Source organism: Periplaneta americana, chromosome 13, assembly GCF_040183065.1.
Source record: "Periplaneta americana isolate PAMFEO1 chromosome 13, P.americana_PAMFEO1_priV1, whole genome shotgun sequence".
Classification (NCBI taxonomy): domain Eukaryota; kingdom Metazoa; phylum Arthropoda; class Insecta; order Blattodea; family Blattidae; genus Periplaneta; species Periplaneta americana.
This window is the reverse complement of record NC_091129.1, coordinates 114,695,674-114,767,762: the sequence shown is the minus strand read 5'-3', so window position 1 is coordinate 114,767,762 and position 72,089 is coordinate 114,695,674. Positions and strand designations below refer to the sequence as shown.

The window sequence follows — 72,089 nt, the reverse complement described above, 5'->3', positions numbered from 1 at the left end:
CGCAATCTTCTGCCGACGCAAGCACCAAACAGGCTTTCAGCATCAATGAAATTAAAACTTGCAGAGTTTTTATAATAAATGATGCACCCCAAAAAGGTATAGCTACATACTTTCATGATCTGTGCACTAGAAAGAGGTGATGTGGTCAGTGTCTCGTTCCGACCGGCTTTTACCCCCAAGAAATAACCGGTACTAAGTTCGACAGGAAGCTGAGTGGACCTCGGGATCATTCTCGAATTTTGGAAACGAAAGAAAATCCTCCACTATCTGGGAATGAACCCAGAACCTTCCAGTCCGTAGCCAGTCGCTGTAATAACTGTAGTACTCGACCACCTAGTATAGCATGTTGCTGTATTAACAATCATTAACTTATTGTGACAGCCGAGAAACGATCTCACGGCCTGCCGAAGGAGGGCAAAGTCGGCCGTGGTTCGGCGCGGAAGTTGCGCGCGCATCTGCTTCCTGGGGCATGTGCTGTGGCGTAGAGAAGAGAGGAGAGAGAGCGACCGCGGCAGAGAGGGAAGAAATCCAGAGAATTCGGGAAGTGCCATCTTCTGGACATCCGTGGAAATTTCTAGCATCGTACTTTCCAGAAACTATGGTTTGGTTATAAAATACGACACGCGAGTGAACTTGAGCAGTTGTTGTTGTAGTCGTTGTACAGCAAGCCAGCCAGTCTTGTGTAGCAGTGAAGCCAGCTTCGAGACCGGAGTTCGACTTGAGTGTGTCCGCAGCTGTGTGAGCGTCCGAAGTCCTGTTTGAGTGCAGTGCACCGCATTGGGGGACTTGAGTTCGAAGTTCAGTGGACTGTCTCTGAAGGTCTTGGGTTCGAGATACTGTGAACTTGAGTGACTGAGCTAGAAGAACCAGCCAAGGCAAACGAACTGTGAGCTGAGAACTGACAGTTCTGTTTTGTAAGTAGTGCTTTGTGAACATTAGTTAAGATTAACAGTTCATTGTTGTTCTCAATAATCCAAGTAAATTGTCATTGTCGCCTGTGGAGTGCAATAACGAATACTGCGTTACTGTGCAGAGTGGAAATCCCATTGTTGACGAGAGTATTTAAACTAAATTATAGAAAGTGATTATTGTGAAACGATAAAATTACATTCTTATTGTTTTGAATTAAAGTTACATTATAATAAAACAATGAAATTGTTTCCATAATTTTGAATCGTCCTGTACATGACTTCGCTCATCTAGTAGAAAATGACCTCAATTGCTCTCACGGTAGCATTAATGTGTCTGTCAGTGTTGACAGTTAACTAACATAAGGGAAGAGAAATTTCATGTTGTTGCCAAAGCAACCAACTCAAGCAATCAGAAATCTTTAACCTCTGTTATAGTAGTCAGTTGTTTCAAGTAAATAATCGAGTGTTAGCTTTACAATTTACCCAAACTTACTACGAAAACATCAAAGCTAACTCTCAGTTCTACACTGTTCTGCAATGTGGAAAGGTCAGATATTCTCGTCTCACACGTAACCGTTGGCGTAATATGTTAATTTCCTATCCTTACTACTTCCACAAATACGAACACGAAGTTAACTCGAAGACGAAAATTCCCAAAAGCTTATATTTTATGATTACCTTAGCTAAAGGACAATTCCGTCAAAAGTTGGACTAGAGGTATAATAATTAAACATTCTTACACATCATTATTTTATTATCTTGTACTTTATGCTACTTGTTTTACTTCTGCAAGTGTCATACCGTAGTTTTAAATAACTCTGCACATTGAGAAATTATAATAATACAACTTTTCAACCTCAATTTTACTTTCCTCATATTTATTTTACTTCTCTATCCACTGATTTAAATAAAAAAACTAAGGAACTTTATTATCAACACTATTGTACATTTTAGTTTACGTCGGTCTAACTGTAATTGTTTCATTACGTGTCACACATTTTTTAAACAACAGTATACGATACATAAACAACTTCCGTATGAACTTATTTGTCATTTTTAAATATTCATTCATTCATAGTGTTGTGCCCAAAACCACGTCTTTCCCTGCAAACCCATAATTCTCCAGCCTTTCCTATTTTCTGCCTTCCTCTTTGTCTCCGCATATGATCCATATATCTTAATGTAATCTATCATGATATCTTCTTCTACCCCGAAATCTCCTTCCGTTCACCATTCCTTCCAGTGCATCCTTCAGTACGCAGTTTCTTCTCAGCCAGTGACCCAGCCAATTCCTTTTCCTCTTTCTGATCAGTTTCAGCATCATTCTTTCTTCATCCATTCTTTCCAACACAGCTTCGTTTCTTACTCTGTTCATTTCACACGCTCCATCCTTCTCCATATCCACATTTCAAATGCTTTTATTCGCTTCTCTTCACTTCGTCGAAATATTCATGTTTCTGCCCCATACAATGTTACACTCCATACAAAGCACTTCACTAGTCTCCTCCTTAATTCTTTCTCCAGAGGTTCGCAGAAATTACTCCTTTTCCTGTATAAAAAACTTCCTTTGCCATTACTATTCTCCTTTTGACTTCTTGGCAGCAGCTCATGTTAGTGCTTATAGTACACCACAAGTATCTGAAGCTCCATTTTGAATCTTGCGTACACCACTTTTAACACTTGAATATAATTAATTGATGAACTAGTGGACTTACTCATGTTAAATATGTAATATTTGTCAGGCTTACAGCTGTTTCAGTACTTCACGCACCATCATCAGAGCCTACTAGATCGGGCGTCATCTCGAACTTCTCTGCCTGTTAGGAGGGCGTGTTTTATTGTTGGAAGGTGTTGGAGTGTGGAGTCGAATAGTGTGTGTGTACTGAAATTGATCTGTGTGTTGAGGATTTGATCGGGGTGTGTTTTAGTGTGTTTGTATATTTCGTATTGTTCTAGTGTGTTGAGTTTTTGGTTCTTGGGTTGTGTGTGTAGGATTTCCATGTCCGTATTTATGTTATTGTATGTATGGTTTGTATTGGTTATGTGATCGGCGTATGTAGATGTATTGTGTCCTCTGGTTATAGCTTTAATATGTTCTTTGTAGCGTGTTTGGAATGATCTGCCTGTCTGTCCTATGTAGAACTTGTCACACAGAGTTTGTATACACCTGTGTGATCGTATTTATTTGTTTGTGTTTTTTGTGTGTTGAGATGTCTTTGTAATGTGTTTTCTGTTCTGTATGTTATGTTGTATTTCTGTTTCCTGAATGAAGATGCGATCTTATGTGTGCTTTTGTTTCATATGTTAGTGTGACGTATTTCTTGTGTTCTTGTGTTTGTGTTGTGTTTTGTGTATTTTTGTGTCTGTGAAGTTTTTGTTTTGTCTTCCTTATGATGTTGTCTATTATGTTTGGATTGTATCCGTTTTCTTGTGCTATGTATTTGATTGTGTTCACTTCTTCATTGTAGTGTTGTTGGTTCATGGGTATGTTGAGTAATCTGTGTACCATTGTCCTGAATGCAGCATGTTTGTGTTGTATGGGGTGGTTAGATGTGTTGTGTATGTGTATGGTGGTGATGGTTGGTTTTCTGTATATTTTGAAGGTGTGTTTGTTGTCGATTTTTGTTATGGTGATGTCTAGGAAATTTATGGCTTTGTTGTTTTCAAGTTCTAGTGTGTATTGAAGTTTTGGGTGTAATTTGTTTATGTATTGGTGTATTTTGTGTATTTGTCTTTTGTTTCCTTTGTATAGTATAAGTATATCGTCTACATATCTGTGCCAGTATATTATGTTGTCTGCATACTTGTTGTGTTCATTGTTGAGTATGTATGTTTGTTCTATGTTGTGTAAAAATATCTCTGCTAGTATGCTGGATATGGGTGATCCCATTGGCAATCCTTCTGTTTGGGTGTAGTATTTGTTGTTGTGTGTGAAATAGTTTTGCTTTGTTATGATGTTTGTGATTTCTATGATTTCTTCGATGTATTCTTGTGGTGTGTTGTTATCTGTGAGCATTTGTTTTAGTATCTGTAGTGTGTCCTGTATTGGTATATTAGTGTATAAGTTGGTGATATCGAATGATGCTAGTGTTGCACTGTGTGGTATGTATTGTTGTTTTGTTTTGTTGACGAGGTCTATAGTGTTCTTTATTGTTGTCTGTTCTCTGAATTTTATGTTGTTTCTGATGATTTTGTCCATGTGTGTGGCTAGTTTGTGTGCTGGTGCCTGTCTGTAGTTGATTAAGGGTCTGATAGGTATGTTTTCTTTGTGTATTTTGGGTAGTGCATTGAGTTTAGGTGCTGCTGGTTTGATTGGTTTGAGTTGGTGTTTTATGTTGTGTGGTATTACGTGTTTGCTTTTGTTGATTGTGTTTTTTATTGTGTTGTGGTATTGTGTGGTGGGATCTTTTTCGAGTTCTGTGATGTTGTTTTGTTTAAAGTATGTTTCTATTTTGTTGTGTAAGTCTTGTTTGTGTAGTATCACTGTGCAATTGCCTTTGTCTGCTTTAGTGAAAATGAGGTTATGTTGTTGTTTTGCTTTTAGTGTTTTTATTGTTATCTGTTCTCTTTTGTTTGTGTTGGGTTCGTGTATTTTGTTTGCATGTCTTGTGATGTCTTGTCTGATGTATTCTTGGTGTTCTGTTTTTGTGTTTTGTATTGCTGTTTCTGTGTTGATGATTGTCTGTGTTTTTTGTTTTGGTCCTGTGTTGTTGTGTAGTATGTTATGTTTTAAACCTTTTTCCAGTAGATTGGTTTCGTTGCCCTCCTAACAGGCAGAGAAGTTAGAGATGACGCCGCGATCTAGTAGGCTCTGATGATGGTGCGTGAAGCACTGAAACAGCTGTAAGCCTGACAAATATTACATATTTAACACGAGTAAGTCCACTAGTTAATCAATTAATTATCTGAAGCTGTTCACTTGCTCTACTGCCTCATTTAGAATTCGCAAGTATACCATTACTTTTGTTCCTATGACCATGGTCTTCGTCTTGTTTGCATTTATCTTCATTCCATACTCTCACAACCGTCATTTAGCTCCAGTAGCATAGCCCTTAGTATCATCTCCTCTTCTGATAACAATGCCATATCAACAACTCTTACACAGTATATTCTTGTTCCTACTACTACCACTCCTCCCATGTTCTGAAAACAGTCCTTCACTAAATCCTCCAAGTAGATGTTGAACAGGGTAGGTGATAAAGGATATCCTTGTCGTACTCCTCTCCCTATTTCACTTCCCTCTCACATTTCTTCTCCTATCCTGACTTTCACTCGTTTAATATAAAAGTTACTGAACAGCCTTCTCTCTATCCAATCCACACCCATATTCTTTACGATCCCCATCAGTTTATTCCAATCCACTCTGTCAATCGCCTTTCCTAAATCTACAAATACTACACACACTTCTTTATTCTTCTCTAGGTATCTTTCGTCGATTGTTCGTAGCAGTCCAATTGCGTCTCTTGTACCTTTTCCCTTCCTGAAATCAAACTGCTCTTCTTCCAACTGTTCTTCCATCTTAGAATAAACGTCGATTCAGTATTCGAAGAAGAATCTTCGCCGAGTGCGATATCAGGCTGATAGTCTTGAACTCGTTATATTTCTTGGCATTATTTTTCTTTGGTATTGGAAGCAACACTGTCTCCGTGAAATCTTCAGGCCAGTCGCCCTTTTTAAATATTTATAACCCATTACCTCTACCAGTAATTAAAATGATATTTATTGGAAATAGATCGATACTGAAATTTTCTCGATACACTATGCTGATACATAGTATTGGGCGTCGATACTTCAAACTGTCCTCATATTTTTCACAAATGAAAAACTACTAAGTACTTTACAGTTTAATTTATCAAACTTTACAATAATCACAAATATAATTTACTTCATCCATCTGGTACACTCGCTGATATAAATGACTTCATATTAAATCATTTCCCTAGAAATTATTCAAGTCAGCTTCACAGGGAGCTACACCTGTAATATACTGTACATCACTGTTCGTTAACAGAAACCCACAATTCAAGTCACACAGAGTTTATGTGCACTCAGTGTTGGGCTTGACTTGTTGTCAGTCCACTTGAGGTATGTGGATATATAGGAAAAAATTGAGCCGGTGTCGGGCACAGTTCCTGTGTAGGTCAGTCGGTAGAACGTTGGCCCACTCAACCACCCGGCCCCGGAACAATTTTTCACTTGAAAATATTCAAATCAACTTTACAGCCAGATTTGCGATTTCATGTTACATCACGAAGTTCTATGCAATCACTTTTGTAAGAATGTGCATGTTATATATCACTCCAAATAAATTGGGAGGCCAGTTTATAGGTCATTCGTTATCTCGTGAAACCAAATGCTTGTGTGCGCCGTAGCATATAGTAAGAACCTTGCGGTAAGCTAGCTCGCTGGCTACAAGAGTGACGTAGGGAGGGAGAGAAGCCACTTTCCTCTTTTACTCATGCGCAGAAAGTTTTCACAAGGTAACGAATGGCCTATAACATAACTGTTCTATTTTTCTTATCCGGCTATTCAACGACGAGTAACTACTGATCTATTTAGCGTGATAGCTAGATGGTATTTAGCGAGATGAGGCCGAAGATTCGCCATAGATTACATGATATTCGCCTTACGGTTGAAGAGAACCTCGAAAATCCCCAACCAGCTAATAAGCCCAAGTGAGAATCGAATTCACGCCCTAGCAACTGCCATATTATCTTATAACCTACAAACAATTTTCTACAGGAATTCAAGACTTACACCTTATATATCACTAGAAAAAATGTATTTATACGCTGCACGTTTAATAACGAAGAAGACTGAAGAATGAACACAAGAATACGTAGGTATGCCTAATACCAAGTTAATTACTTAGTAATAAAAACTTCAATAATCATTAAAATCTGAAAAACACACGATCCTACAGAAAATGCTTACTGGCAGTGCTTACCAGCAGAACTACTACCTTGACAGCCAGTTTACAGTATTGAAATCTAAAATACAATGATGTGAGATTTAATCGATTAATCGATCAATTTCTGTTGTAAGCTTAATCGATCAAAATATTTAATCGAATAATTGAGTCGATTAAAATTAATCGGATGTAGCTGACATTATTATTTTAACACAAACTCATACTAAAAATTCCGACAATATTCCTCTCTCGGAAATTGCTTACTTAAAAGCACAATAGTACTGATATTTTCTAACTGCAAAGCAGATAGCGTAGGAAAAATCTTTGCTCAAACACTTCAGAAAGAGATGTCGATATGAGGACAGTGACCTAGTCTACCTCTATTGAAAGTTTAAACACAATGCGAAACCCTTATTAAGTTTTATAGTTTTCCAAGAAAACTTCCATCTTGTTGTCAGCTCATCTTCCTAGCATATGAAATACACACTTTTCTGGGATTCCTCCCTCTCATCCCTTATAAAATAGCCATGTCTATACTGTGTGTAAGTGAGAGCGTAACTACCTTCTTCTCTTTCTAAAATCTGGTCATTTGATTACAATAGAGGCCAGTCTTCTGATTCGACCGCTGTACTATTGTAGTTGCAATTTCTGTACTCAGTTTGTATATATGAAGGTGTGTTTAGTTTGATAAAGACAAAAAAATCTTTTTCTGTGGTCTGTGAAAAGTATAAACTCCATTATGTCATATGAGAATTTGAGAGATAAACTCAGTAAAATGTTTGGACTTAAATTGCACGAACGTGAAGAAGTGCTTGACAGAAAAGTTTTTTTTTTTTTTTTTTTTGTGTTTAGTGATGCAGAAAACATTGTTACTAAACGTAGAGCGACACTTCATTCGGAGCATGTGAATGCACTCATGGATGAAGCAGTATTAACTAGATGAGTCTTCATACTTTTTGTTACTTATGTTTATCTCAAAAATTCCCAGAGAAACTGACACAATAAATTATAAGCCTCATAATAAATATGTTAGTAAATAATTAAAACAGTTGTTTTGTAATACAACGAAACAATATACACAGATATAGCCTACAACATTTAATACTTATGCTTATCACCGAACACAAGTTAAATTTAACAATAATTGTGTATTACAGTATATTAAAATATTTAATCGATTAAATATTTTGATCGATCAACAGCACTAGTAAAATAACTTTCACCAGATATAAACAAAATGTAGAGCCAGAAAGCAAGAGTGCCGTATTAGAATCACAGGCTATAATATCACCTTCTCCTGTACTAGAAAACACGAAATTCTATTTAGCAAGGCACTAGAATGTGTTCGTAGTATTGTGAACATTGACTTGTTTTTACGCGGTGTTCCGCAGCTAACAAAATCCGACCGGAGTGCAACGATGCATCACTGTGGACATCTGATTGAATGAACTCACGGTATGTTTAGTTGATTCTCTAATACGAATTCAAGTGATTGAAAGGTCCATTCAATTACTGGAAAATTAGAACACTTCCACTAGTTTTACATAGACGCAACGTAATATCGTAAATAGAGAGACATGGTAGCTTCGAACTTCAGTTTGGATCAGTTTCAGTCAAAAGGGGAGCAGAACAGTAATGGAGGTCAAGAATCTACTCGTATTACATGACGAACCTATCAACTTTACGATATCTTCTTTGTTCTTAGAGATACCTACAAGAAATAGAGAATCACTGAAAGTCCATTTGCTACATCATAATTACAGTCCAAATAGTTTCAAAACTAGATTTTATAATTGGCTTTTAATTAATCCTTTCTACTCTGTAGATGAGTTTAACATAAATTCATATGATCTTTTTTAATAAATAAAGTTATTTACATTAAGGGGAGAGGATGGTATTTTTTAAAACTTTTTTCCTATTTGGTGTAATATATTAATTTTTTCTATGTAGAGAGCTCATAGCTGTGACAACTCAACCAAATAAAAATTTTTGAAAAAAAATTATTTGGGGGCCCAAATTTGAAAAAAATATACCCAATGCAGGATTGTAGTGAAACCGATATATCTAAACCGTTTTTGAAGACAGATCCAAACAGTGTTTTACAATTATTTGCAAAAGCATGTTCTACAAACTGTCTGTAACAGAATTGTGATATTAGTCCCTACGTTTGTAAAATAAACAATTAAAATTTAATAACAATTTCCTGATTTCCTTTCTTCCAAAGAAACGGACGTATTTTTAAAATGAAATCAATTAACAAAATTCTGTTACAGAGAACAGTTTCCCAATAGTCTAAAGAATGAGTGTCCTAAATTTCATGCATGTATCTTTAATAGTTCAGAAATTATATCCATTTTTGTCTGGCAATGTAGAAAAAAAAAATGAAGTTACTGGAAACCGATAAAAGCGTGCGTGTGATTTAAAATTCCATAGCGCAGGAAGTTTAAAAATGACGTCTCAACATCCGATAAGGGCAAAAATACCTACAAAAGTTATGCAATGCATTCCACACATATCAAAGGATATTTTAAAGAAAAATTTTTTTTCTTTGAAAATTTAATTTACCGGAAACAACAATAAAAGTGGGCGAGTGATTTAAAAATAACGCAGGAAGTTTAAAAATGGCGACTCAACATCCGATAAGGGCACAAATACCCATAAAATGTTATGCTGTGCATTCCACACTATCACAGAGTATTTTCAACAATCTTTTTTTTTTTTTTTTTGAAATAATACTCATTTTTCACCAAAAAATACCATCCTCTTCCCTTAAGAGTGAAATGTTTTCCTTAATTTTTAGAGTTTCAAAATGTTTTTGTTTTCATTCTAATTAAATTTTACTGTTTTCAATTATAGGTATATTTTCAAATGTATGTTCCCCCCCTTCAGTATTTGTGACGAAGCCTATCATTTTATGTTTCATGGCTTAATAAATTAAATCGAATTGAATTGAATCGTATGTAAGAATATTTTGAACAATATTTATTTCGGAAATTATTCTAAATAATGAATTTCTTTATTTATATTCTTCATTAAAAACATTATATTTTATCTCGTAGTATTTCAAAAATATGTTCCGACACCGGTATGTCGTGCAGCCCCATGGAGTGTGTCGCGAAATTTTGGAATTAAAAAATAAATTTTATGCCATCCAGAAAATCTCTTTACAACACACTTTTTAATTGCAACAAAGTCTTTGATATGGTACATTTTATTTTGAGACATATTTTACCAATGAAACATGAACACCTGCAACGATGCTCAGTTCAATTTTTCTACCATAAGGCCACTCTGTACAACCAACCAAGCGCAGACTTCACATTAATTTAAATGTGCTGGTTTTCAGAAACGATAATAAATTTTTTTATCGGACATCCAGCATAGATAGGTTGGAATATTTTACACATGACTTCGTTTTTTCCAATGCCACCCAAGTTGCTACTTGTCCTTTTAAAATTTTCTATTACGTGTTAACATAAACCTATCTACAACACTGGATGTCCGACACTATATAAAAGTTATCAGTGCTTTGTTTCTGGCGGGACGCGCTGGAACGGCATTCCGACCAGGAGCGGCCCGTCCTTATGTGCTACAGTGCTACAGCAAAATGATAATTTTTGCTCAAATAATGTATTAATTGCAATACCATAGTATTTGATGTGTCATTTGACAATTTCCCGTGGTTATGTTCATGACGCGTTGTAGAGTGCTTAGTCTTCGCTCTTCGCTCTTTGGTGCCTCAGGGAGTTCTTTGTGCTACTCAAAATTCCACATGAGAATGTAGACAGTTATGCGCATGTGCGAAGCTGAAATCACTGCTCTGATTGGCTATTGTTACTCGGACAAGTGCTGTAGTCAGCTTCAGCGCGACACAGCTTGGAGATTGCAAAAGTAAAGCGTAACGAAAGAATGCTTGTTTGTGGAGGAACTCGGAACTATTTACAATGTATTTGGTAATTCAAGTGTCCGACTGCTGCTGTCATCTACCTGTTGAAGTTGCTGTCAACAGCTATACTCTACAGACAATAGACAAATAATATAGACACAACTATACGAAAGACTCGACTTCTGAAATGTAGATGGCTATTCAATTGTTACAATACATAGTCTCCAACAATTTACAGGACTCATTCTGTGAAGTAACGAAGTTGTTAAATATTTTGGTTACAACGCCAATGACCACTGCTGAGCCAGAAAATGTTTTTCTTGCTTGAAACGCATAAAAACGTTTTTAAGGAACACTATGTCCCAGGATCGTCTCACTGCTCTTGCAATACTGTCAATAGAAAAGAGTATGATGTCAAAGATGGAGGAATTTAACACTAGGATAAATGACAAATTCTGCAGTACGAAGGAACGTCGTATGGACTTCATATTTCATCACTAGGCGGGTCTCAAATTAAGATAAATATATACAAATGTATACAGTAGGCCGATATAGAGATTGTAGCACACTCATTATTTCGACCACCAGCCGCTCTGATTCCGAAACCTTTTTTGTTGCATTTTTCATTATGAAACCGAAATACATGTGAATAACGATGTTTTTAATATAATTTTTCTTTGAATTCCGCTTAGATCTTGAAAGTCTTAGTTGGACAAAAGGAGGTCAAAAACAACAAAATTCCCGTGCAGTAAACAGTAATCATCTGCGCATGCGCTATAAAATATTCTACACAGAGTTTCACCACTTTTTTCTCAGAAGAAAAGTACTGGTTATTGTTATTATATTATTATTGTTGTTAGCTATTATTATTATTATTATTATTATTATTATTATTATTATTATTATTATTATTAATAAAATGAAATAAGTGTGTCGCGATATCGTGGGCGTTCAGTAAAGTGTGTCGTCAGTTAAACAAGGTTGAGAACCACTGCCTTATTCATTATACATGGATCGTTCTAAATACTCAAATTTTCTCCAAAGTTTCACAAAACTGCCTTAACTCTGGCTAGGCCCAGTAGGTAGGAACAAATTCGCACTTACCTTAGCTTGTGTGACGAGGGCGAGGCAGCCCACCAGCAACAGACAGCGCCACAGCATGGCCGACCCTGAAAACAGAGCGTCACGTGCAAATAAAGTTGGGAATTGCCAAGTATCATGTGCACAATATTTGCTGAAAGTGCTTTCATACATAACAGAGTTTGTATAGGGTAAAGCGCTGAGCCAGTCGGTGTACGCTGGCACAATGATTCCTTCAACAAAATGGCAGTTGTCTGCAGTATTCCACTGCAATGCACGCTGCTGCATTTGTTTTCCTATATGACTTCCAACACAGAGCCAGATTCAGATAACCCAGTTTGTTGGGAATATTCTGAATTTATTTAACGATTCTTTCAACTCTGGGAATTCATTCGACCTTGGAGACGTAATAAACATTGTACTTCATACTAACAAAATAGAAGTATACAAATATCAGCTAGATTTTCTACAAAACGACGACATTAAGACAGAATGTGAAGGGTAACCAGACGTACTCTTTTATCAGGACATGTCCTCTTTTTTAGGCTTTTGTCCGGAGTCAGGGCGGATTTTAAAAAAATCAAGAAATGTCCTCCTTTTCGTAACTTGTATGCCTGATATTTTGAAATTATCTGATTTTGACGCCTTTTTCAAGTATTTTTCCAGTAGGTGGCAGCAGTATCGACGGAATATACTTTTTGCCAACGTTCATAACTATCTTTGCTCCTCCTTCTGATAATAATATTATATAGGGTGCGACAGTGGGATATGACGGTTTTTATAGGCCTGTTGTAGGACACTCAGGACGAATTAAAAGAAAACACATATACTGGAAATAATCTAGTACAATGCAATTTATTAATGTCTGATTACTTTTTTAAAACATTTCGTAAGTAGCTTCCATGGAAACGAAAACATTCCTGCAATCTGCTATGAAAGTTCTGCATAATTCATCCAACAAAACAGATTCGATAGCACTAATTTCGTTCTTTATGTTTTGTTTCAGCTGGATGATGGTGCGAAGCTTGTTGCGACACACCTACTTTTGAGATAATCCCTTAGGAAGTAATCAGCTCACACTGCTCATGGTTCAATGAACTATTTCTGCATAAAATGTTTCCAGGACGAATAATTTCACGATTTGGAGACATTGCCTGGCCGCCAAGATCTCCTGACCTGACTACAGCAGATTGCTTCCTATGGGGTTATCTAAAAATTGTAGATTACTTTAAAAAGTAATCAGACATTAATAAATTGCATTGTACTAGATTACTTCCAGTATATGTGTTTTCTTTTAATTCGTCCTGAGTGTCCCACAACAGGGCTATAAAAACCGTCATATCCCACTGCCGCACCCTATAGTTCTCTTGGCTTTCTTATGTAGCTAACTGTAAAATCATTTTATATTATTAAGTTTTATCATAGGTATGCTGTAATAAAATAGATATTGACATAATTTTAAATACAACGTAAGCCTAAGCCTAAATATAAATAGATATTTTCTGTCCTCTTTAATAATTATAGTTCCCTTGACTTTCATATGTAGCTAACTGTAAAATCATTATTATTAAGATTTATCATAATTATTTTGCAATAAAACAGACATTAACATACTTTTAAGTATAATACAAGCTTTAAAATGTACTGTACATTGACGTAATTTAAAGTATAATATAGGCGTAAGCCTAAATCAAAGTAGGCTACATATTTTCTGTCCTCTTTTTTCGGACAATGTCCTCCTTTTTGGAGCTTTGTGTCGTCTTTTTCTATCGATGTGAATCTGGTCACCGTACACCTACATAATAACTTTTCTCCGTTGAAAGTTTTATATCCTTTGTTGCCTCACATGTAGATGTATTGTCGTCCTGAATTTCCCCATGAGTACTCCCAATGTCGAGAGCAAAAAGTTCAACGTGCAGCAGTAGTTTCTGGATATATTCTCTTTTCTCTACCACTCTATTGACACGTGATGTTCCAAACTGCGTTTTATCCCCTTTATTTTAAACGTTAAAAATGTATGGCTGTTTCAAAAGACATCTGATTCACTAGTATGTTGGTTGTCTCCATTAACCGCTCCACCCTCATGTAGCTAAACTGGATTCAGATAATGGTTCCATAATGCTCTTCATTCATTCGTATTTTGTTTAAGAGAATAATTTGGTTGGTAGTTAAAAGTTTATGAACATATTTCGAAAATTAAATAAATCAGCATGGAAGGTATTTTATTGCTACAGTTGTCAGCACTGCAGCAATTACAACATAAAGCTCAGGCTGTTTGTTACAGAAGGTTAGGCCCATATCTTCTTGGTGCTTCATTGTAGTTTAATAATTCAAATTTTAAAAACCAGCACCATCAATTTCCTATTTAGCACTTCACATTCAGCTCAAGAGACGTTTTATTTAAATATTTCTTTCGGTTTTCAGAATCAGGTTTATGACACGAGTAGAAACAGTTTTCTTAGTCCAACAATATTGGAATGAGTATAAGTGTACACGGGATATATATTACGTCACGTGTACTTCAGTAGATACCCTGCTTAAAAACACAAGTAATGCACACTACAGGATCACTCTAAACGGGTTCCTTACTCCTAAACAAGTACAGTATACTTCAGTTTAAGAATTTTTTTATATTATTCATCACTAGCTGAAATAAAGGCGCTAAAAACAAGTACGAAAGTACAGAAGGGGGAAGAGCAATTGGGAAGACAGTATGTCTAAGTTACAACATAATTGTGTGTAATTTGTGTAAGACTGACATAATCTGTTCTAAAAGATGGTATTTACAGCAGCACTGCAATTAAAAAACACACAAACCATTTGAAATTGATAGAAAGAAGTGAGTCTGACGATATACCTTCAACTAGTAATTCAATGTCAGGGGATGAATTTAGCAGAGATCTGTATGAAATGAAAGTTTCAAGTTTATTTATTTAATACATTACACTTGAGCTACTTTAGGCATTGCGACCCAAAAGAACAGAAGCTCGTGCTCGGGTGCAGTTCAGATCAGTTATGCAAAATATTTCACAAAGTTAAGAGAGTTCATTGAGCACACACTTATTACTCACTTATTTACTTACAAATGGCTTTTAAGGAACCCGCAGGTTCATTGCCGCTCTCACATAAGCCCACCTTCGGTTCCTATCCTATACAAGATTAATCCAGTATCATCATATCCCACCTCCCTCAAATCCATTTTACTATTATCCTACCATCTACGTCTCGGCCTCCCCAAAGATCGTATTCCCTCCGGCCTCCCAACTAACACTCTATAAGCATTTCTGGATTCGCCCATACGTGCTATATACCCTCCCCATCTCAAACGTCTGGATTTAATGTTCCTAATTACGTCAGGTGAAGAATACAATGCGTGCAGTTCTGCGTTGTGTAACTTTCTACATTGACCTGTAACTTCATCTCTCTTAGCCCCAAATATTTTCCTAAGAACCTTATTCTCAAACACCCTTAATCTCTGTTCCTCTCTCAAAGTGAAAGTCCAAGTTTCTCAACCATACAGAACAACCGGTAATATAACTGTTTTATAAATTCTAACTTCTAGATTTTTTGACAGCAGACTAGATGACAAAAGCTTCTCAACCGAATAATAAAAGGCATTTCCCATATTTATTCTGTGTTTAATTTCCTCCCGAGTGTCATTTATATTTGTTACTGTTGCTCCAAGATATTTGAATTTTTCCACCTCTTCGAAGGATAAATCTCCAATTTTTATAATTCCATTTCGTACAATATTCTTATCACGAGACATAATCATATACTTTGTCTTTTCGGGATTTACTTCCAAACCTATCCCTTTATTAACGTGACTACATATTTGAATTAATTCAATTTGTAATACAACTGATTTTATTCGTTTTATGTATTACAAGTAATTTTTAGGGCCTAGACTTTTAATTTTTCTACATTGTTTTTAGATTATGAAATTTTCTTTGAATTATTGGTGAAGTCTGTAAAAATAATGTCATATTACAGTCTGATTTATGGAGAAAAATGCATGATAGTGTTTAAGTTCTATCAATAATAAATCAAGTTCCAAAGACATTGAGGAAGAAAGCTACTGTAGTAATAAAAAGTAAAGTTTTATCAAGATATTAATCGATAGAAGACGCCAGGCGGCGTTGATGACAACATTGAACATAGATTGGATAGGGTTTTGAAGACATGAATAAGGAATTTTAAAATTGTACAGAAATCAGCAAAGAATTGTGTTTTTCCAAACTTTTTGACATTTCGGGACAAAATATATAACTCAACCCAAAACACAGGATACGCCATTAAAATGTCGCCCTGGGTAGCACAGTCGGTATAGTGCTGGTCTTCTGTGCCCGAGGTTTCGGGTTCGATCCCGGCCCATGTCGATGTCATTTAAGTGTGCTTAAATGCGACAGGCTCATGTCCCTAGATTTAGCGGGATGTAAAAGAACTTCTGCGGGAAAAAATTCCGGCACACCGGCGACGCTGATATAATCTCGACAGTTGCGAGCGTCGTTAAATAGGCATAAAACATAATTAAAAAATTTACACCATTAAAATCCTGGGAAATCCAGGACTTGTGGTAGCTCTGCATAGTTACACCCCTGAGCAAAGATAGCAAAGGCAATGTATTCGTTTATTTGGGCCATTGTTTTGTTACGAGGAAAAGCTGAAAAGAGGTCATCCTGGAGACTGAGGAGTGCATCAGGTCGTGCAAATGAATTCAACTGTCTTTTTTTCTCTCTCTCCCTCAATTTTGCTGCCTTGCGTTTATCCTCCTATATTTCGCACATTATTTCTTTTTTATTATTTCCAATGCCTTCCTAGTTCTTACTTATCTCCTTCCTAATCGCATTTTCTCATCTTCCCTTTTTACTTCATTTACTCCCACTTCCCAACTCTGTTATTTAATTACAGTTCTTACTCGCTGCGGCACTTCTCTGCATCTCTGAAGGCTCCTCTCCCCTCCACCCCCCAGTTCGCCCTCCAACAATCTATTCCTCCAGACAAGGCTTTGACGTCCCTAAGTGCCTCTAATCATGTCAGGTGAATACACTGAACACATTTCAAGAATTCAGCGCTGACAAGTCTTTCGAACCACAGACCTCACGCTTTAAAGCAATTCCCGAACAAATTGCTCCAATAACCATGCAGAAGCAAGACTTCATTCGGAACTCAGTTCCCATACGTGTTACAGAACACTCTTCTCAAACTAGGGTACGGGTGCCATAGAAAGACGTAGACCTACGTCCCTTACGAATTTAAGAGGAGGCTCCACTGAAAATCATGAAAATTTTCCAAACTATATTTATCGGCTATTTCACTTCTTTTAGAATTTATATTTTCATATCCCAAGTGGATTTAATTCAATTCTGACTACAGATATGTTTATTTTTTTCTTAATTAAGGCTGTAAGGGGGTGTGGCATTTAAAGAGCTGTCAAAATTATTTTTTCAATCAAAGAATTCTTTTTTACAAATTTCTGATTACAAGTTTAGTAACTTTCTGTTCTAAAGTTGCCTCCCTGAAGTTAATAGCTGAATGTAGCGGAGGAGAATTTTAATAGTTATGTGTTACATAAATATTCACTTTACTTTCAAATCCATTTTTCCGTTAAGTTTATTTTTCTTGATTCAGTACCAACTTTTTTGTGCCAAGTATTAATCAATCTGGATGAAATTTTTACTGCAAATATTTATGAGGTAGCTGCATGTTTTTATGCATTTATTTTGTAAGAAATGTTACTAGTTTATTTTGTTACTATTTCTTTTTATTGAATTATAGAAAAAATAACATCTTCAAAATTTCAAAAAAAAAAATTGAAACTGAATAAATGAGATATTTCATCAAATGAATGCATATAAATGTTGCTCTATGTCTTGTGAATGTAACCGAAAAGAAGAAATGTTGTAAGTTGAATATCCCATGTAGGACTACTAGCCTCAATTGTCTTTTTAATTTATTTTTCTTCTTCTTCTTCTTCTTCTTCTTCTTCTTCTGTCTGACAAGAACTTTAGAACTTTTCTGAGGCTAACAATAATTGATCTGTCCATTTTTTAATTTTCATTTTTATTTTACGTAAATTCAAACAACGTTATTTAAGTTCTTAACTATTTCTTCCTTTCTCTCCTTTGTTTGTTTGTTTATCTTTCATCCAGTGATTTTATTGGAAAAAAAATATTTACAGAAACTCACCTCATCAATTTATCAACTTTGGCATCCTTATGTTTTCGACAAATATGAATTTTTATGTTTTGGAACGCCGTTCCAAAACATTCCAGTACAACTAAACCACTGCTTTTATCTCCATTATTGTGCCATACTACAAGCCGCCGCGGCGTAAGAGAAGGGTTTGCATTTATTCGACGCTAAGCATATTCACACTGAGGTCCTCCCCGGTTATGAGTCTATGACGCAGGACCTCCGAGGAGACATCACACGATAATCACACTTCAAAGGAAAACACCAGTTCCATGAAGTGGTGATAAATCTCTGCCCACGCCGGGAACCGAATCGCGGAACGCCGGGTTAGCTCGTACGTTAGCCACAGAGGCACAGCAAATTTTTCTAAGTTATATAATTTCAACTAAAATTATGCACTGTGCTAGTTACTGTCGAAGTAAAAACGCTACGTAACATACAATTTGTGTCCGTTATATAAAATATAAAAGTACTCTACGACATACAAATTATAATTTCCACGTACCTACTCTTTATTAACTCAGAATTAGAGTTCATACAAGAGAATAAAAGCTACGTCGACTTTATTCTCTTGTTCATAAAACTAATTTTAATTACTACGATTATATTATTTACGTCTACCGCAATACACAACATGAACTGCTCTGTGAAAATAACCGGCTGCAATACAGCGATGATGGGGCGAATATGCAACTGGTGGTGCGCGAAGACATTTCAAACGGTGACGATGAAACTGTATTACTTATCACAGGAGACCGAACTAAATTATAGTGAGGATTACGTAAGAGCAATTTCTAAAAGACTAATTTGGCCTTCTCTTCAGTGTTGCCAACTGATACTAGAGATCACCAAAAGAGGATAAAATCACACAATGCCATGTACTATAATAATAATAATAATAATAATAATAATAATAATAATAATAATAATAATAATAATAATAATAATAATAATAATAATATTAACAATAACGATGTCTTGCTTATTTACCTCATCTCATCTTTATGTTGGGGAGGTGTTTTCTAAAAGTATCAATAATTTGTGAGAGAGTATATTTTTCTTCTGGACCTCTCGAACATTATGTTAGTAGTTAGTAGATTAGTGTGTGATATAATATTAAAATGTATTTTATCTGACAACACGAAATTGATTGCTTTGATTAAACAGTTTACGAATCACGAGACCTAACATAAAAATGTATTTTGTTTGATCGCGTGAAATGATAGTATGAATTCCGAAAACGAATGCCACTTTGAAATGTGTGCTTTAGAATATTTACTCCATTATTGTAATAAAAGTCTAAACACGAAAGAAATTAATTAAAATGTGAAATGGTATTTCTATCGATTACTCACACGAATTATGTTATATTTATTTACACTTAGCCTACCTGACTCTAATCTTGAAATTGTAACCACAACACAAACTACAATAACTATTATGTATTAATATTAATACTGCTATTAATTAACTATTAGTATGTTCAAATTTCACTAGCTTCCAGTAATGGGCTCAGAAATCTAGAACAATTTGAATTTTCAGAATTTAAACTACTGGCAACTTGTGTCACTGCTACCAACATAACAGTTATAAAATCACTACCAGTTGTAGTATTTCTCAGTACCGAAATTCGAAACGAAGTTGGCAAAAGAAAATTCAACCTGCAAACTAGAAAATCACCATAATCCACTAGCTTATGCAGTAATGGGGGGAAAAATGGTTAGGTTTCACCCTTAGGGTATTAAGTAAGCTGATCCGGACTATATTTATTACTTTCTCAACATGGTGATAACTGCAACAATATTGACTGAGACGATTACTGTTTTAGTCATGGTAGTTGTATTGGTAGGTATGAAGGTACTTATCTACCCTTGGCAGAAAAATTTGCAGTTTTATGCAAATTTTAAAAACTTTTTTCCTTGATTACTTTACACATAATTAAGGATTTTCATACAACATAAACCCTTCAAATATTTTTTGGAGGGCAGGGGGAAGAGGCAATTTTTAAAGCAAAAACTGAAATTTGTTTGTTATAGTCCTTGGCCCACAGTTTTTATGTTAGAACAAAATTTCTTTCACTGTCTCACTCCTAAAAGAACACAGAATAAGCTGTGAAAACAGTTTTTCCCTATCTTATCTCATTAAGGAAAAATGTTATTTTGTTTTTTTTATTTTAAACATAAAAATAAAAATTTAAGATATTGGAGTTTCAAACTAACTTCCTTAAGCAGTAGGACACTGTTTGTAGTTTGGCACTTTGCTAAGTTAATCAGCTTCATTTTGGTGTAATAATGATGAAAATATCTGAGTTCTAAATGCACTTTGTGTTAACATTTGTGTAGCAAAATGCTGTAAATCTGAACATGGAGAAAAATCATCTACATCTTGAGGGTATGAACAATTGTAACCAAACATACAGTTTCTTGACTGTATGAGAAATAATAACATGTCGAGATTCGAACATGCTTGACCCTCACGCTCACCAGATCCCAACCCATTAGACCTTTTCTGTGGGGCACTCTAAATCGTTGGTTTAAGTTATTCTAATCCTATAGACACGTCCAGTGCGGCTATTCGGTTGTTTCTTTCAGTGACACTAGGCCTTAGGATTCGAAAATAACAAAAAAAGATGTAACGTCACATCTAACCACCAAGTCAAAGCATTAGCTATTACTCTCTTTAAGTAAACTGGGAATATATCTAAATTTTATTACATAGCAAACCCAGAAAAGCAGAAAAACTAAATTTAGATATAACCAGAATTATTTATGCAAGTAGCTTCCTTCACTGTGGTAGGATTTCCGTTGTTAATATCTCAATGCTTCCCACCGTCCCCGTTAACTCCACCACTGATGTAACTCTCTGTATTGTACAACAAAACTTTAGGAATATTGCAATAGCCAGTTAAGCTGAACTCGGTACAGAGAAATATCTATGTAGAGAGAGAAGGTATTCCCAGTTTCTGTGTGCATTAGCAATGACCTCAAAAAGGGGTCGAGTTAAGGGAAACCTGAGAATCATAGCTCGACAGGGACACATTGGACAGAAATTTTCCATTGCTTTTATGGTCTTTGAAAATGAACCTCGAAAACTTATCCTACAACAAAGTGCATTTCATACTCGTGCATTAACATTTTCAAGGATATAAGGACACATTTAACAGAGTTGTATTTCAAGCTATTCGACTCCTTTTAGAAAGAAGGAAGAAGAGAGGATTAATAATACATGATGAGGATGCACACATGAATGATTATGGTGGTGATGATCTTAACCGGTGTGATTGTTAACTGTGAACTTAATATCTTCGGCGATCGTGTTACTACTGTAGGTCTATTAGTATGTTAATGATCACGATGGTGGTGGTAGCAATATTAAAGAAGAGGTGATGATTATGGAGTATTAGTGACGAGATAATGATGTCATGTTAATAACTGGACGATTGTAGTGATACATTAGTGACGGGATGATGGTGGTGAAACATTAGTAAGGGGATGATGGTGGTGATAAATTAGTGATGGAATGATGATTTTTAGTCTATTATTTAAGGACGCTGTATCAACTACTGGGTTACTTAGCGTCGATAGAATTTTGGTGATATCGAAATAGTGCTGTGAATTGAGGCCGAAAATTCGCCACAGATTGTATAATGGTGGTGAAATATTAGTGACGTAGTAATGGTGTTGCATTAATGACGAGATAATGGAAGCGATACATTAGTGACGGAATGATGGCGGTGATACATTAGTGGCGGGATGATGGCAGTGATACATTAATGACGGGATGATAGCGGTAATACATTAGTGACGGAATGATGACTGCAATATATTAGTCACGGAATTATGGTGGTGATACATTAGTGACGGAATGATGGCGGTGATACATTAGTGACGGAATGATGGCGGTGATACATTAGTGACGGGATGATGGCGGTGATACATTAATGACGGGATGATAGCGGTAATACATTAGTGACGGAATGATGGCTGCAATATATTAGTCACGGAATTATGGTGGTGATACATTAGTGACGGAATGATGGCGGTGATACATTAATGACGGAATGATGGCGGTGATACCTTAGTGGCGGGATGATGGCGGTGATACATTAATGACGGGATGATAGCGGTAATACATTAGTGACGGAATGATGGCTGCAATATATTAGTCACGGAATTATGGTGGTGATACATTAGTGACGGAATGATAGCGGTGATACATTAGTGACGGGATGATGGCGGTGATACATTAATGACGGGATGATAACGGTAATACATTAGTGACGGATTGATGGCTGCAATATATTAGTCACGGAATTATGGTGGTGATACATTAGTGACGGAATTGAGGCGGTGATACATTAATGACGTGATAATGGCGGTAATATATTAGTGACGGAATAAAGGCGGCAATATATTAGTGACGAAATTGTGGTTGTGATACATTAGTGACGGGATGATGGCGGTGGCACATTAGTGACAGGATGATGGCGGTACTATATTAGTGACGGAATTGAGGTGATGATACATTAGTGACGGAATTGTGGTGATGATACATTAGTGACGGGTTAATGACGGTGATACATTAGTGACGGGATGATGGCGGTGATATATTAATGACGGGATAATGCTGTTAATGTATTACTGAAAGGACAATGCTAGTGGTCAAGTGGTGTAGTAGTGATGAGATGATATTGTGGTGATATATTGGTGATGGGATTATGGTGGTTGTGGTAGTGTTTTAGGAACGGGAGTATGATTTTTATGTAGTCTAACATATTAGAGACAGAATAATGATGGTGGTACATTAGTGACGAGATGATGGTGATATATTAGAGGCGGAATAATGGTAGTTGTGTTTTATTGATGATATGATGGTGGTAGTGGTGGTATGTTAGTGATGTGATGGTAGTGGTATATTAGAAACGGAATGATGGTATATTAATGTGGCATTATAGTATTGATATGTTAGTGACAGGATTATGGTAGTATATTAGTGATGAGGTGATGGTTGCGTGTTAGTGACGAGATGATGGCTGTATATGAGTGACATGATATTTATGGCATTATATTACTGATGGTTGAGGTGTGTTAGAGATGAAATAACGATGGTAGCATTTTAATAATGTTGATTATGATAACATTTTAGAGGTGGGGTGATGATGGTGTGTATATAATTAGTGACAGAATGATTATAATACGATTGATGACATAATGATTATGGTACCATCAGTAAAGAGTTGAAGATACGTATGAAACACATTAACTTTACTATATCACGTACAACTTCAATCAATTTTATTACATTACGCTATTTAATTACCACGTAAATAATTTTATGTTGGGTTATATTTTATATGTATTGTATTATTATATTGCATTTCATACTTTATTACATCTTATGGTATTGTAAGGTGTCGATTGTACTTTATGGTGCTGTAATTTTTTTAGTGTTTCATGTAATATATTGTGTTAACTCAAAATACAACGTTCCACTAGATTTCCTACATTGCATCGTATCATGTATTTATTATCCACAGAGTGAATCAAAAGTTTAGAACCTTATAAATATCTTCTTTATCCTTGATTTTCGATTACTATATGTGTTACCAGTATTTGTAATACCAAATGCTCTACCAGTGACATATTCGATTCTAGCTCTCAGCTATCTCAAAAGCCACCATTTTGGATGCAACTTTGAAATTTTAAATGGAAAGGGGTCAAGTAGGTACTCAAAATCATATGAAATTTTCTGAACAAATCAATAGTGCAATCCGTTTTGAGATATATCTAATCGTTTTCAAGTTATTTAAAGATAACTGTCACAGTGACACAAATATTAGTTACTGCATCTACAGATATTTTGTAATATGGTACAGTACTAAGAAGGCTTTGGAAAATGTATTTTTATGCAATTCTGGTAATTAACTTTTCCTGCTTTACTATCTGGTTAACCTGTGACAGTTCCAATGCATTGTTGTGATTATTTGAAGCTTCCCTATAACAAATTTCTTGATTTTCGTGATTATCGAAAGAAGGAAGAATTGATATCATTCTTCATTCTGGTAGGTTACGCCACAAAAATGCTGCAGCAGGCTGGACGAACAGTTCCCTGGATATTGGATTGGTTGGCGTGAACCAGAGGACTGGCCGGCCAGGTCTCCAGATTTAATACACCTTGATTTTTTCTTTCGGGGTTACATAAAGAGCTTGGTATATAAAGAGAAAATTGCAGTAACTAATGTTTGTGTCTTTATCACAGTTATCTTTAAATAACTTGAAAATGATTCGAGATATCTCAAAACGGATTGCACCATTGATGTCTTCAGAAAATTGCACATGGTTTTGAATACCTACATGACTCCCTTTCCATTTAAAATTTCAAAGATGCATCCAAAATGGCGGCTTTTGACATAGTTGAGGGCTAGAATCGAATGTGTCACTGGTAGAGCATTTAGTCTTATACAAATACTGGTAACGCCTATAGTAATCGAAAATCAAGCATATGGAAGATATTATATGGTTCCAGACTTTTAATTCACTCTGTATTATATTTTATTATACCTATATTATTGTATCGTATTATATATTTCTTGTTATTATCTCACCACAGTGTGTTGTACTGTGTTTATTCAGTTACGTTGCATTTTATAGTAGCCTATGCAGTACTACATTATGTTGTACGTATTACACTACAATACAAAATTACATCGCTTAGAATCATCCCAATGGCACGTTCAGGACAGGGATTGTTGATTTACATATTTATTAAAAATAAAATTAGATTCCTCGGGTTCATATTCAACTGTTGAGAAGGCCTAGTGTCGCTGAAAGAAACAACCGAAAAGCCCCGCTGCACGTGTCTATTGTTGAGAGGATTAGTGCCCGTTAGTGCGGGCATGAATTGTGCCGCAGACATTTTTATTGCCCGAGGGAACAGGATTTATACAGTGCAACATACCTATCAGGCTGAGAGCAATTTTTACACGCGTTTCCTTTGTAATAAACCGGGACTGCTGAGTCCGCAGGCCAACATCCCACCTACGCTGTGAGGGTTTAGAATCGTCGACAAATCAAGTCACGCGTGGGAATTCCCAATTGCAGGGGTCGCAATCCCTTTAAAAAGGGGAAGCCTGAACCTCTGGTCCCTCCTCCTATCCCCTCTGAGCTCGCTTATACAACGTAATATCAAAAATAATGTTTATTAACAATAGCGTTGTTTGATTTATTGTAAATACAGACATTGCTCCAGGATACTGAATGGGACTCATAACCCGAAGCTGCGCTTCATCATGAGTTTCAATTTCATTTGGGATCTTTATCTGATTGAGTTTTTCCAAGACTTGCCCCAATTGTACACAAACGTCAGGAAATTTCTGGACGAATCTTCCTTCTCATCTTATGCAATCTCGCGATCACCAGATTTATAATAAATACTAGTGGCTTGTGCAGCAAATGCTGCAAAATAAGTCTATTAGACGTTCAAATAAACATTTTTCAGATTTATTTTCAATGAAGAATACCAGACATTTTAAAAGTCATTTGCTTCCATAATAATGAAACATATGTCCTCTGAATGGTTTTTTATGCCAAATACTTTTTCTTGAATCTATCCACCTTTTAGATTTTGAGTTTCAACGCGAAAACGCAAGTAACAATGTCAGAACGATGAGTGGGTTTTTCATGTGGGAGTAAAGCAATAGCTATTTCAGGTCGTTGTGGATTGTAGGCGAAAGTTAAAAAAAATGTCAGGTTTGCTATGCTTTCGAACAATAGACATAGCATTTTTGTTAGCTGCTGCATGGAGAGCTTGAAATATAAAGGGTAAAATTATTTTATCCTGCTAAGAGATCTTGCTGAAATGATGGGGAGACTACAAAATTTTGTGGGTCTCGAATTTTATGAGTAAGTAACACCTTTTGTTCTTTCCTTAGGAACTGTAATTTTTGCGCTCTCTAGAGCCAATACTGAAGAGAATGACGCATATAAATATCTACACCTCACAGCCATTAAGTATATGAAAAAGATCCAAACCTATTTGATTAATAACTATAAAAATATGTCATTTGTAATAACAATATTATTATCTCACGTAAGTTTTGTAGTTATATATACTACATAGCCGCCACTCAGTAAATTATAGAAATGAAGATCTAATTTCATATATTTTCTACATCTACTTATATAACTCAAAAAAGTTTCACTTTCATATCATCAACATAGCATTAATATGTATAATTAATGAAAAATAGTCACATCATGGCATTAATTATAATAATATTTCATTCCTAATGATACCGTAATAATGTCACCAAACCTTCCCAAGTTTTGTAGATTTTAATATCCAATACACAGCTGTACTAAAAAAATTACACACCGCAGAATCAGACCTGTAAATTATTTTTAGTAAGCCTTGAAGTTTTTAATAACCAATTGAATTTGAGCTCTAAATATGTCAGCAAATCGTGCAGGTCATGGCCTTCATGTAATAGCCTATTGTTTATTGTAGTGTGTGTTTTGTTTTATTCTGAAATGTAATAAATTAATTCTCAAAACTGACGAAAGATGGATTTTGGAAAATAGGAAAATGATATAGGAAAATTGACATTTCACTGTAAACTACTGTTTTTCTGAAAAACTTTCGGTTCCAAGCTTGAAAATGAGGGTTCATTTATTAAAATCCGTTCAGCCTTTTTGCCGTAATTTCCATTACCAGTTCAAATTATATATATATATATATATATATATATATATATATATATATATATAGATAACCTCATAGTTAATAAAGCGTCGTTAATAGCAGAAAGAAAATTGTAGCTTATAATTAGCCCTATAGTCATCCTCTTGGAATATACAGGATGGACAGTTAGTAATGTAATTGATTTCAGGAGCTTATTCTTTGAGATATTTCAAACAAAAAGGTCCAACACAATTTCGCTCGTATTTGCATCCTTTCTGAATTAAAAAATTGTTTTGTGTCAAGTATGTCATAGCGCGTTTTGGGAAAGCTATTGATTTAATTCTCAATATGCTCAGTCAATTTAAAAAAGTAGAGTATTTTGATAATAAATGATTCAAAGAAGTTTAGTTTTGTCCTTTAAATGTGCAGAAATTTGACCCAAACAAATGTAACATTGTAAAATTCTTTGCAGAATGCAAAGTCCGATAAAATGATTGCAATTCGCTTGTCAGTGAAAGTGCTCGATTGCGAATAATTTTTTAGAAATTAGGGGCCCTATTCATAGACATCGCGCTAGCCCATGCTACGAGCGTTCTAAACTAGCCCCGGTTATAGCCAGGTTACTTTTACAGGATTCAGAGACGCCGATTAATCAGTGGCTACATTAGTCGGCGTATTAGCTTTGGAAACTGTTACACGATGCTGAAAATGCTACTGCGCATGTGCAGACTGGCAATTGTCATGCTCAGACGCAAGCGATTCCGGATCGTTTCTGTTTATTTGTGAGGTTATTGGCGATATTAAACTACAATAAACTATTTGTTTTTTTCTTCTGTGGTAAAAAAAAAAGCAAGAAATATACATGGCAGCGTGCGGGAATTCGACTACACAAGAAGAAATGTCGAAAATGTAAGTAGAAATGTTATAATATTATACCGTACGTAATATTTTTAGTTTAGGCCTAGACGTAACTATTATGAAATATTGGACTTCAAAGAGTGAATTATTCTAATTCAGTATATATTTATTTACTTTTAGTTGAAGAAATAACTAAAAACAACTGGTGGAGGATGCCCTGCTCCCGACATTGATGACGTAGGCCTACTAAACGATATGGAATGTTAACATATGAGGTATGTGTTTTTGGTTCTTAGGACATGTTTTTGTAAGTAAGATAGGCCTATTACTTCATGGTAAATGTTTAATGTGGCTCTGGTATGATTATGTCACCTAAGGCTACTCTGAATAGGTACTTGGTAGCCTAATTAATATAACGTAAATAATATATCTTGTAGGAATATAGCTGATAATGCTAGTAAAATGTAATTCTACAACAATCGTGAAAATGCAAGCTACCATAAATGCAGTTTGGATAATATGGCTTTGTAAATACCCATAGGGGATTGGGCCACAAACATCTGATGTCAACCCACACAATTATCAATCATACCTTAACGTAGGCCTAATATCTTGTGTACAAGAATTATCAAAACTGAGACCTTATTTTAAAGGGCAGTAGGAACGCCTAGAGATTTCTGAGATATCCTTTTCTCTACTTCGTCAAAAGAAATAACATTATTTGAGGTTAGAATTACCTACATAAGCATAAGAAATTTGTAGAATCCAAATTGATGGTCAGCTATAAAATTTCATTATCTTGTGTGTTTATAGAATGCTAGTAAGTGATTTGTAAAATATACCTATATCAAACTCATATTTATTACAGCACTGAAAAGACAAAACCTCATACGCCTATGTAATCTGTAGTTGTGGTGATGTAAACATAGATTACCTCTTATTGTGTTACAATAGAAAGCCCTAAGAGTAATGACAGGAGTGCAAGAAAGATTTTCGACCTTAGACTTTCTTTGAGTAGCCTACATGATGTTTCATGTCAGAAATCGAAACATCCATAATATAATATTATGATATATTAAACACTGTGTATATAATACAAGACAAATTAGATTTCCATTTAACCTCTATTATTCTCAGCTGTTATAAAACGTTCACTGTTTATGTATTATCTTAAAGCTTTGATGGGTCAAGAGGAAAAATTTAGAAAAGAATTATCTTAAAGCTTTGATGGGTCAAGAGGAAAAATTTAGAAAAGAATTAACAAAATTGCTTTATATTCATTTTTGCAAAATGATGCATAGTTTAATTATGTTTTAAATACTTACTATGTATTAATGAACATATTTTGGCTATCTGCTTAATTTACTTGTTCCACATCTCAAAGCTGCCATGCTGATGTAGAATCTATATAATACAATAAGTATTATGTTTACGTTTTCATTTAATATTAATACATGCTTATTTCAGGATGTTAGTATTGCACCATCATCATCATCAATCCCACGTATGTCTGCAATAAATCCTGTCTCCACAATCCCAGGTGAATGGGCGTTAACAGTCTCTACAGTAGTCAACAACAGGTAAGTTTAAGCTCTCATTCATACCTAAGAATATTGCTAGGCCTATTTATGATTACAATATTATCAATCAATCAATCAATCTTCTTAATGCATCCAGCAGAGCTGTGTCTTCTGCAACTGGTACTGATGATTTTAATTTACTTTTTTTTTTTTTTTTTGTGGTTTATAATAATCATACAATGTACTGTATATTATTTCAAGGCAGTCCATTGGGTCAGAATGGGACTTTACAACTGTGTACATGATGACAAATTATGGCTATTTTTCTTTAATGAAGGACAGTTTAGTTAGTATTAAGACATAAATATTAAATGTAACAATAATATTACAATGTATCACTAATATGAAACGGTTAAACAAGGGAACATTAATTTGAATACTAGAAATTGAGTGATACATTGTATGACAGTTATTCCAACCCAACCAACAAATTAATGTACAAGTGCTTCATAACAATTAAAATTTATGATCTGGAATATGAAGTGGGATGCATTTGAATCATAGTACATTTTGCAGAAAATTAAATTTTCTTGCATGTTTGGATCAAATAGATAATTTCAAACAATGTGATAAATTTTCAAACTTAGACAATTAAAAAAATTCACAGTTTTGATAAGTAGTGTCTTTTGTGTACAGTAGTATGCAAATGATTAACATTTTTTTCGTCTTTCCATAGGACTCTGCTGCAAGATCGTCGAGAATGACAGAGTATGAAGAAGTGTTCCTCCTAAGCATGAAGCCCAAAAATTAAATGTGATGAGAAGTTCTATGAATTGCAGAAAACAAAATTGTTATTAGAAATAAAATATTATTAAATGCAAAGTTAAAAATTATCTGGGACAAATGAAAGAACTAGAAATGTAACTTAGTAGTAGTGGTAATGGTGGTGGTGATGGTAATAGTAGCACTAGTAGTGAAATTTTCTTGAGTTCTTGTCTACTTCATTTCCTTGCGAGCTTCCCAGCAGTATATAGGAACTTGAAATTCTTCTGTCCCAATCATTTTCTGGGGTTTGGTGTAGAGTAGTAAGTATTTCTTGTTCATTATTATATTTGTGTAGTTGCATGCTACACAGTGTTATGAGTGTAACAAGTTTATTCGATGGAGATATGCTGCTGGACAGTTGTGGCCAATTTCTAAGCTGAATGGGACAACTGCATCAGATTGAAGACTATTAGTATTACTGTATATTGGGCTCTAGTAGTGTTTTCAACTTTTTATTTTCACATTGTTGTTTAGTGAATTCTATACATGTGTGTGTGTTCCTTTTTCTTATTTTAATGTCGGTTAAGAGTTTTGCCGATTTATAAGACAGGTTACTTATTTATTTATTTATTTTTTTGTTTTTGCTGGATTCATCATTCATCAAACCTGTAGTTCCTCAGTTGGAACATATTCCCTGATGGAGGTTTAAGTACCTACCTAAAGCAATTTAGTTACACTTATGTCTATAACTATGCTATTAAGGTGGTGTTAGTAGAGAAATTTAATTCAGAGTCTTTAATTTAGGCTTGGAAGTCTCTAATGAATTGATCCATGAATTGAAAAAAGCAAAATTATTATTAGATATGGAAATGTTAAGAAAACACAATTAGAAAGAAAAGAATAGGAGGAGGGCCTAATGAAAAGCTGGAAATGTTGTTTTCTAATGCCAGACATTTGACAATAAAGTCATTTGACCTCTTGCACTCCAATATTTTTCGAAGATATTGTCATGGTCAGCCACTGAGGCACAGATTTGAGGTGTTCCAAATCCATTTCTTGGTTTGAGTTGCACAATGGACAAAAACTGGAAATGTAGTACTTTAGTGTAATGTTCTCTCTTTTATTACATTGCTGAAACTCATGTTTACAATATCATGCTCTTTCAATAAATAATATTTTGTTTTATTTTGTGTTAGAAGAAAATACTTATATTTCACCACTTCTTTAAATGAATTTATTTTTTTATCAGACAGTCTATCAAAGGTAGAGATGTGATTTTGCATGGATAGTTTTTTAGTTATGAGGGAAATGCTTCATCACTGCACAGTGAACTGTCAACATTTTGAATTTAGAAAAAAAAAATATATATATATATATATATATTTTTTTCCAATCGTAAAAATATTTTTTTCATATAGTAGGACAGTATTTTACACGTACTAATTTTCATAATTGTACAAGATACAGTAATAGTGGAAAAAATGTTGAATATTTGCAAAATTTTACTGCTGTAAGCTGTACCTAACCCCTTCAGGTAAATTGAATAAATGTAGCTTGTATGTTAGAGTAAATATCTGGTCGCAGGATTCTTTCCAATGCAGGGCTAAATCTGCAATGCTTCACTCATTTCTTGTGATCATTTTACTGGTGATTCGTCTGTATTTTTGCATGAAACTCATTCAGAAGTTACTAATTTGCATCACTTACAACCTGAAATGAATATGGAACTTAGGAATGAGGAGAAAAATAAAGGTCTATATTTATTTTCTTAATACTCTCACTCTATGCTAAACGATTTTGTTTTTTTTTTTTTTTTTTTTTTTTTTTTTTTTTTTTTTTTGTAATGGCGTTTGCTTATTCTTGTATTATGTTGACATGCTTTGTTTGGCTTTTCCCCCTTTGTCCTTAGAATGTACAATAGTTTGTAACTTAGAAATAAGTGAATATGCAAAATATGAATAAAATTATTGTATGAAGCGAAGTTTAAACCTACATACGAGTTTTAATTTAATTTACAGAACCCTGAGTTTCCATTATACTACTCCCTTTCTTTGATATTATAAACTTATTAATTTGTCCTACAGAATAATATCTGTAATATTGACAGTTAATAAGTCTATAATATTCTCATAGCTGCAGTGCATATTTCTGTACAGATTACTGTGCACTAAACTGCGGATTCCCGGCCAAACAAGTCACTCAACTGAGTGCGCTCCTAGTATAATGGCAGTTGACATTGGACATAAACGTCAACATATATGCCTAACTTGGAGTCAGGCCACAAAAGAAAACATTGAAGGAGGAGGGTTCCACTGGTGCTGTGGATTGAATTCGGCGTAGCTCAGTAGTCAGAGCGCTTGGTATGTAGAATCAAGGACCCGGGTTCGATCCCCGGTGCCGGAGCTAATTTTTCTCCTCAAATATTAACCTTTCTTTGATGTTTATTTGTGAAAGTTCTCCAAGATTATCTATGTGCTATCTATGGTGCCAGTACCTAAAATCAAATATTTTTATATTGAACTTAGTGTATGTCATGGAAAGGTATATTATCATAACATCCTATTAAAAAATAATCGCATTCTGCCATCTGTTTCAGTGACGTGTGGGCATTGGCACTGGATGCACTATTTATACTTGGAGTAATTTATGTGAGAGTTTTTTTTTTATTAGACAGTAACTCTATAATGAAATCAGTCATTTCTAAAAGGACTTTATCCAATCTTTTTGCTAAAATCAATTTAGAACGCTATCATATTCTCACTTGAATACGCCTTTCTGATGATGGGGATTATTCCATGTATTTTATTCAGATCTATGCAGGCTTCACAATATTCACACCACTTCTCAGAGGGCCCTAATCCTGCAGTAAGGCGATTTTTATGGAGATGAGATTTTGAAATAAAGTCCATTCAGAAATTACTGATTCAAATATAAGTTTATTAGCAACATTCCACGTTATGCATACTTCAACTTTTTGTTTTACTTTGAATTGACGAAGATGTTAATATATGGACTATAATGGTTTTCAGTGACTTCTATAAATAAGGAAGCATAGAAAGTAATTTGTCACACGGTACAGTATGTATATTAACCTTCTGTATACCAACCTCTAAATGTAGGCCTACACCAATCTTATTACATGTATACCCCAGAATATGATTGCAAATGAGTACAAGTTTACAAAATGCCCTATGAAAAATTGGTACTATTTCTCTTTTATCGAGGAAACGTTTATATTATAAAGAAATTATCATTAACAGTTCTCTTTTTTCTTTCTAAATAATTTCTTTACAATTTATGCACACCTTTACTGTGTAGTGTCTGAATGGTCATTGCACTCACATGGCATTCTGTACTACACTTCCCATCCCTATTTCTCGGACATATCTTGCATCTCCCAACTTGTGCAGATGGCTAAGGCTGAAGACAACTCTCTTTGTAAATTGTAATTCTCTGGAGTCCATTTTTTTAACATTTCAAAAATGAACTGCACAAACTAAGCTGGGGATACTCACTCAGTGACACAAACAGGTACTGGACTGCTGCAATAATAATAATAATAATAATAATAATAATAATTAGAATATTAAAAATTGAGGTGTATATTGCAGGTATAGCAACCCAAGAAACGAATGTATAAGTGATTCATAAGAAATAAAATTGACATGAAATACAAAGTGCACACCAGTGATTTGTGCAGTCAGTTCACATAACTTAGAGTATCTTATATTTTCTTAGATGTTAGAATGAAATAATTTCCAACAAAATGATAATCTTTCAAACTTAAACAATAAAAAAAAAAACATAATATAAGAAAGTAATAGTGTGATTGGTGTACACAGTTACATTATGTGGTATACAAAAGTTTAACATTCTCCCTTACTTTTCATTGGATTCTGTCCATGATCATTTAGAATAATAACACAGTATTTCATTTTTTTTTTTATTTAATTTATTTTGTTCCATAGAAGCTTTAAGATGTGGAACAGGTCAAGAGTTACACAAATTCTTGGCAAGATGAGGTGAGGCCGAGGATTCGCCACATATTACCTAACATTTGCCTTAATGTTGGGGAAAACCTCTGAAAAATCCATCCAGGTAATCAGTCCAAGCAGGAATCTAACCCAAGCCCGAGAGCAGCTGCAAATAGGTATAAAAATAATTAAAATGGTATAAAAAAGTATAAAACGATAGCAAGCAGATCAATTAAATTTTCATGCATAGGCAATTGAATTAAGACAATACCTAGCGAGCAGATTAATTCAATTTAAAGGCATAAACAATTAGTTGAACTACACAATAATTTAGGTATATAGCAAGCAGATTAATTCAATTTACAAGTTTAGATATTTTATCAAACAAATTTAATGAATTATAGCATATAGAATTCATCACTTAAGCTTATACAAAAATACACAATACATTGCAAGTAGAGTAATTCACTTTACAAGCATTAACAAATATTTGTGTACACCATAACCACTATCCCACAACAAAATGAAGCGTCCAAATTCATGCTGTTCAAATCGCTTCTTAATTCTAATCTCATTGAAAATGCGAGAGTCATGGGCACTTCCTCTTCAACGTGCCACTATATCCAGAATTTGGAAACTTGCATCACTTATAACCTTAAATGAATAAGGTAATATATGTGTTAACTAGCAATTTCATAAAGGAATTTCTATAAAAAATTAAAACTGGTAAAAAAAACTATCATGTGGGTACACAAATGAAAGCTACGAATGTGATTTGTCACTCATATAAGTGAATTGTATCCCTTTTTTGTGCTATTTTTTGTAAAAAAATTTGAAGTTTTTTAACTAAGCAATAGTTTTTATTCTTTGAGTTTTTTTCATTCTGATATTTAGAGCTGCTAACAGCCTACAGCAGTTGTGTAAGCATGCCACTCTGAAGTTAAGACATCACAATATAAATTGCAACACTTTTATATAATGTCTCACCCATAACGCAAAAATTAACATTCCAGTAATTAATTTAAATTCTACGCCTATACTTTGGATTTTCTTTATGCTTTGCAAAAGTAACCTAAAACATGTACATGTAGCTAGTTAACCTATAAACTTGAAACATATTTCTATGAATCCATCATTATGATCCCATAATATTTTTCATAGTTTCATCTTCAGCATCACTAAACCGATAAAGGATGAGGAAATTTCGAGAGAAATTAAAAGCAGATCCTCAGTCTTATCCTGCATATGTAACCTAAAAGAGAGAATGTGATAAGCAAAGAAAAAATGTTACATTCAAGTATGCAAGCAGTACCATATAGTGTTAAAAAAGAAGAGACTGTCTAAAATGGAGTGTAAAAGGAAATACAACAACAAACTGAAACAACAAATTCTTAAAACACCTGAAAGAAATGAAAACATACCATCTCTAGAGAAATGAAAGTTATAGTTGAAACAGGTCATTTGGCAAGGCTGTAAGTAAAAATAATTACCACTGACCCCATCACAAAAAAGAGCTGTGATAAAAACAGTAACATAAAATGAATTATCAGGTTTCACAAAATATTTGTCTTTTCATAAGTAAGGCCTTCAGTAACATATGAAGCAATAGAAAAGGTGCTGTTTTTTTTATCAAAGAGATGATATTAGTTAAATTTATCTTAGGTTTGCTCATCTATGTATTATGTTGATGTATTGCTTGACCTTCTCGTAATTCTCCAGAAAAGCTACATTGAAGGAGGAACAATAGATCTTTGCTTCACTGACTTCCGTGACATAGGTATATACAGTAGGCCAAATAAACATGTGGTTTTAGTCAGCAGCCACAAATACTTTCAACATAAAAATCGTTTAATAGTTACTTGGGTACTGTTACTTACATACTGTAATGCACTGTTTTAGCTCCCACACTCCCACTTATTACCAATATAACACCATTTCTCTAATAATTCTCCCTGGACTTCTCGCATGTTATATTAGTAATTAGTTAGAAGGAGGGGGGGGGGGGCAACATTGAGGCGATTTTTTATTGTCTTCTTCAGTGTAGCTTTTCTGGAGAATTACAAATTACAAATCTTTTTCTTGTACCATTTAACTGAAATAATGTAATATAATGCATTACTATCTAAAATGTAAATAAAGTTATTAAAAGCTAAACTAGCACTGAGGTGGTTCTCTTCGTACTCTGCTTATACACCTTGCATATACGAATCTGTGATAGATTAGGTTAGATTATTTTTGGCTGTTATAATGCCTTGCATATATGACCAACTGCATCTCTACAAAAATATCTTACAAATTCAACGATTTTCAGTATCGAAATCATCGGAACTACCTCAGCGCTAGTTTCACCAAAATTTCAGCCTAGGTCTACATAACCTCTTACGGGTTGTAATTTCATTTACAGTACGTACCTGAACGTTTAATAGAGAATACCATCCTTTTCGGTTGATATATATTTGTGACAGTTCTCCTCCTACATTTGTTATGGGTATGTGCGTGCCATCTATGGCGCCAATAACCTAAAAATGATGAAATATCACAATAGGCCTACTGTACCAATATGGTACCGGTACAGTACAAATTTCTCTAAGAAAGCATTCACATACAATATTCAAATCATGAAATATAATTACCTGAGGAAATCTTGCAATGTCGTCAAACTTTCTCGCAGTGTTATTCGTTTTTCTTCCCTAGGAAAACATACGTAACGAGGCGCAAGTCCAGTGATTGCTACTGACACATTCGTTATTATACATCTTACAGAAGCCTGACTAATGTTGTATACTTCATATTTTCTAAGTATGTCCAATCTCGGTAGTTACGTCTTCCTCCTACGTCTCACATCACGAATTCGACGCACATAACCCACATTCACTGCATCATAACAGCCATCTTGCTAAGCTAGTCGGCCTCTAAACTACCCTACCGGCGGGGACTAAAATTTAGCCAGCCAAACCCCTCTTAGTACACGTATTATCGCTAACACTAGTTTATGAATACGAAAAACGTTAGTTCGCTGATCATCCACCGGAAGTAGCTATTTAACCCGCTCTAAGAATGTCTATGAATAGGGCCCTAGAAGTTTTAGTTCGAACGGTCTCTGATGACTAGTGAAGAAAAGTGGTGATATCCCAGGAGAAAATGTTCTGCATTTTTTAAAGATTTAGTTCCTGAAAAGAATTTGGTTTCATGTGAACCATATAGTGATCGAGTCTCCAAACGTCAACAGATAAACTGAGGGGCAAAAAGTAAAGGAACTGACAATCCTCAAGAGAAGCCAAGCAAGTTTCTACGCGAAATAAGTACACTCAGAAAATGAAATATCAGACTGAGTTTGCTATAATATCGCATAGACAAAATTGTTGATGTTTGTTGTCTTCCATCAATTTACACAAATTAATGCATACATTAGTGGCAGTGGGGCTGCCGCTGGGCAGTACATCTTCTGTGTAGTCTTGTGATGTTTTAATGTCGCAATTAGTGAGTAAAATTACAGTGTTGAGAAGCTTTTAGCTAACAAAAATAGGTGCCGAAATCAAGGGTAAAACGAACGAGGGCGTGGTGTAAAGGAAGTGTGCAAATGAACCGTCGAAAATTCACCCAAAATAGAAAAAGAGTACACTGGAACGAGTGCAAGAATGAAGACCTAAGAAAAACTCGTTTCCTAACGTACTCTCCTGCAGTTCAGCTACAAAGTGTCAACGATTTAGTGAATGTTCTTAAAACGTCAACAATCGACGATCAATCAACTATTAACTGGATTGCTGCAGTTTTCTCACATTGGGAACGATTGCAGAGTAGAGTTTTTATATCTTATTTTGTTATCACCATAAATCAATTGTTGCATGTTAATTTCTGAAGAGCGACCTGCTATCGAGTATAAAAGTGTCAACTTTAACCCTAATGTATAATCTCTCATTGTACCAACAATACTACACATCTACAATCATACAAAGTTTCACTTCTGCCGAGCATAGAGGTTACAAACTAAGTTTCTTTTTGTTATCTCGACATTACAACAAACAACGTTCAGATTACAATAGTAACCGGTTACCAATTAAATTCTGTTTATAGCAAAGTATTAAATTTCTATCATACTCGTTGAGTAGGAGAGTAGGCCGAATGGTCTTAATTCGGCCAGTTAAAATAAAACATTATTATTATTATTATTATTATTATTATTATTATTATTATTATTATTATTATTATTATTATTATCATATTACTACTAATATTAGTATTATTACTACAGTACTATTATTACTATCATCATATTACTATTATTATTATTATTATTATTATTATTATTATCATATCATCATTATTATTATTACTACTACTATTATTTACTTGGTTATTTAACAATGCTATATCAACTACTGGGTTATTTAGAGTCGAAATTAGTGATAGTAGGATGGTAATAGGAGAAATGAGGCCGAGGATTCGCCATAGATTACCTGACATTCGACTTAGAGTTGGGGAAAACCTCGAAAAAATGCAACCAGATAAGCAGCCCAAGCGGGAATCGAATCCAAACCCGAGCGCAACCCAGATCAGCAGGCAATGCCCCACCGCTTGAGCTCCGCGGGTGGCTATATTAATATTAATGTTATTATTATTATTATTATTATTATTATTATTATTATTATTATTATTATTATCATATTACTACTAATATTAGTATTATTACTACAGTACTATTATTACTATCATCATATTACTATTATTATTATTATTATTATTATTATCATATCATCATTATTATTATTACTACTACTATTATTTACTTGGTTATTTAACAATGCTATATCAACTACTGGGTTATTTAGAGTCGAAATTAGTGATAGTAGGATGGTAATAGGAGAAATGAGGCCGAGGATTCGCCATAGATTACCTGACATTCGACTTAGAGTTGGGGAAAACCTCGAAAAAATGCAACCAGATAAGCAGCCCAAGCGGGAATCGAATCCAAACCCGAGCGCAACCCAGATCAGCAGGCAATGCCCCACCGCTTGAGCTCCGCGGGTGGCTATATTAATATTAATGTTATTATTACTATTATTATTATTATTATTATTATTATTATTAGGTATTATTATTATTATTATTATTAGGTATTATTAGGTATTATTATTATTATTATTATTATTATTATTATTATTATACCGAATTGAACAAAGTAAAAAAGTTATAACATGTTTAAATTCTATATGGTGGGATAAACATCTTTGGAAGGATACCAAAAAATATATTGGCAAAATGTTAGTTGAATCTGTATTAAACTATGGAAGTGAAATATGGGTAACGAATGCATATTATAGAAAAAGAATTTTGGCCGTAGAAATGGATTATTTGAGACGAAGTGCTAGAGTCTCCCTCTTGGACCACATTAAAAATTAATGGATGCTGAAGAGACAGTGTTAAATAGAATAGAAAATAAGAGTTTGAAGTGGTTTGGTCATCTGATGAGAATGGGCGAAGACAGATGGCCTAAACAAATTTATCAGTGAAAACTTCCAGGAAGAAGAGGAAGAAGTAGACCAAAAAGAACTTGGGACAACGGAGTAATGGACGTCAGCAACAAGAGGGGGTTGAGGACTGAAGACGCACAAGACAGAAGGCTTTGGAGGATTGGCTCAGGAGGACGGCAGTAGCTGTAGAATCCTGAATATATAGGCCTATTGTTGTTATCATTATCATTATCATTATCATTATTATTATTATTATTATTATTATTATTATTATTATTATTATTATTATTATTATTTTAGCTGGCGAGATACTGAAAGGGAAGACAGCGCTTGTAGAGTTAGTAGAAAGAATCCAAGAACAGACGAAAGCAAAAGATGACAGTAATGAAGAGCGTTTGGTAAAAGAAGAGGCGATCCATCTTCATAATATAGCATTGTTTCTTTTTTATGTTTGAGCTATATATCTCTTTGCTTACTTTTCCATACTATAATCTCTTTTATGTCAAAAATGTTATAGTCTACATTCTTTGTAATTTTATGTTCATGTCACTGTTTTAGTCATATGCGAAGTCGGAGTTTAAATATTCAAATATCTCTTTTTTTAAGTGCAGTTACATGAATATGTTATTCTGTTCTGACTAGAGTTTTACGCTTGAGGACATAACGTTTGTTTTTTTCTTTTTTTTAAGCCTTCAACATACTGCGACTCGAATATTTGATCTGTCCATTCCATTTTCCATAAGCCGATACGGCTACTTTCCTTTTTAAAACTGCTGTTGTAATGTCCACATCCCACTTCGAAATTAAAGGAAACTGTACGTTGAAAGTGTACATTAATTAATAGTATTAATTTATTGAACTAATTCATTCCTCAGTTCAAATTTTCATACACTTCTCTCTCGCTTCATAGACTGCAATTTTTGTTGCTCGCATTTCATTTAGTTTCAGTTTCATACATTGGTCCTCTATATTTCAACTACTTTAAACAGTCTTATGCTTTATTTTAGTCTGTATAATGTTTATATCTTTATTTCTTCCATAATATATGTACATACTCAATTTTTTTCTCCGAGTGCTGTATTATTAAAAATTGAATTATGGTTTATGTAACGACGCTCGCATCTGCAGAGGTTATATCAGCGTCGCTGGTGTGCAGGAATGTTGTCCCGTAGGAGTTCTTTTACATGTCAGTATATCTACTGACATGAACCTGTCGTCATTTAAACACACTTAAATGCCATCGACCCGGCCGGGATCGAACTCGTAACCTCGAGCACAGAAGGCCAGCGCTATATCGACTACGCTACCGAGGCCGACTGTACTATTGAATGTTCGAAAAAAATATATATGATGTCACTATCACTATCACCATCACATTTATTTAATACAGATCTTATTTCATAACAGAATTTATTTGAAAATAAAGAGAAAGAGATAAAATTTAAAATACATTAGACTATATTCCTTCCGCTCAGAGATGTACGTTGATGGACGGCCAATTATCACAACACGTGCATTTGTCGACATGAGATATCACAATATGATAGACGTCCAATCATCACAACAAGTGCGTTTATCGACATGAGGTTTCACACTATGGTAGACGTCCAATCTTCACAACTCTTGCATTTGTCGACATGAGGTTTCACAATGTGGTAGACGTGCAATCATCACAGCACGTGCATTTGTCGACATGAGATTTCACAATATGATAGACGTCCAATCATCACAACAACTGCGTTTATCGACATGAGGTTTCACACTGTGGTAGACGTCCAATCTTCACAACTCGTGCATTTGTCGGCATGAGTTTTCACACTGTGATAGATGTCCAATCTTCATAACTCGTGGATTTGTTGACATGAGGTTTCACAATGTGATAGACATCCAATCTTCACAACTTGTGCATTTGTCGACATGAGGTTTCACAATGTGATAGACGTCCAATCTTCACAACTCGTGCATTTGTCGACATGAGGTTTCACAATGTTATAGTCGTCCAATCTTCACAACTCGTGCATTTGTCGACATGAGGTTTCACAATGTGCTAGATGGCCAATCATCACAACACGTCCAGTTGTTGACATGATTCACTTTTGAGCTGGATGGTTAATAGTCTTTCATTCGCTCATTTCTTTCAAACGTCTTTGCTGGTACTCAAATTAAGATGAACCCTAGCATGAGATGTTGCAAGTCGATGATGGTGATGTAGAGCCGTTAGTGGTGTATGATAATGTAACCCAGTAGTGTCAGAGTTGTAAGCTCCAATACCGGTTGTGGAGCTAGATCGGAGCTTGAACTTGCTTATGTCTGTGGAAACACCGGAGCACGCAACCAGTCTAGTGGAGCGCTCCGCTCCGTTTAGTCCCTGTCTGACATCGCTGATGTAACCGAACATATCAATAATATTACTAACAGGTATTATTATCATAATTTTCTAATAATAGGGGGGCATATACACTTTTTTTCTTTATTTTTTGTTGAGTGGACTTTGCTCAATAATATAGTGAAACAAATAAATGGCTCTAATACTTTTCCCTCATAACTTCCACAATCTTTAATATACATAACAAATTTTGTATACAAGTGTATTCGATATTGGAGATCAAACCTTGTTTTAGCATTGCTTTTTTTCATTTCAAGATGTTTCTTTAATATGTTTATGTAAAAAATTAAATTTTACAATCCATGGAAAAAAAAAATCACATGAAAATGTTTAATATCTATATATGCAACTGATAAGGGAAGGATGGTTAACACACTAATTATGAATAAAATAAAGAGGAAAGGATTAAAAATATTCAAAATTGTACATAACATCAAAGAAGCCAACTTTCCCTTTCGAATCATTACCATGTTTATAGTTCGTTTTTTAAATGGCTGAACATACACAAACCAGCTGCCATGTTCGAATTGCATTATGATCTGGGATTTTGTAAACGGTACTAGTTCTAGAACAACATAACATTTTGATGATTATCACGTTATATCAAACCACTGTCAGATGCTTGCTGTTATTTCCGAACTGTTGCTTCATAATAGTACATTCTTGGAACCGAAATAGTTCCGAAAAAAGCGACTTTTCGATTCTTGAAGATACGGGGGTGGGATGCATTGCGCGCCAAACAGGGTCGTGTCAGCAGCCTCGCAGAGGGCGTGGCTGTAGCGGGAGACTCCACTAACGCTTGTTACTAGAGTTACTCACGAAGAATGGCCGCATGTACAGACAACTCCAATTAACGAGTTACAATCCATACGAGTGTGCTCCGAACAGGCAGGCATTTCAACCGGCAGCGATATACATAAATTTGAAGTAGAAGCTTTAAATTCTGCGTTGTTGGGACTGTTGAAGGTTCAAATAATAACTAAAAACTGCGGATTATTATTATTATTACTATTATTATCATCATCATCATCATTCTTGCAAGTATTAGGCCTTTTGACCTATTACGATCTCAGCGGAGAATTTTCCTTTCACCTTTTTCTTGTTCGATCTTTTATGATCTTTTACCAGCAGATTGGTAGTAGGCTAATACATGGCCTCCGGTATTTTATTCGAGGACATTCGATGTAAGTAGTTGAACCATTTGATCTAATATTCCTGAATGTGGTGCATTATAGGATCTACTTTTAATTCTTGTAATATAATCTTTCTTCCTCTTATGGTCCATTTTTGTATACATGCTGTTCTTCACAGAAACTTTATCTCACAAGCTTTTAACCTGCTTTCTTCATTCTTCCTTATTGTCCACGCTTCACATCCGTAACTTAACATAGGTCTTGCTAACGTTTTGTAAAGTCAAATTCTAGTATGCTTTTGCACCAAATATGGCTTCAATACGTTATAAATTATTCCCATAATTCTGTTGTACTTGATAATTTTATCTGGAAAATCAAACTCTTCAAAAAATGATAGCTTGGAACCTAAATATGTAGAGGTGGTGACTGTTTCTAACAATTTATTATTTCAACATATTTTACTCTGTACCGGATATTTTTCATAAAAGACGAGAACTTAAGATTTATCCGTATTTATAACCATATTATACAACATTTTTTGATCATTTGAAAACTGAATGTTGCAGATCATCCTCTGAAGATGCTATGAGAGCCAAGTCACCAACAAGTAATATACGGTATATTCTAGTTGCACATTTCTTTTAAGTTGTATACTTCCATGACGTAAATTTCTCCATTCTATTCATATAGGGCGATCAGATTCACATCGATAAAAAAAAAAGAGGACACAAAGCTTCACTGTTCGAAATAAAAGAGGACAGAAATTATGTACTTAGATTTAGGCTTAGGCCTACATTATATTTTAATTTACATCAATATATATTTTATTAAAGATATTTACAGTACAGATTTACGCTTATATCACACTTAAAAGTATGTTAATATCTCTTTTATTACAAAATAATTATGATAAAAATAATAATGATTTTACAGTTAGCTACACAAGAAAGTCAAGGGAACTATAATTATTAAAAAGGACAGAAAATAACTATTTAGCTTTAGCAAAGAGAGTTATATGATATGATCGTTGCAAAGAGTATATTCCGTCGATGCTGCTCCCACCTATAGGCAAATTACTTGAAAAAGGCGTCAAATCATATAATTTCAAAACATCAAGCATACAAGTTACCAAAAGGAGGACATTTCTTGATTTTTTTAAATCCGCTCGGACCCCGGACAAAGGCCAAAAAAGGAGGATATGTCCGAACAAAAGAGGACGTCTGGTCACCCTGTGTTCATTTACGATATGTACTCGTATATAATAAATAAAAGAGATGAAAGACCACAACCTTTATTATTATTATTATTATTATTATTATTATTATTATTATTATTATTATTATTATCATATCATCATCATTTCAGAATACAGTACGTAGCAGGTAAGGTATGCTCTTTTGCGTGAGAAACACTATCGCGGGTTTGAATCCCGCTTAAGCCATGGATGTCTGCTAGCAATGTGGTCCTGTATTGCCTTAAATGGAGCGCAGTTATGCTGAGCCACTCTCTCGTCCTTACACTGCAATAAATATTAAATGATGCCCTATATCATGTGAGATCCAGGCGACATGCAACGCGAGAAAGATAAGCTTCGGTGATTTGGGAACATTTTTTGGCTACTGGTATCCGTAGGAATGAGCCTAGTTATAATATATTGCATTATATTTAGTTAGGATAAAGAGTTATAAGATTTAAAATCCTAACATATGACTACATGACAAATGTTCAATCACCAAATTCTGTAACAAGGGTCACATTACTCTTCTCTTCTGGGCTCTGAAATTTTAATGTATTTTTTTTTTATATTTATGGCGCCACCTAATATATCTTTCAATAAAAACACATTTGTGGCCCCCTACGTTGACACTAGAAACTTACATCATGTACATTATTAAATGGCGAAATGGAGGATAAAATAGTGAGGAGGATGGAATTATCGAGGAAGAAGAGTGCTAAAAAGTGAGCGCAAGAAAGTCAGGAGTGGCAAAAGTGATAGAATAGCAATAGAGAAGAATGTGTTAAGTGTAAGAAGAGTTTAGTAAGATAGACATACAAACAATGAATAAAAGAGAATTAAAGTTAAAGAACATCTGAACAAATGAGAATTGAGCCGTGTTTACCGCTCGCCGAAACGGAGACAAAGATACATCAGAATGACATAGACTTGCTATATAGGTAGAGGAGAGGGAAACGACCACGCAGTTATCTAGTAGAGTGCAGTGTGTAGGCCTATTCTCAGTAACTGTTTCACGTTGCTTACCTGCTGCTACAGTACAGTATGGAGGAATCTAAAGACGGAACATAACATTTAACATTTAACGATTTACAGCTCGAACTTATTAATCTTCAATGTGACCTAAGGGCTAAAGATCGTTTGAATAATACTACTAGCCTGGTTGAGTTTTACAAGACTAAACATTAGCAATAATATCCACGACTACACAGGCTGGCTGTGAAAATGATTGCTATGTTTGAGTCAACATTTATATTTATGAGCAACTGTTTTCTATAATCAACTTCAATAAAGGCAGACATCGAACATCTGTAACTGATGTTTCATTACGATCAGTATGCTACTGTTCCTTTCAGCTGCCAACAGCATAAAACCTCGTTTTTATGTACTGATAAATAAAAATATAACAAAATGATATTGTACATTTAAGTAGCTATAGAGTTTCTATTATTTTTGTAAAATAAATATTTCTTTATTAATTAATAATAGTCCAAGGCAGTTTTGCAAACACTGAACGGGAATTTATTTCATAAACACTCGTAATAGTACTTCCTTTTGTGTATATTTTGTACGAGATCACCCCTTCTTCCAGTCCACCCTTATACAGAGCGCACATCTTGTGCAGGCCTGGACTAGAGCATTAATGCAAGATCTGTGGTACGGTGTCGCGGAACTATGAGGATCCGAATGCGCTCGAGAAGCGGTATAAGTAGCAACGATTTTCAAGTCAATATATTTCATAAACTAGGAAAAAGCGAAACGATTACGGGAATAACAAGGTGAACATAAACAAATCTGGACAGTTCTAAAAGTAAATATAAGCTACATAGCATTACAAATATATATTTTACGTATCTTTCGTTATTATCATAGAATTATTCGTGGGTTTGAGTTTCCTCCCTTCCTTCAGGATCCGTACAATTACAATGCACAACTACTCACATCTTCAGTGTCTCACCAAATTCCGCTGCAAAAATTTGCGCCTGAGAACTTTTAACCTACGGTATTATTATTCACCAGATACACTGTTAACGTATGCTATGGTAGTGACTGGTGAACGATAGTAAACTTTCTAATCTTGAATAAATTATTTGTTTTTCTTTTACTTAGACCTTACGATATGTATTTTTATGTTCGGGTGTCTCATTAAATCCCAGTGGTTAGTAAGTTGTTAACCGGCATAATAAAGAATAAACGGAGTAACAATTTCGCTCAGTTGTTTAAAGCAGCCTAACACAGCGAATCGAACAACGTAGCAATTCCTTAGATAGTAATTAGTTCTCAAACAATGGAAATCTTAATTAATTGATTAACTAGCGGACTTACTCGTGTTAATTATGTAAGTTTGCACGGTTTACAGCTGTTTCGGTGCTTCATCACACTATCCTCAGAGCCTACTAGATCTCGGCGTCATCTCGAACTTCTCTGCCTGTTATGTGGGTGCGTTTGATTGTTGAAAGGTATTGAAAAGTGGAGTCAAATAGTGTGTGTGTGTACTGAAATTGATCTGTGTGTTGAGAATTTGATCGGTGTGTGTTTTAGTGTGTTTGTATATTTCGTATTGTTCTAGTGTGTTGAGTTTTTGGTTCTTGGGTTGTATGTGTAGGATTTCCATGTCCGCATTTATGTTATTGTATGTATGGTTAGCATTGGTTATGTGATCGGCGTATGTAGATGTATTGTGTCCTCTGGTTATTGTTTTAATGTGTTCTTTGTAGCGTGTTTGGAATGATCTGCCTGTCTGTCCTATGTAGAACTTGTCGCAACTATTACATGTGAGTTTGTATACACCTGTGTGGTCGTATTTATTTGTTTGTGTTTTTTGTGTGTTGAGATGTCTTTGTAGTGTGTTTTCTGTTCTGTATGCTATGTTCTATTTCTGCTTTCTGAATGAAAATGCGATCTTATGTGTGCTTTTGTTTTCATATGTTAGTGTGATGTATTTCTTATGTTCTTGTGTTTGTGTTGTGTTATGTTTTGCATGTTTTGCCGAGATCTATTAGGCTCTGAGGATGTTTTTTTTTATTTTAGTTGGTTATTTTACGACGCTTTATCAACAGCTCAGGTTATTAAGCGTCTGAATGAGATGAACGTGATAATGCCGGTGAAATGAGTCCGGGGTCCAGCACCGAAAGTTACCCAGCATTTGCTGATATTGGGTTGAGGGAGAACCCCGGAAAAAACCTCAACCAAGTAACTTGCCCCAACAGGGAATCGAACCCGCGCCACCTGGTTTCGAGGCCAGACGCGCTGATCGTTACTCCACATGTGTGGACTTGAGGATGGTGTGATGAAGCACCGAAATAGCTGTAAGCCGCACAAACTTACATAATTAACACGAGTAAGTCCGCTAGTTAATCAATTAATTATATTCAAGTGTTAAAAGTAGTGTACGCAAGATTCAAAAAGGAAACGTTAAGTTCCACGACACGGTGGAGTACATAAAAAAGTTTATTTCTGAACACAATCAATGTGGAAGTCTAAAATTTTACTCAAATACTCGTATTTTTCAAATACAGCATCACTTTTTAGCATCAGTCCCATTTTTACAAATCTGTCGTCCATTTGCAAAAGGGGACATGTCCAAAATAACAAAGTGTTATAAAATCGTAAAAACTATAACTCGCTTGCTTACTTACTTATTTACTTACTTACTGGCTTTTAAGGAACCCGGAAGTTCATTGCCGCCCTCACATAAGCCCGCCATCGATCCCTATCCTGAGCAAGATTAATCCAGCCTCTACCATCATATCCCACCTCCCTAAAAATCAATTTTAATATTATCTTCCCATCTACGTCTCGGCCTCCCCAAAGGTCTTTTTCCCTCCGGCCTCCCAACTAACACTCTATATGCATTTCTGGATTCGCCCATACGTGCTACATGCCGTGCCCATCTCAAACGTCTGGATTTAATGTTCCTAATTATGTCAGGTGAAGAATACAATGCGTGCAGTTCTGTGTTGTGTAACTTTCTCCATTCTCATGTAACTTCATCCCTCTTAGCCCCAAATATTTTCCTAAGCACCTTACTCTCAAACACCCTTAACCTATCTATAACTAAGTTAACAAATTGAAATGTTCATATGTTTTTTCTAATTAGAACACTGTGGATATATACATTCAGGAGTCCACACCTGTGGAGTAACGGTCAGCGCGTCTGGCCGCGAAACCAGGTGGCCCGGGTTCGAATCCCGGTCGGGGCAAGTTACCTGGTTGAGGTTTTTTCCGGGGTTTTCCCTCAACCCAATACGAGCAAATGCTGGGTAACTTTCGGTGCTGGACCCCGGACTCATTTCACCGGCATTATCACCTTCATTTCATTCAGACGCTAAATAACCTAGATGTTGATACAGCGTCGTAAAATAACCTAATAAAATTAAAATTACATTCAGGACCCATGAACTTTTTAATTTTTTTTAAGTCTGTTATATTTTTTTATGATTTCCTAACACTTTATCATTTTGAACATGTCCCCTTTTGAAAAATCGACGACAGAAATACAGCAGTTCTTTTCCCGAGCAAGAAGTGGCTTTGGAACCATACATATGTTGCCAAGAAAAGAACATTTCTGCAATATAGCACTGTGCTCAGAACAACAAGATAAGCTGATCTGGTTGTGAGTGACAGTAAGCCGCAAGCATGGATCAAAGATATGAAGCGGATTTACTAACAGTACAACCTCAACGCTTGGACATGAATATCTCTTGAACAGAGAGAGATTTCTGAAATTACCAAAATCCTCTGTGTATATCTTTTAAGCTCTTATATCTTGTGTCTTCCCATGTGTAATAATTAGTATATTCTAGTGAGAATATACAGGGTGAGTCATAAGTATGTTTGGAAAACGTGTGAGCGCGCTCCTGGATCAAAAATAAGAACAATTTCTTATAAGAAAATTTGACAGAAAATATTTATTGGAGAAATGGTTATACTTTGTTTTTGTTCTTTTTTTGTTGTGTCAAAAGTAAATATATATGGAAACTTGTCATTTAACGTTTACAAAAGGTGCTCAATGTGTCCCCGCAATTGTTTACACATGCCTGAGCACGACGTACACACGACTGGCGAGTTCGCTCAAACGCCATGTTGTCATCACGGATCAATTGGCATGCACTTTCAACACGTAGCAAAAGTGCCTTTGCATCATTCACTGGTGTTGCAAAGACGACAGCCTCCCCAAGTGACCCCAAAGGTAAAACTTTAATGGAGTGAGGTCGGGTGATCTGGGTGGCCAAGGCACTAGACCACAACGTCCAATCGAAACAAAACAATGTACTATTCTCTTGTCATTGTGTTGTTTGTAAACAAACACTGGTACAAAATCAAAACAAAAACAACACAATAATATGATCAGATACTTATGAAAACAAAAGTCACTATTACTCCAATAAATAAGGATTTTCCGTCAAATTTTAATATAAGAAATTCTTATGCAGGAGCACGCTCACGCGTGTTCCAAAGATTTTTATGACGCCCTCTGTATAAACTAGTTTTTATCTTAATGAATATAGGTTCAGTGTTGCTAAATGGTTTTCAATCCATCCCTCCAGTTGGCCTTTAAAATTTTCGTACAAAATAAGCCACATTGCTTTCGATCCCGCTAGACAAAATTTCAGAATTGCGTACAAAATAGGATAGATTATTCCCTGTAAACGGCGATCAAAATTATTTATGATTCTTAAGTGTTTAATTTTTAGGTATTTATTATCCGAATTAACTTTGCTGTAGTTTTCAATGTTCAGTTTAGTTGTTGTCCTACATAATCTAAAGATATTTTTAAAGTTGGAATGAGAAAATAAGGTGATCCACAAAGTTCTCTCTCAAGAAACACGCAGCAATTACGTAATGATCGCATGAACCGTTTATATAGAGTGGAAGGTGTTAAGTAACAGTAAAATCACAGAGTAAATTCATAAAATCAAAGCAACACAATTTTTCTTCGCCATTTTGCATTATTTCTTACCATTTATTGGGAAATCAACTTTCTTTATAGAAAAAATTACAACATCGTACTAAATACAGTAGTATCTGCCAATGTATGGAAACACTCCTCCTCAGCAGCAACAGCAGAGAGGACGGCTACGTAGTCAATGTCAACATCAGACCTTTTTCACGAGATGACTGTCCTTAGGCCTACGTATCGCAGTAGTCAGTCACTTAGGTTGAAACACGCGTCTCGTAAAAGCGTTGCCAAAAGTTCATTACTTAAAGTAATTTATTGATAATTAAAGTATTAAGGAAATCAAAGGATAATTGGGATTTTCCGGTCTCTGATCGGGTCAAAAATCCGACAGAACTGATATTTAACCTTTGCTGTAAATTTTGGTAAAGTCCGGAGGGTTTAATTAGTCAAATCCACACTCCTCACTTCCACGTTGGAACCCCCTGGGACTTTTAACATATGGAAGAGCGAGTGGTATGCGGAAAGCAACGGGAACTTACCGCATTTATCTTTCCCAAGAAAAACTGCAAAAATGGCCTGATGAGGACTTCCATGGTAAAAGATTCCGGGCGTAAACTAAGGAAGAGACTAGTGAAGTTCTTTGTGTGGAGTGTAGCATTGTATGGGTACAGAAACATGAATGTTATGACGAAGTGAAGAGAAACCACTAGAAGCATTTGAAATGTGGGTACGGAAAAGAATGGAGCGTATGAAATGGACAGACAGGATAAGAAATGAAGCTGTGTTGGAAAGAGTGAGTGAAGAAAGAGTAATGCTGAAACTGACCAGGAAGAGAAAAAGGAATTTGTTGGGTTACTGTCTGAGAAGAAACTGCCTAATGAAAGATACACTGGAAGGAATGGTGAACGGAAGAAAGTTCGGGGCAGAAGAAGATATGAGATGATAGACGACATTAAGATATATGAATCGTATGTGAAGACTAGATAAGAGGAAGGCAGAAAATAGGAAAGATTGGAGAATGCTGGGTTTGCAGTGAAAGACCTGCCTTTGGGCAGAACACTATGAATGAATGAAATTATTAAAATACTCTTAAACCTTAAACATGACAGAAACATTATATTAAATTATTTGTTGGAACTCAGAATTCTAATGTGAAGTCTTTTATTTCTAAAAGTATATTGTTTTAAAGTTAATTTGATCAAAAATTATCTTGTAAATTAATTATAATTTCTGGGAAAACTAAGAACAAAGGAAGAAACTGGTACAGGACTTTTCCATTCTGAATATGCTGAGGACCTTTTCCTTAAAATGACTGTAATTAAATACCTTCAACTCTTTATACACAAACAAGTTTCACATGCATTTAGTGAAAATTTTATTAAGAACCTACTGTGGGAAGTATATTTCTGCTCGAAAGCACTTGTCTCCAAGTGGCTCTGCAATCGATTCCTAACTATTGTTTTTGGTCAGTCTATCTAGTAACCTTGATTACAAAAGTTGCGCAGTGTTATAAATCACCTATCTCTGTAACAGACATAATGGGCGTGCGCTAATTTGCGGAAACCGGGTTAATTTTCAGATCGATGCAGAAAATAAATTTGATTTTTGTAAACACCTTAATAAGTCTGGATATGAGCGTAGATCAGTTTCTGCAAAGTGGTTTTTATCCAGCTATAACGCTGGGAGTCACAGATGCGTTTGTAGGGATGTACAAATTATTCTTTTGTTATAATAAAATACGAATCTGTTAAAGGTTGGTTAGGTTAGTTTAGGCTTTTGGCATGCCTTGCATAAACTAATCTGTGACAGGCTAGGTTAGTTTATGCTTTTGGTATGCCTTACATATACTACGTGAAATGAAATATGTGTTTGGTGTTCATTTTGAAGTGTTTTACGTCTTTATTTCGCTTGTTACATAATCACTCCTAGGTTACACACACCCATCAATTCTTCTTGATTTTGAACTGTTTCTAATGTTTTCAATTCAATTCACGTCCTATATGAATTCTTCATATTCCAAACTACCTTCCCTCTGAAAATTAGACAAATTTTCTACTTTCTTTTTTTGTTAAAACCTTCAGTTTCGCATGCTATATAGTAAACTCAAGCTTTTACTTGTACAAACATTCCATGATGACTAAATTTCATTGTTTTGGCAACAGAATGTGCGACTCTCAACTGTGCTGTAAGGATATACGCTCCTTAAAATCGCCCTTTCCTCTGCCGGATCTGTATTACCAGGTCACAGGAGAGCCAAATCCTAGCAATTCCTGCCCATAGAACATCCCACTATTCATCCTCTTTTACTGTCTCAGTCCCCCGTGAATGGAATTTTCTACCTCAGAAGATTAGGGGCTGCCAGACAATAACCACTTTCAAGAAAAGGCTAAACGATTTCTTACGGGCGCAGTCAAATTGAAGTTATAATTGTGATCGAGTTTAATAATTTAATTTAATTTAGATATGACTATCATTACTATTATCACTTACTTACTTACTAGCTTTTAAGGAACCCGGAGGTTCATTTCCGCCCTCACATAAGCCGCCATTGGTCCCTATCCTGAGATAAATTAATCCATTCTCTATCATCATATCCCACCTCCCTCAAATCCATTTTAATATTATCTTCCCACCTACGTCTCGGCCTCCCTAAAGGTCTTTTTCCCTCCGGCCTCCCAATTAACACTCTATATGCATTTCTGGATTCGCCCATATGTGCTACATGCGCTGCCCATCTCAAACGTCTGGATTTAATGTTCCTAATTATGTCAGGTGAAGTATACAATGCGTGTAGTTCTGTGTTGTGTAACTTTCTCCATTCTCTTGTAACTTCATCCCTCTTAGCCCCAAATATTTTCCTAAGCACCTTATTCTCAAACACCCTTAACCTATGTTCCTCTCTCAAAGTGAGAGTCCAAGTTTCACAACCATAAAGAACAACCGGTAATATAATTGTTTTATAAATTCTAACTTTCACATTTTTTGACAGCAGACTGGATGATAAAAGCTTCTCAACCGAATAATAACAGGCATTTCCCATATTTATTCTGCGTTTAATTTCCTCCCGAGTATCATTTATATTTGTTACTGTTGCTCCAAGATATTTGAACTTCTCCACCTCTGCAAAAGATAAATTTCCAATTTTTATATTTGCATTTCGTACAATATTCTCGTCACGAGACATAATCATATACTTTGTCTTTTTGGGATTTACTTCCAAACCTATCTCTTTACTTGCTTCCAGTAAAATTCCCGTGTTTTCCCTAATCGTTTGTGGATTTTCTCCTAACATATTCACGTCATCCGCATAGACAAGCAGTTGATGTAACCCGTTCAATTCCAAACCAGTAAATTATTATTATTATTATTATTATTATTATTATTATTATTATTATTATTATTACATAATTTTTTATTAGTGTCGTGAAGATGAAAAAAATTGTCATTGTATTATATTAATTATGCATTATATTGTCTTGTATTGTAGTATTGTATTGCTTTGAATTGTATTGTATTGTATTAATTATGTTATATTCATAGCATTGTAGTAATTTTCTATCATATTGGTTGAGTGGAAGAGAAGGCCGGATGGCCGTAACTCTACCAGTAAAAATAAACCATTATTATTATTATTATTATTATTATTATTATTAATAAATGGTCTGAAAAATATTTTCGAAATGCGATTCGAACTACGGTTAAAGTTAGGAAAAACCTTAAGATCAATCTATGAGTAAAGTTTTGCAACATGTGTGGTAAACCCTATGAAGGCGAAGCAACGCCCAAACAACTGATTCCCTCGGGAATATTGACGTCACCTGTCCACCTGCAGTCGAGCGCGGTCCTTCACTCCGAGTTACAGTGACATGAAGCGGATTTTCCAGCTAGACTGTACCGTGGAGGCGACAGATTATGAACTCGGTGATCTGTTTCCATTGCGTTGATACGAGGTGGCGCGCGGATCAACAACAATTACGGGGATGCACACCCCCTGTTGATGGGTCCATGTATAATTATGTAGTGTCACCCCCTGGCGGCTCTCCGGGCAAATTGGATTAGTTTTGCTTGTTTCGGGAAACAACCCCGGCGTGGTATTTATGAAATCTCCAGGGGGCGGTGAAAAGGGAAAGAAGGGAGGGGAGCAACATCGCGGGGTAAATTAGGGAAACATTTGCGTGCAGACAGCAAAAACGCGAACTGGCCGCAGAGAAAGAAACGCGAAGGCAGGGAAACACGATAGTAGCGTTATCTGCAGGGAGATCAGCGAACTGAACTTCCGAGGATTACTGTGGCAAGAAGAACGAAATAAATAAAGGAAGGAAAAAAATGAAGGAAAACAGAGAAAAGATAAAGTGTTAGAAGAAAGGAAGGATAGTCTACATATATTTAAGTTGGAGAAGAAATAGAAATGAAAATAATGACATGGAAACTAGAGAGTAAACGCAACACAAGGATAATACACCAAAAGTGAAAAGAATAAAGAACGGCGATCGAGTAAGAAGGTTCAGTGGCAGCGCACTAGACTCGCATTCGGTAGGTCCCTGGTTCAAATGCTGTCGCCGGCCAACCTAATGAAGTTTTCATGGTTTCCCTGTCAGAAAGGCAAATGCCGGATTGGAAATTTACACATCATGATTCATTCCAACATTTATCACCATTACAATAATCACTAAAACTTAAAATCAGTTCAAATGAATACAAGTCAAAGATGACAATAGAAACAGAATCAAAACGAAAGTTTACGGTCTACTGATATACCCAAAGATCCTACACACGCGATATGACCTAGATGTTCAAGTGAGAATAAATAAAGTTAAGTAAAAAATAAAAGAGGAAAATTAAAATAGAAGGTAAATTAAGTTGGGGCAAAGAAGAAAAAAGTAAATAAAAGATCGAAGACGAGAGAAGAAAGGAAACAAAGAAAAGGCAAAAAAACGGAAGTTAAGCAAAGTAAAGAGAGAAGATGACAGAAAGTGAAAAAGGGAAAGGAAAAAGTAAAAGGGAGAGAGGAAAATTTAAGGCAAATGGGAAAGAGAAAAGTACAAGAGAATAAAAGAATAGGAAAGAAAGAAAGAAAGAAAGAAAGAAAGAAAGAAAGAAAGAAAACATAGTAAGAAGTGATCATAAATTCAAAACAAAAAAAGAAGTGACAAGAGGTTTTGAGAAAATCCATATGATTGCGTGTAACCTATATAAAGCGATAAGGGCAGTGGAATTAGGATAAATAAATATATTTTATTGTAGTGAACGAAAAGAAATAAGCTATGAGTAACAATCAAAACTCTGATGATCATGATGATGATGATGATGATAATGATGATGATGATGATGGTAAAGCATTGAAGCAAAATATACCATGGTAAGGACAAATAACTGTTTTCGAGTCACAGACAATAGTTAACATAATTATGATTAATTCATTTAAGCAGATGAGAATAACCTGTAAATTATGTTATTTGTCCACCTTGTATTAACTTTCCATACATCATTACGCATGTATTTTAAATATACACCTGTGCTTCGTGTCTATGTCAAAACACAACTGAATATCATTTAGTTTTAATATATTGCAACCCCCCTCCCCAACCGACAGATTACAATAACCTCTTCCAAATAGGTAATATAGACTACTCCCATTATGTATAGGAATGAACTCCTTCACACTGTTCATTTTACCGAATATGACATAAGCATTTCCATGGCAACCGAAGTCTAATTTCCGTTCCACGAAATCCTTTCATTTTTTTTCTATTGGTATTGTCGAATATAGACGTTAAAAGACAGAAAAATAGGGACATGAAAGCAACAGAAATGTAAATGGAAAGGAAGAATGAATATAATAACAAGTATAAGTAAGAAAATGGGAAATAAAAATATTAAACAAGTATAAAAATGGATTAAAAGCTGAAGAAGAAAGAAGATAACAATATTATATCAAAATGGAAAAAAGAAAGGAGAGATCGAAGTAGGGAAGATAAAATAGGTTAAAGATAACAAGAAAGACGGGCTAAAAATAAGGTTAGTGAAAGAAACGTGAAAGAAATGTATTCCGAAGTTTGTTTATGAGGTTAATCACATTTTGAAACTGTCTGTGGAAGCAGACCGTGGGAGGAGGTCACAGCGGAAATGGAACTTAAAACCAAGAATAATGTATGTGCATGCATGTATCGGAGCAGCTTTGTCTGGTGAACATAACCTCAAAAACATCGCGACACAATTTATGGCGCTAATCCGCGCAATATTCCAATTTTTCGTCGCTACTTAATGTGCTCGCTTCCCGATTCTTGTCGCTGTGATGCAGACAAACAATAGACGGCTTCCCGGCGCTGCTGGGATTAAATGACGCGGACCGACGCAACAATGGCAGCGCTTCCCGATGCTTGGTTAATGGGCGTGGCGGCATGGCGCAGCAGGCACTGAATATCGGGGATATTACTCATCAACTGCAATTGTTATTTCATGTCTATTAAATACACAACAGTTCAGTCACTGGAAACTACGAAATAATTTACCTCTAACGAGATCCGAAATCTGTTCCTCAAGATTCATATTCAAGAAAGTATTGCTTCGAGTTGCTGTAGAAGGAATAAGAACAAGTTCAACTGTAACGATGAGCTAAAATATTAAGTAAATATAAAATCAAATATGCAGTATGATTAGATTATTTCTAGGTCTACAATTGTTTTGTTTCGTTACGTTTGATTTATACGGAATGTAATGGAACAAGAAGAAACACTATTTATTTTATTTATTTTATTGGGTTATTTTACGACGCTGTATCAACATCTAGGTTATTTAGCGTCTGAATGAAATGAAAGTGATAATGCCGGTGAAATGAGTCCGGGGTCCAGCACCGAAAGTTACCCAGCATTTGCTCGTATTGGGTTGAGGGAAAACCCCGGAAAAAACCTCAACCAGGTAACTTGCCCCGACCGGGATTCGAACCCGGGCCACCTGGTAGGAAACTCTAGTGGAACGATTAGAAAAGAAAACGTTGCAATGGTACGGCCATGTTCAGAGAATACCAGAGGAGAGATGGCCCAAACAGATCCTGTCATGGTGTCCATATGGGAGGAAGAAAAGGCAAAGACATCGCAGCACCTGGACAGGTGAAGTAGCCAGGGTAATGCAGGAGCGGAATTTGAAAGAAGGCGACTGGCAGGACAGAAGACTTTGGAGGATGGCAGTAGGAGGCAACCCCTAAAAAGGGGAGACGCCTTTAAAAATAAAAGTAAGTACGTTTGATTTAATACACTAATATAGCAATTCTCAAAGTGTGTTGGCGGACAAATCCTAGAAGTTCCGAGAATCCTAAATTGCTTATAATTTTCTTTTATACTTAGTACATATTATAAAGTGACGAAAAAAAAAATCGCAAAAAAAATATTAATAAAAAATAACATGAAACATCATCAATAATTATAACATAAGTAATAATGATTGTCAATATTATACCGTAGTCATTATTATTATTATTATTTTAGTCATTATTATTATTATTATTATTATTACCGCTATTAACAACAAACTTCAAAGAGTGGGCCCATCGGCCCTTTCCGTCCTCAGGTAAATTCATCCTCTCACCTTCTTCTACTCAAATCACGTATTCGTCTCTCTAGGCTTACTGGATAGGAGTCTTTAAGAAGTCCATTCATTTTTAATGTATAATTGCACTATTCTTCTTTTTGTTTTCCTACTTTCTCGTCCATTCTAAACACAGCAAAGCCTTGTTTTTTCTGAACCGACGTATGTGAGTGAGTGGTTTCTATAGTCGCGAGTTGCGCAGACCTCTCATCTCGCAGTTATAGAAACCACTCACTATCTCTCCTGTAGTCTGGGAGGCGGGCCTCGCGCCTCGCACGCGTCGGTTCAGAAAAACCAACCCTTAAAACGTCTTATCCTCAACTCAGCAAAATTCCTATTCTTTCCACGTTAACTTACTTCGGTTATACGTTTCTCGATTAGGTATATGTTTTTTTGACAATTATAGCTCGTATTTTAAAGCTCAGTGGATATGAAAAGTAATTTCTAAGTTCTAAATTAATTTTACCCGAAATTTGGCTTTCCGTGATAATGTAAAAACGCGAAAATACAGTACGTGTTCTTTGCTAAGATGCGGCCCACTTTGAAATTAATGGAAATTAGAAGCTGCCTATGTTTTCCTCTACCAAACTTGTGCCCTTTATTCGCTCTGTTACTGCTTTAGAAATAATGAAACATTAATTTTAACACACCATTATGTAACTGAACAAATTATGGAACAATTATCACAATTTGAGGGCATGGTTTATTCCTTCAGAGCAAGCAGTCCAAAATAATTGACTTTTTGTGAAAATAGTCACGTTATTAAATACAGATCATAGTGAAAGAACAAAATTAAGCCAATGTCGTAAAATTTTCTGGTTTTCAGATTGAAATGTAATAATTATATCTGCCAATTTCGGCTCTAAGCAGTTATTATTTTCTACAAATAATTGTACATTCTTCAAGAATGTGTTATAAATTTGAGTACTGTATTATAAACTCAAAGATGGCTTAACCAGCTAATAGGGAATTATAAGGATGGACATTGCGCGTCGGTACCTTTGATGTAGTAATGCCTTATTTCAGTGACCTTCAAACCAGCTCTATCTACATCAGCGGGACGTTCTGCCTTTTCCCTAGAGTTGGCGCTGATATCGCACCAGCAGTCGACAACAGAAATACTTTTTAGCAGACTTTCCGGTGAATCAGGATTGCTGTTCCACCGTTCCCAGATGTTCGATTACACTGACCTCCAGCGATTGAAACTGGAATTATACGCTAACGGAGAGCATGCGCACAGAAAAATAGACCAGGGAAATTCGCTCAGTGTCCATTCTTTACATTCCTATTCCCTGGCTTAACCATGGAGTTATAAATTTCTCTTGTAAAAATTTACTTAGCTTGCCCTCCCCATATAGTCTTATAGAGCCGTATTCATAGACATTCTTAGCGCGGACTTCCGGTGGATGATCAGCGAACTAACGTTTTTCGTATTCACAAACCAGTGTTAGCGATATGATATGATATGAATCCTGTACAAGTAACCAGTCGATAGCCGGGGCTAGTTCAGCACGCTCGTAGCGCGGGATAGCGAAATGTCTATGAATATCACTCTTAATCTTCAAGTGCTAGTTCCGATGTTATTAAATGTCATTTCAGTCATAGTCTTTCTCAGTTATGCGTCTTTTTTTCTTCAGATCCCATAAAATCGTATGAATGCAGTTTTATGTGTATTCAACTTTTTCCTTAAGTATTTAAAACTTAACGATTTATACTAACAATGTAAGATAGACTAGAAAAGTCACCGGCGTGGCTCAGTCGGTTAAGACACTTGCCTGCCGGTCTGAAGTTGCGCTCGGGCGCGGGTTTGATCCCCGCTTGGGCTGATTACCTGGTTGGGTTTTTCCTAGGGTTTCCCCAACCGTAAGGGAATCCCAGGTAATCTATGGCGAATCCTCGGCCTCATCTCGCCAAATATCATCTCACTATCACCAATCTCATCGACATTAAATAATCTAGTAGTTGATACAGTGTCGTTAAATAATCAACTTATAAAATAGACTAGAAATAATAAGCAGAGTATGTTAAAAGTAACTACGTTGTTTTGAATTAGCCCGCTAATTAAAATTATGTCTACTATTTTTATAGATTACTGTAGATACATTTCCTATTTCCATAGCGCAGTGATCTTTAGATCTGTATTTTACTTTCTTTTTCCTATTATAGTATTATTTTCATATTGTTTAGTGTCGATTTTGTTATGCTATTATTTTTTGTAATATTTTAGTATCCTGTTCTTTAACTGTTTGTTAACTTTCACTGCTTGTATAACTTATTACCAGGTAGGTAGTAAAAGAAGGCCTTATGACCTTAACTCTGCCAGTATAAATAAATTATTATTATTATTATTATTATTAATTTGTGATTCCAGTTGTTTTCTTTGTCCTACCGTAACTTGTATATTATACTATCTCATATCTGTTGTATGTTTATTCTCCCGTACAATACCCTGAATAACGGAGTTTACTGTGCAATATTTTGATATTACAGAAGAACACAAGTTCTCTATATTACTAGCAAACACGTTGTTATTATTTAATATTTGTAATTGACGTCATAACGCGTTCAATTATTTACGTTCCAAACAGTTTAAAATCTGCAATTTGCAAATTGTTGTGATATGAATACATAAGCAGTATAGTTAGTAACTGATTTCTAGCTGGGGGTGTTTTGCTTCTATATTTGGGATATTCTAACCTATATTCCATCCCATGCAAATGTTCTCCCACTCCCACTCAGATTAATTCAAAGTTTCATTGCACACAATTACATGACAAAATGAAAGTTCGTTCATTCTCTAAATAGGCTTAAAATGTAGTTAACTTTGGCGTCACTTTCCTTCCTCACAGTGGTCCACACATTTACATCGGCTCATGTAAATATGCTATATGAAATACCAATAATGTAAGTACCACTTTCCTCTCACTGGTAAGATAATGTAGTTTAGTATTATATACATACAGGAAATCCTACAAAAAGAATATACAGAGTGAAAGTGCAGATTTTTAACAGCTTACGAGTATTCCTTGGATAGATTAAAACAAAACATTCTAATACCATATTAGTCCAAAATGAATACCTTTCTTAGAAAAAAAATCTCCCTAAATATTAACACTGTTTTACTCGATGAGTACTATTCGTACAATTTGGTTTTTACTCTTATCATTAGAAAAGCTGACAAGGAGTTATTGATCCCTTTGTAGTCTTTAAATAAATGGACGGTTTTCATGCAAATTAAATAAAATAATTAACACGTATCGTTTTTTCTGTTATTAGGAATTCCGGCAACGCTACTGCAGTTCAAGGGACGGAATGCTGCTATTCAGACCGTGTATGATTTCCTAGGTGAGCAGACGATGCACTGTTGCCAAACTGCGCAGAATAGGTTTTTTTTATTTATTTGTATGTATGTATGTATGTATGTATGTATGTATGTATGTATGTATGTATGTATGTATGTATGTATGTATGTACTGTATGTATGTTTGTTTGTTTCTATGCATGCATGCGTCTTATTTGTAAAAATATGTCAGGTGTAGAAAATTTATATATTCTAAAGTTAATTTTATATGTTAAGGACAATCTTCCAATTTTAACATTAAGAAATTATATTCATTCCTATGACACAAGACAAAGAAGTTATTTTAATATCATAACTTGTAGACTTGCTAAATCAAAAAAAAAATTATCAAATCTTTGGTCGGCGGGAAAAGGCACATAAGTCAAAAAAGCCGATTTTTTCTGTTGTACCTAATCACATAAGTGTAGTATTTTTTTTTTTATTTTTTAAATAATAAAATTTCTTGTATTTTAAATTTAAAAGGGTCTTAAGAGTAAATTAAAAAGAAAATCTCTCCTGAAAAAATAATTTTTATGACTTATGTGGCTTTTCCCGCCAACCAAAGAATGTCATTGAAGGTTGCAAATTAATTTCCATCACATATTTTTAATTTAAGCACAGCTGCTCTCAAATGTTGTATCTCTAGTTGGTTAATTTCAAATCCTTTTTATAACCTTGACGAATTTTTTTGATTGTACAGTCTCTTTGTAATTGTTCCATTTTAGCTGACCTTGTCTATACATATTGCTTTCAGACATGTATTTTAAACTATTAAACTATAATTTAAAGCGATATTATGTGTTGTTCCATGCTAAAAAATATAAAGACGTCGTTAGGTAATAAGTGAGGACGTAAGGCTAAGTGGTAAAGGTAAAAGGTAAAGGTATCCCCGTAACATGCCATGAAGGCACTTGGGGGGCATGGATGTAGAGTCCCATGCTTTCCATGACCTCGGCACTAGAATGAGGTGGCGGTACTATTTCAATTTGTATTTAATCTGATTGGCAACTAAATTTTGATCCTGAAGCATAATATCGAGAACGAAAAGAATGAAGACAAATTAAGATCAAGTGTGACGGATTGCACTTCGTAGATTAAGAGCTGTAGAAGGGTTTGCTGTTTCAAAGTCCATTACACCATCCATTGAAAATATTATTAAAAGAGAGAGGGGAAAAAATCTAAGACCTTTGTAAATCTGTGTTTTTTTTTCCAATAAGATATATTTATTATTTTATATTTTGATTTTCAAAAATGTTGGCGTGTATGAAATTTATGTATTCGTTTGTGTTACGTTAATTTATAATATGATTGTTTGCTAGGTACGCTTATGTTGTTCATAAAGTTTCAGATTTACAAACTGTGATAATGTTATTTTTGACAAGAAATTTAACCTACTACTGCTACTGCTAGCACAGCAAAGAGTATTATAATTTAATACGAGTAGAATAAACATGTTTAGTTACTGTTAATTTAATTTGTTTCTCTATTTACTGCTTATTTTATTACTAGGGAGAGTCAAAAGTAACTTTAATAATTGTTTTATTAATTGAATATGTACAATAAGACTACAAATACTTCATCACTTTTCAACATAGTCCCCAGTACGTTCAATGCAAGTCTTCCTGTTATACTATGTTGAAAAGTGATGAAGTATTTGTAGTCTTATTGTACATGTTAATTAATAAAACAATTATTAAGGTTGTCTGTGGAGAAACTTCCGGGCTTATACCGCGTTGTCTTGGTGCTAGTAGCTGACGTTTCGACCTCTAGCGGTAAGCCCAGAAGTTTCTCCACAGACCATGTACACCGGCCGCGGAAGCCTACGCCAACAATAAATTATTAAGGTTACTTTTTGACTGTCCCTCGTAGTTACAATTTATTTACAATCACACGAGCAGTGGTACTACTGATAAGCAGGGCTGGGCAGTATTTGAAATACATTTGTATTTTGTATTTTGTAATTTGTAAGGATTTTCGAAAGTATTTTGTATTTAAATACATAAAAATGATGTATTTTGTATTTCAAATACTTAAAATACTTTTTTCTTCTTCTTGTCCTTCAAGTTTTGGATTCGGATTTGAAGAATGAACTTTTGTCTTATTTGCCTGCCCATTTCAGATATGCTAGCCATACACTTAGTTTTCTTGCCACAACTGATTTCCTTAATGCCATAAAGAAATCTCCAATAGCATCAAGGATCCATCACCCAACACTTGCTAAATGGTCATCATTATGGAATGCATCTAGGAGACCCAAATCCTCAGAAATTATATCAGATGTCTTGAAATATTCATTAAAGTTTCCTTGCCCAACTCAATGGAATTCTCTTAATGACTCAAATTCTCAAATATTGCAATTCAAACATGATATAAACAGTATATGTGAAAAACTGGGATTGCCAACCTTCAAAGATGTTTCATTACCTTGAAGAATATTGTGCAGTTCTGAAACCCAGTATTGTAGCTCTTGAGTTAATGCAAAATGAGAAGACCTGCTATTACGGTCAACTTTTGTCCACATTAATTTCCCTGAAAAACTGATTAAATATTCTGATATTTAGCAATCTACGCCATGTAAACCAAGTAACTCCAATCCTAATAAGTTTGCTTTCATCAAGATTTAAAGCGATGTTTGATCTGACCCCAGAAACAAATTGAGCTATTTTGGCAGCTTGCTTCCACCCATCATTGAAGATGAGATGGCTACCTAACACTGCCTCACCAAATGATAAGAAGAGGATACAGAACATGTGCGTGAAATCAGCTGAGCAGTTCTCTGCTACACCTTTGGTCAGTTCAGACAATGAAAACAATTTTTATGTTTTCAACTCAAGTACAACAGACTTTGAAAAGCAAAAAGAAAAGAACTTATCTACTGCGGAGTATGAGCTCATACAATTCTTCAATGGCAAAGTGACAACCCTGTGCTCTCTAGAGAATTACCCAACAGTGAAACAAGCTTTATAAAGTATAATACAAGTATGTGTTCCTCTGCGCCTGTAGAAAGACTGTTCTGTTTTGCAGGATTTATTCATTCACCAGCAAGGGGATCCTTATCCGATAAACTTCTTGAGAAACTGTTTTTTTAAGGAGCAGTAATTATTCATATATAGCATAATTTCATTGCTGACTGGGAAAAGAAGAATGTTCAGTTAGTGCTTATATAAAACTTCGAGATAAAAATACTTTTAATGTTATTATAATATTTTATATTTTCAGCAATACATATTGTATCGAGTATTTGAAATACAAATGTATTCTGAGTATTTGAAATACAAATGTATTTTGCTTAGTTTTTTTTTTTAAGTATTTTGTATTTGTATTTCAAATACAATTTTTTTTAAGTATTTTGTATTTGTATTTGAAATACTTGGATGTCAGTATCTTGCTCAGCCCAGCTGATAAGAAACAAGCATGACCTTCCACCGCCACTCCGCGCCGCTAATTCACTGCACAACTGTACAGCCCTAGTGCACGTCACCATACAGACTGCAGATACCTCAGCTACTCTGCCCTGCTAAGCAAAAGTGCCGTAGCTGCAGGAAATTTTAAAAATGGGGTTTTCACACTTTATAAGGTTTTGTACTGTCAGAAATTCATTGGACTAGGTAAAAATGCGGTATCTCCAATGTCAAATGAAATATAAGCTTTTTATTTTGCCGTATCTGCACAAAATTGCTAGATAAACTAAGCAAGACTGCAGTATGTTTCTCATGCTACGCAAAAGTGCGGTATGTGAGTTGCAGATACTGCATTGTTGCTTAGTACCAAGCATATACCGCGGTCTTTCTTAGCATTGTCACAATCTTTTTATTCACATGTCGCTTTCTGCTTCAGTATGCACCGGTCAGTGTTATATTAAACAGCAATCTGTGTTAAAAACAATTATAATTATGTCTTCTTCTAGATCTAAACAATTAGTAAAATTAAAGGATTTATCATATGTATTCAATTTCTGTTACTAATGAGTTTCTGCATTTGCTATTGCATATTATTCATGTAGCATTATTAATTAAAATAGAGAATCGTCAACTTCAGAAGTTCAACATAAGAGACGCCTAGAATCATAAGGGCCTAAAGCACACTATTGTGAATTTGTATATTTTAGCATATATGCATGTTCTGATATATTTTAATAGATATTGTGGGATGTATAAGATTGTACCATGAACAAATCAAAAACCTAACATATTACAAATCTGAATAATAATAATTTGAATATCATAAATTAATGTGAATTTTTCGATTCCGTACTTTGGGCCCTTATCGTTCTGGATGCTTATTCTTTCATTTCTTAATGTTATACAGATACCGCTCTTCTCCTTAACAGGGCGGTAACATACGGCATTTTGTAGTTAAGGCAGATATTTATAAATTAAGTCATGCTGTGTTAAAGAGCGGTATCTGCAGTTTATATTAAATGGCTGAATTAATACAATTTTTGTTTGTTTCAGTAATTTTGTAATGTCGTATATAGCTGGAAACCACATAAATTATATAATCGTACGTAAAAATTGAAAGGGGCTGTACAGAAAACTTTAAACTCATTTTTCTCGATACTTTGCTTTTTGTAGATACGGCACTTAGCCTTAGCAGGGCAGTACTCGGCTGTGCTCCCATACGGCCACGCTCCAGTTCTGTACTGCCAAAGCGGGGAGTTCTCCTTGCCGGCTCTGATGCAAGTTATTGTTTAGAATTCACATCAAGATTTTTCTCCGTGTTTTTAAGGACACAACTCCAACAATTAAGAACAGCTTCAGTAGTAGATACAAGAGCGATACTCTTCCGCTTGATGTGCGAGGCCTATACGTGCCACTCCAAGTTTGACGCAGTCTCCCCATATCAAAACAAAGTGTAACGATGTTACGGCGGATGATACGACACCCAGATGAAATCCGCTCTTTTCCAACAGAAGTCACGTACAGCTGGTCCGTTCCGGCAGAGCGGCAATTAGCACGCCACTGATCCCTCGCATTAATATCGAGCCGCGTGTCCCCCAGCCCAGCTCGCTCCTCTGCAATCCTAACAATACACTGACATAATCCCCATTCTGTTCCATTTTTCAGGAATTACCTATTATGAAAATTACAACAATATCACTAATACAATATTCCAATCCTATCAACTTTCCCGTTAATAATAATACGGCCCAATTCAATTCAAAAGCGCTATCTACAGCTTAGTTCTATGTGATTGACTGTTCAAGCTGCTAGATACATTAGAGTGAATCACCATATATACTGTACATATCAGTAACAAGAAGCCGATGTGGCAGACTTCAAGCGTATCACAAAAAGGACTCACAACCGTGACAGAAAGTCCATGTAGGCATGATTAAATTGAAGCGACAAGAACTGTATATGGCTGTGGCAAATGTATATCCTTATGAAAATCAGTCTCTATACAGTATATATGACTGTAATTAGAACAAAGTGATCTGACAGTGACGAGAACTCTCCATGGTCTTCATTATAAAAGTGCATACAGCATAACAATAACTTGGTATACGAGTAACAACAAGTGTCTATGTGGTCATTAGAAAAGTGTGTATAGCAGAAAAAAGAAGTATATATGGCCACGACAGTAAGTCTGCGCGAGTGGCAAGATTTTTATACCGAGTGAATTCAATAAAACCGTGCAAAAATTAAGCAGAAAATAGAGGATGACCTTGGGAACATACTCTTGGAAAGTAAGAGAAAAACGAAAGAGGGAAATAAGTTAAAAGACGTAAAATAAATTTTAAAATGTATGTGTGCATATAACAAGGCCTACCTATATACTGTATATATATATATATATATATATATATATATATATATATATAACTGTATGTTGATAAGTGAGTGATAGCTACAATATGTAACCGGACGTCAATGCTGTCATTCAACATTGTAACGCACTGCAGCCAAATAAATAAATGAATATATAAATAAATACAGGGTGATTCATTGAACATTTTAAGGTAAGTAACTTGGGGTCTGAGAAGCCAGATTATGAGAGTATGTGCAGGTACACCTTTCGCTAGTGTAAATTAAGTAAAGTTTAATTTCTAAATATCCCGAATATTAATTTTGCGATGGAACATTGATTAGACAATACTTCTAGATTAATAAACAATGTTTATAATGCAAAAGACTTTTATTGTTAAGGATAATTATATTTTTTTAAGTTAGAGGAGGAGGTTCAATTTGAGCAAAATAGTTTGAATTTTTAATATTTTTTTTTTTATTCACACTGAGTGTGTTACAATATCAACTGAATATATAAATAAGAAATATGTTATGTGAATTCTTTCTGTAACGAATTATTGTAAAATTTAATTTCTTTTACATAAAGAAATACCGGTATTCACGAAAAACGATCTTTAAATGATAAAACTATACTAAAGGCAGAATTTATTCTCGAGTATAAAATGCATTTGCAGGCAGTTTCATGAATTTGTCTAAAAAAAATGTGGGCGTTAGGAGGGAAACGAATTTGGGAAACTTAAGTTATGGGAAATCAACGACAAGCTTACTGAAGATGGCAAGTTCTGTCCGATTATGATGATGATGATGATGATGATGATGATACAATAAGTAATACAAATGCTCCTAGACACACGATCACAACACTCCTCAATATTATACATTCCCTCCCACCGAACATCCTCATATTCATCTTCTTTCACTGTGGCTGTTCCTCGGCTTTGGAATTCCCTACCGAGTAATGTCAGGGACTGTCAGACAAACCAATTTAAGAATAGGCTAACGAAATATTTTTCTAACAATTCTTGTTAACAATAATAGCTGTTTCAGGTTTCTCAATGTTTAATGGTTATATATATATATATATATATATATATATATATATATATCACAGATAAATATCATTATTATTATTATTATTATTATTATTATTACTATTTCTTACAAATGTTTATTATTGTCACACTAACATTACTTATCCAACTTTCATTATTTACTTTCATGTTGTTTAATGGTCTAGATATTAATGTAATAACTATGTAAGCAATTGTATTCAATTAGAATTAGAGTCTGGCTGGGCGGAAGAGAAGGCCTACTGGCCTTAGCTCTGCCAGATTAAATTAATAAATAATAATAATTATTATTATATATATTGACAAGAAGTTTATATAACCATGACAATAACTCTGCAGGAGAGTGACAGGTAGTCTTAATGTAATGGTAAGAAAATTCTAGATATAAGTTTCAAAAAGTCTATAACCATGACAATAATCCTGCAGGGAAGTAATAGGAAATCTTAATGTATACTCGTAAGAAAATTCTAGACATATTGACGAGAAGTCTATATAACCTTCAAAATAAATGTGCATGACAATGACAGAACTATATATGGTAGTGGCAAGTCTCCATGATATTAATTTAAGTCTTATGTTCGAAATTATGAAAGTCTACACTGAAGTGACAAAACATCTGTATAACTATCACAATAAACCTTTACGTGTAAAACGAGAATTTCTTCCGGATATTTTGCAAAGCTAAGAAGAGAATCTATCAAGGATTGAAGAAAAATGGAGGTTACATTTGATTCATATCGACTTTTTTAATTCAAATCCAACTATATGTGAACAAAAGCTTCAACGATTTTAAAAGTTCACTAAACTTTAAGTAATCCCATATTTTAGTAAAATATAAATAAGGGAAGTTATAAATACGAACCCAATTAATGCGAGTTAGACTCGTACGTTTGTAACAGTACTCATGTGCACAGAGTCTGGCAAATGCAGTCCTCGAAATGATGTGGCTATTGATTTCTTTCTGGTGGAAAACCATAAACACAACAAAGTTTCAAACAACAGAAATTGTTTGCACACAGACAGCGTGGGACGTATGTTCGTACGCAATTCGAAAGTTATCGCACATGTAGAAACTAAATGAGTGACTGTTAGAAGTTGACTACTACTGCAATAAACAAGCTTAAATTTAAATTAGGTACGGTAAAAGGGGTAAACTAATAAATTAAAAAACTAATTGTTGTAAAATGATTAAATTGAAAGTAAAGTACGGGGTTAGTTTTTAATCAAATTCACTTCCAATTTAGTTCTCACATTTCCAGTTTATTACACTGCGTCCCTTCACATTTATGTACATTATTTCCATATTTATTACTATATTATTATTATTATTATTATTATTATTAATATTATTATTATTATTATTACTGCGATGAGACTATCATGGGTCAAAGCGAAATCCGCGCTACTTCCGAGTTGATTCCTAAACGTCCCAAGTGATTTGTACTTATTAAAGAGGGGCTTGAAGGGAAGGTATTCGAGTTAATTTCCATAAAATAAACACCCAATAGTAATATGCGTTACAACAGCGGTATGTTGAAGTTTTCGTGTTCGAGGAAAAGTTTGAAAAAGCGAAACGTAGTTGAGCTTTTTTAATTTCCGAGAATTGAAAGAAAACATACTGCTCGTGTATCGTACATTATTTTGTGCGAAGATCGTTTATTACATACCTGAAAGAGGAATTTCTAATTAGTTGCATTGAAATCTCCATCTTGGTTTCTGTTCAATGACGGCAAATTTGCAAAACAAAAATATCTATCTTCAACATTGTTGCTTTAAAATGTTTTCTGTTTACTATACTCCAGCAGGCCGTGATATAAGTTTGTCTTTTTTTTCCCCCAGTCTATGAGGAGTCTGGAATCTTGTTGATTTTTTCACGGCTTCCTTAATGTTACTTGCATCACGAATGCAGTAACTTTAGTGGAGTTGTAGAGTTTACTTAATTTTTGCAAATATTTAAAAATAATAATTAAGAGTGCAATTTAGGTGAAATTGCAGTGGTAAGTTTCCAATTTATAATTATTACTATATTGAACGTCTCTAAAAATAATATGTTAAAAGCCTAAAGCAGTAAAATCAATATGTCACTTAAGCGGTAAGAAGAGGGAAATTGTTATGTGTGTTAGGTTGGGAATACTGAATGTGAAATTTTAGACTTTCCGCGTATTGGTTTTGTGCGGAAACCAAGCAAATACGCACGATCTCGCACAAAACTTATTTAGTCGAAACGTTAAGTGTTATAATTTTAAAGAGGTTATGTACCTCATGACTAGGGCAGTGACATCGGTATAATGTATTGGTCTGAAGTGAACACAATACGCCGGACAGAATGTAGTCGGCGCTTCAAGTACAGGCAGCGGAAGCGAATTTGACACACGCCTAAGCAAGCACGTTCCGTGTTTTGTATACGATTATTGCGTATTATAAAATCAAGACAGTACAATCATTTTATAATAAGGGTTAATATCGGAAAGGTCTGAAATGCTGGTGAGGTTGAGAATAATTGTTGGAAATCATACTTAAATTGTCACAAATGTGGTAAAGCGTAAGTCTGAAAAGATGTTACATTAAACTTGATGTAGAAATGAAATTGATAATATGCGCCCTTGATTTCAGCTGATGTTGAACGCAGTTTTTCCGCATACAAGGTTATACTATCCGACACTCGGCGGCCATTTTCATTTTAAACTTTGAAAATGATTGTTGTGTTGTTGTTTGTTACAGCGGGAACCGATACCAGGCGAACAACATGCAAGAAAAGTAAGGTACGGATAAATTAATGTAACAGTTAAATATAGGGAAAGCAAAATTGTACGCCATATACGTTTTCGGAATTCTAAAACTGTAATGCAAAACTCTGAATATTAAAAAAATCATCTTCTCAGACTTACGTTTTACCACATTTGTGACAATTTAAGTATGATTTCCAACAATTATTCTCAACCTCACTAGGATTTTAGACCTTTCCGACATTAACCCTTATTATACAATGATTGTATTGTCTTGATTTTATAATAGGCAATAGTCGTATACAAAACACGGAACGTGCTTGCTTAGGCATGTGTCAAATTCGCTTCCGCTGCCTGTACATGAAACACACCGAGTACATTATGTCCGGCGTCGTATGTTCACCTCGGACTAATACAAATACTGTATACCGATGTCACGGCCAATCAGACTTCAGATGTATACAAACGATTGTTCTTCTTCTGATACAAATCGTCAAGTGAGATGTACTGCCTGATAATTAAGGCTCGGAAGTTGATGACCTAAAAATCACATAAAAATTACCTATAAAATGACCTTAACTTTCTGAAAATATGACATTAAAATTTTTTAAATGGCCATGATTATAATGGTAAAATATTAAAAAAAAAAAAAAAAAAAGAATAGTATACTTTATCTATGGAAAATACATTGTCACCAAAGTCAGTGACTAACTGTCGCAAAAAAAAAGTCTGCTTTGTTTTCCTTTCGGCATTTTTACGTCTTCACTTGTGAGATACAATATGCTGACTGCGGGCACTGCGGTTGCAGTATTTGTTCTGTTGCATTGAATGGGAAGGAGCAAGTAACACACGTGATCAGGGGTCAAGGCTGATGCAACAATAAAGAAAATTCCTGTAAGACGCAATCGAGTTGCGTAACCAATCGAACATAGACTACGACTACAGCGTAAAAAAATCCGTTCATAAGGAGAAAAGAGCAAAAATGCAACAAAAAGTATAATATTTCCTAAAAAATGAGCAATAGACAATAAAAGATCGAAAAATGCAAGATAAAAGTAGGCTATATTTGTTCGTGTTGAAGTGAAACGAGTTTCTATTGCAACCTGCATTGTCTGTAATGTCTCAGAGAAAATATGATATTTCATCAACTTCCAAGCCCTACTGATAATAGATGTACCGACCCTTGCAGCTGATTTCAGAGCTTTGTTCACTCCAGAGCACGATAGACTGGTAATTAAGACTTTCGTGGTTCGAATCCTGCCTGGGAAGGAAACTTTTTTTGTTCCTTACTCAAATTTTCGATTGCTGGTAAAATTCATGTTCTAGGAATAATACGTTAATTAAGTAGTAAAATATCGCTGCAATCGAAAAGTAATGGGAATAAATTTGAATAAGGAACAAAAAAAGTTTCCTTCCCAGGCAGAATTCGAATCACGGAAGTCTTAGTTACCAGTCTATCGTGCTCTGGAGTGAACAAGGCTCTGAAATCAGCTACAAGGGTCGGTCCGGTTTTTTTTTTTTGCCACTGCTGTACATATCAGCCAGAAGCTCAACCGCAAGTAATATATGTAGGTGGCCCATTTATTTTAGGGTTCATCCGACTTTTCATAGAGACTACTGGACATTAAAAGTGATCAATACTTATATCTTTAATACGTGGTGGTGGTGGTGGTGGTGGTGGTGGTGGTGGTGGTGGTGGTGGTGGTGGTGGTGG

The 72,089-nt window shown here is 34.9% G+C and overlaps 2 long non-coding RNA genes across 2 annotated transcripts; one reads left to right on the top strand and one right to left on the bottom strand.

The window, feature by feature from the left end:
- The first annotated feature begins 27,215 nt into the window (after positions 1–27,215).
- Positions 27,216–32,473, top strand: LOC138712300 (uncharacterized). Its single transcript, XR_011335692.1, has 4 exons — positions 27,216–27,571; positions 27,701–27,795; positions 28,988–29,100; positions 29,777–32,473. It is a non-coding gene; the product is annotated as an uncharacterized lncRNA (long non-coding RNA).
- Positions 32,474–33,736: 1,263 nt separating this feature from the next.
- Positions 33,737–36,604, bottom strand: LOC138712301 (uncharacterized). The gene is made up of 3 exons (XR_011335693.1): positions 36,413–36,604; positions 36,191–36,298; positions 33,737–33,945 (listed from the first exon to the last, which is right to left on the bottom strand). It is a non-coding gene; the product is annotated as an uncharacterized lncRNA (long non-coding RNA).
- Between the last annotated feature and the right edge of the window lie 35,485 nt (positions 36,605–72,089).